The 72,089-nt window shown below is 40.1% G+C and overlaps 1 protein-coding gene across 1 annotated transcript; it reads left to right on the forward strand.

Annotated features, from left to right (window-relative positions):
- The first annotated feature begins 30,039 nt into the window (after positions 1-30,039).
- On the forward strand, positions 30,040-53,233 carry LMAN1 (lectin, mannose binding 1). The gene is made up of 13 exons (XM_063453954.1): positions 30,040-30,265; positions 35,795-35,949; positions 36,042-36,149; positions 40,057-40,118; positions 41,138-41,237; positions 42,354-42,477; positions 44,020-44,078; positions 45,800-45,932; positions 46,320-46,513; positions 46,597-46,667; positions 51,395-51,542; positions 52,481-52,599; positions 53,043-53,233. Exons 1-13 carry the CDS (start codon positions 30,085-30,087, stop codon positions 53,077-53,079), a joined length of 1,491 nt encoding a protein of 496 aa, XP_063310024.1. The 5' UTR covers positions 30,040-30,084; the 3' UTR covers positions 53,080-53,233.
- Positions 53,234-72,089: the final 18,856 nt, after the last annotated feature.

The following is a 72,089-nucleotide window of genomic DNA, read 5'->3' on the forward strand; positions in this document are numbered from 1 at the left end:
AGATTATCTGTGTCTGCAAGTGAGTATGCTTACTGTATAATTAAACGTTTTACTCTGAAAGGACCAATATTTTATATTAGAAAAATAAATATATATTTATGTTATATGTATTAAGGCCTTTTGGCCTGTAATTGTGGGAGGGGCGTATGACACACCTCTTCCCTACTTAAGGGACACCCCTTACCTGGCTCCATATCGTTCGAGGTCAGCGCTGCATCATTTCCACTTCCGGGTCATCCAGACGCCATTTTACCTGATTACTCCATGAGGTTTTTTAAGCAGAGCTGTGTCAGGAATCCAGCCACAGGCTTTTCCGGCCTACCACCTTCTTTCTTCAATCCATCGCCGTGGATGGTGTCCAAGTGACTCACAAACTGTAAGTCAACCTACCCGTTATGCCAGGCATCAGTCCCACGGCACCATGCACGGGTCAGGTCCTCACTTTACGGCTGCATTTTGTCTAAGTCTGTTCTAAAACCATTGCATGTTCATGCATATCATTCGTTTAAACCCCCTACCGGTCTTTGGGTGTACTACAGGCTTCTTAGACATTATCGCATTTCATGTACAAACCAACGAACCACTGCATTTTCGCCTACACACTGACCCCTACCGGTCATTCGGTGTACTACAGGCTTCTCAGACATTATTGCATTTCATGTACAAACCATCAAACCACTGCATTTTCACCTACACACTGACCCCTACCGGTCATTCAGTGTACTACAGGCTTCTGAGACATTATTGCATTTCATGTAAAAACCAACCTTGCTTCATTTAAACGATTGTCATTTCAGTTTGTGTTTTCAATTCGGCACTTATTCATAGTATATTCTATGCACGATTGCTGTTCGCATTAAAATGCATACGGTTAAGCTATTCATGCTAACTTCTGTTTCCCTTCATACTAAGATTCGGTTATTCTGCTATGTATTCACATAGATCTTTTTCGTGAGTTACATTTCATCATTTCATGTATTTACATTTGGTTAAAAAGTTGCTTGGTTAAATAGACAGACCATTTTCATGCTATTTTTAAGGTATCACTTATTACATCAAGGGTATGAAACCAGCTAACATTTCTGTATAGACATTGGACTCCCACGTTTACTGGAGTTTTTTTTTTTTATATAATTATCCATTTCATTACAATTAAATCAGCCTACGTTACAGGCCTCATTTCTTTGTTGTTAACCATGACACAAGGATTTAATTCCTTTTCATGCATACTCGGGTTGAATCACACGTACTGATCCAACCAATCATACGTTTCCTGCACAGTAATCGGTTAAACTTTCAAATACTTATTTTACACGATCTTAGGTTGTCTATTTTGTTTCAGTTTGCTTATTATATATATATATATATATATATATATATATATATATATATGGTTTTAATAATAATAGTTATTTTATTTTACAATGCAGATATTACATGTATATTACTGTTATGGTTAGCCTACATTACGGCTCCTTTTTCTGTCATGCTCGTACGACATACCACGAGTTCAAGGACACGGTCCTATTTTCAAAGAGTATAATGGAGATATGATGTTATTACAACCATGTACATTACGATTACATGGCACTAACTATTCAGGCCATTTCTTATCATGCTCATACGATATACCACGAGTATATAAGAACACGGTCCTACCTTCCACAGAGGGTTTCGGGTTGAATCACACGCATTGGTTCAACCACTCATACGTCACGTTACAACATTTTCTGCATAGATTGTCATTTCACATAATTTCACATGGCATTTACAAACTCAGGCCTTTTCTTGACACACTCAGACGACGTAACACGAGTATTCAAGAACACGGCATATACGTCTCACAAGACTTTCGGTTTTTGAATCACACGTTCTGGTTCATACATTCATACGTCACTTTACAGCAACATTTATGATTCTGCATATTGTCACTTCACATTAAAAAGTCCCTTGCATTCCCAGATCAGTTTAGTGACATGCATATCATCTGATCACCTTCCATATATACACATTACACGGCCAATCCCCTGCTGCCAGGTATCGGACTCAGCGTAACGCTTGTCACCAAGCATGGGCAGTCATGTCACTATCATACTCATAGATTTTACACCTCCCACACATACTGCTAGAAGCCCTAATCCCAGCCTATACAGATTACACAGGTCTCACAGGATCCATTCTCACTCTATCCCTTTTTAGGTTTATCCAGGTTTTCATACCTGTCGAATCTCAAAACTTCATACATACTACCAGGTACGTAAGCCTGCTCACGTTGTAGTTCACATACGTTTCATTCTTCTAGGCCATAGAGTACTGGCAAGTTAGGGGTATAGGCCCAAATAGGTACCTCCCTTCTTGGCATTTCTGCCTATCGTTTAGTGGTCCGCGAGGCCAACACCCCGCCTCAACGTTTCGGAGGCAAACGCCATCGGGCCACACGTGAGTTAGCCGCCTCGCAATATTATAGAGAGGGCCTCACCTGTCACTCCCTCCCCCTGTTTTTTTTTACTATCACCGAGAGGCCTACGATTCCTGCCACTACGACGGGTGGCCTCAATAACCCCTCGCGCCAACTCATAGACAGAGCCTCTCATAGCCACTTGGCAACTAGCAGGGCCTCACCTGTCACAAAACAAGATTAATTTTTCGCCTTTCAGGCCTAGTTAGCCTGCCAGTATCACCCCTGGGGAATCGGTCACTACACCCCTTACCATGGCTGGGTCGGGCGCTGCGACCCCTCCAGCACTGGTTGAGTTGCAATCACTTTCTCCAGCCATCTGTTTCAGGGCACATACTAAATCTGTGTCCAAATAAAATGTATCCCAAAACTATACTTAACATCAATAAACATTTCTGTACTTACGACATTACTGCCACATCATCCATCTAGACATTTGGTGGAATTCATTATCTCGGGTCTATCAGAAGGATTCACACAGGCCTCATACACATGCCTTCCGGAATCCTGGAATGTCCTAATTTACAATCCGCACAACAAACCCTACAGCGGTGGAGACACTCATAGCCAGGAAGTGGCAGAGGACTTCCTATGGGGGCCCTTCCAGTCCCCTCCATTCACCACATAGCGGACAAACCCCATCGGTATTGTCACGGGGAAATCTTCTCACAAACAGAGACTTATCATTGATCTATCAACACCTCACACCTCTGCCACTCCTAGTCTGAACTCCCTCATACCCTCTGAGGAATTTTCACTGCAATATTCCACCATAGATCACGCCATTACGGCTATCATGCAGGCAGGGGCCGGAGCATGGCTCAGTAAGACTGATATCACAATGCTTTCAAGTTACTGCCTATCCACCCTACACTGTGTCACCTGCATGGTATCAAGTGGGCAGGGAACTACTATTTTGCTCACGTTTAACATTTAGGTTCCAAAGTAGTCCGGCCATTTTCGACGTATTCGCCGAAACCCTATGCTGGTTTTATTAAATATAGCCAGATGCCCTACAGTTATACATTATCTGGAGGATTTCTTACTGGTCGAGGAGAATATTCCCCTCCCAGTAGCCTAAAAGAAACCATCAGTCTATTCGAACAGGTGGGTGTCCCAGTCTCCTCCACCAAGACTGAAGGACCAGATACCTTCATCACATTCCTGGGTATCATACTAGACTCAGCCACCATGCAAGCTAGCCTGCCACGCCCAAGGTAGAAAACATTCTGATCAACATAATCTCTACATACAACTCGGTACTTGCAACCGCAAGAATTACAGTCTCTGCTTGGGTCACTGAATTTTGCCATTCGCATCATACCTCAAGGCCGGGCTTTCATCTCACAACTCCTTTACATGTTTCCCACTTTTAGACATGATGGACACAGGTCACCCCTGGATACCCAAGCCACGGCAGGCGTAATTATGTGGAGAAAATTTTTAACCACCTTGAATGGTAAAAGCATGTTCCTTCCAAAATTGTCTGACTCCTCACCTACCATTTGGTCAGACGCGGCGTCTACCACAGGTTTTGCAGCAATTTTTCAGGAACGAATGGCTTTGGGGCAGCTGGCCTTCAGAAGTTTCAGGACCTGGAGGGTTTTTCCACTACCTCAGCTCTGTTTGAGATATATCCCATCGTGATGGTTGCCGTGGCATGGGTGCATTTATGGGCAGGTTCGTCTGTACGTTGCTACTCAGACAACCAAGTAACTTGTCACATTATAAACAAGGCCGATCCAAATCACTGACTATTATGAGATTCTTGAGGAAACTCACTTGGCTGGCTGCATGTCATAATTTTCTCTTGTTTTGTATTCATGTTCCAGGTGTATGTAACACTGCTGCTGACAATTTGTCTCGCTTTAATTTCCAGGCTTTTCGTCAAATACTCCCGTCAGCCGCACTCACAGCCACGAACACCCCACTATTCCACCATCTAGTGATGGACTAGATGCTAGTATGCAACATAGCAGAACATTGTCCCAATTAGCACTGTCTACTAATACCCGGGAAACTTACGATAGCGCTTTCATTTGATTTAAAGATTCCTTTCTGAACACAACATCTTACAACCTTTCATCGTGACATCCTGGTTGGGCTTTGCTTCTTTTTGCCACCTCAAACTCAAACTATCATACAACACAATCAAACCATATCTGACAGGCATCCAACATCACATGCTAACTTTACAACCAGACAAATCAAGTATCCTCCTACCAATTAAGAACATCCTTAGGGGTATTCAGAGATCCGAACCCCCACGTACGGCCCAGAGGCTACCCATAGATTTCCATATTTTTAAAGACTTATACAATTTACTAGATTTAAACCCTTTGCCAACAACACAAACCTCATCGTTAAAACCGCCATATACGTAGCCTTGTTTATGGTTTCTTGAGACCAAGATAATTTACTGCCATCAGCACAACACAGTCCACTCACATCCTACTTCATTCACACTTAACAAAACACATGGACTATTATATCTTGACTCTGCCTCACTCCAAAACCAGTCAACATGCACTTTCAGTAGAGGTTAAGTACTATCCTACTCACAACAGGTGGAGCCCCGTCAAACTACTGGACTCATATACCCAGCATAACAACGAACCACCATCTCAATCACTTTCAGTCTACAAGGTTCGGTACTCACTACCACCACCTTTATGACACACGTCAGGTCTTTACTTACACAGCTGGGCCTCAAATCAGCTAACTATTCGGGCCACTCCTTCCGCATAGGAGCGGCCTCCACAGCATCCAGTGCAAACATTCCAGTTCATGTTATCAAGTCACTAGGGCGCTGGAAATCATCGGCTTACTCTAGATACATATCTAACCCGGTACAAGAAGTAAGAAATGCCTTTCAACACATGTCTGGTTAAAGTATGTATATTGCTGGTATGTAATAAATTTGATTTTCTACTTTTGCCCTCTTTATTTACAGGCCTACCTCATCGTCGGTTCCGGCACACCACAACCGACTTGCTCTTTTAATACCATCCTACACTTATCAGTGTTTGTATCTTCTGTACTATCATGAGCCCTTAACACAAGTATTAAGGCCTTTTGGCCTGTAATTGTGGGAGGGGCGTATGACACACCTCTTCCCTACTTAAGGGACACCCCTTACCTGGCTCCATATCGTTCGAGGTCAGCGCTGCATCACCCTCCCACCCACTCCTCATTATTAACTCCTTTTCTCTTTACATTTCTTCTTGGTGGGCCCTCTTTATTTACAGGCCTACCTCATCGTCGGTTCCGGCACACCACAACCGACTTGCTCTTTTAATACCATCCTACACTTATCAGTGTTTGTATCTTCTGTACTATCATGAGCCCTTAACACAAATATGTTTATATATATAGAAAATGGTAAAGATGATAGCACTCTCAGGACTCCAATATAATATTTAACTTTTAATGATTCACAAAATAAAAGATCGACGTTTCAGTCTGCTATACACAGACTTTCATCAGTCCTGATGAAAGTCTGTGTATAGCAGACTGAAACGTCGATCTTTTATTTTGTGAATCATTAAAAGTTAAATATTATATTGGAGTCCTGAGAGTGCTATCATCTTTACCATTTTCTACATTTTCGCTTGACAAGCACCAGGCAAGTAACAGTTGTTTCATGGAGTGCAAGATTTTTTTCTATTGTTTATATATATATATATATATATATATATATATATATATATTTGCAGTCGGGGAAATATTGCCGTGATGGTAAGATAACATATAGTTCATAAACAATAAACATAGTTAACACCAGTCGCTTGTGGTGTGCTGGAACCGACGATGCAGTAGGCCTGTAATAAAGAGGGCCCACCTTAGACGGTGATGTGAATAGAAGGAGTGGTGGCAGGGGTGACTCACCAGACCAACAACGGTAAAGTAGGAGAGGATTGGCAGTCCGTTTAAAGGGAATCCAAGCCCCTCCCAAAACTACAGGCCCAGCCTTAAATATATATATATATGTGTGTGTGTGTTTATATATAACTTAATCATCTAGGGTGGCAATACATAACCTTACATATTACATGTGACAATATATGGCGCAACGACTTATGGGGCTGGCATAGATGTTTTTCCAGGGCTGCTTTGTATCCCCAGTACGGCCTTGCCTGTTTCCTATTATTCCATAATCCCTCTCTGCACAATATTTTTTCAACATACATCAGTTTTAACCAGTGTTCTATATTCTGCTCTTCTTGTTACTGTCTCTTCCTCCCCCCCACAAATTACTACTGCTTCTATCATCTAACCCCAGCTCACACTTTATATGTTGCCCCATCAACCCTACCTTCACTGTTTCTATTAATTGCAGCACAATTTTTTTTTTTTTTTGCTCTCTTCCCACCCCCAAATTTCAGTAAGTATTTGACCTTTTTATTACCACAAACATAAAATTATATTATATGGGGGCTTTGATGGTGGGTCCGGGATAACCCCATAGCTATGGAAGTTGAGCTTAGTCTAAACCATGGTTCGTTAACCTGGTCATAGAAACATAGAAACATAGAATGTGACGGCAGATAAGAACCATTCGGCCCATCTAGTCTGCCCAGTTTTCTAAATACTTTCATTAGTCCCTGGCATTATCTTATAGTTAGGATAGCCTTATGCCTATCCCACGCATGCTTTAACTCCTTTACTGTGTTAACCTCTACCACTTCAGCTGGAAGGCTTCCATGCATCCACTACCCTCTCAGTAAAGTAATACTTCCTGATATTATTTTTAAACCTTTGTCCCTCTAATTTAAGACTATGTCCTTTGTTGTGGTAGTTTTTCTTCTTTTAAATATAGTCTCCTCTTTTACTGTGTTGATTCCCTTTATGTATTTAAATGTTTCTATCATATCCCCCCTGTCTCGTCTTTCCACCAAGCTATACATGTTAAGATCCTTTAACCTTTCCTGGTAAGTTTTATCCTGCAATCCATGAACCAGTTTAGTAGCCCTTCTTTGAACTCTCTCTAAGGTATTAATATCCTTCTGAAGATATGGTCTCCAGTACTGTGTACAGTACTCCAAGTGAGGTCTCACCAGTGTTCTGTACAATGGCATGAGCACTTCCCTCTTTCTACTGCTAATACCTCTCCCTATACAACCAAGCATTCTGCTAGCATTTCCTGCTGCTCTATTACATTGTCTGCCTACCTTTAAGTCCTCAGAAATAATCACCCCTAAATCCCTTTCCTCAGATGTTGAGGTTAGGACTCTATCAAATATTCTGTACTCTGCCCTTGGGTTTTTACGTCCAAGATGCATTATCTTGCACTTATCCACATTAAATGTCAGTTGCCACAACTCTGACCATTTTTCTAGTTTACCTAAATCATTTGCCATTTGGCTTATCCCTCCTGGAACATCAACCCTGTTACATATCTTAGTATCATCCGCAAAAAGACACACCTTACCATCAAGACCTTCTGCAATATCACTAATAAAAATATTAAAGAGAATGGGTCCAAGTACAGATCCCTGAGGTACCCCACTGGTGACAAGCCCAAGCTTCGAATATACTCCATTGACTACAACCCTCTGTTGCCTGTCACTCAGCCACTGCCTTACCCATCTGAGGCGTTCGCTAAATTAGCCAATTAGGACATGGGACCCTAGGGGTTTTATGGCAGGGGATGAAGTGACAAGCTTTACACACCTGGAGTTGGGTACTTTATGCTATTCATCTCTGCAGATCCTCTCAAGCTCTTTCAGGTTGGATAAGAAATGTTGTTGGACAGCCAAATCTCTCTAGAGATGTCAGATTGAGTTAAGGTGAATCTAGATATCTCGAGTCCTTCAAGTTTACTGCATCTAGAGAGGCAAAGGCTATCTGTGAATCAAACCTTTAGAACAGAAGAGTAGTGGACTATCCTGGTATACCGAATAGCGATTGTTACAAAAATAATAACATAAATAGGAAAAAATATTAGGATTGACAGATAAAGGAACAAGAAGAATTATATGTAAAGTACATAGATTTACAAATAGTAGGATAATGATAGCATTAATTATTCACATTGGAGGCAACTCTATTATTATACAACAGAGAACTATGAAGGGGTTTGCTTGATTTTTAAACTGATAGAACCATGTGAGATGGCACATTCCAGCAGATAAAATAATTCCTTTTACCTACTGCATTCAAGCCTGGAACTTGTATTTAATGTCTGATGTGAAACCATACATTTACAGTAATGGCTCCAGTATCCTTTTTCACAATAATTACTCAAAAGTGAATCTTTACATTGAATAACATAGAAGGTTCTTGGAGAGAAGCTTCAAAGACATTAAGGGCGGATTGAATGACGGAAAGCAGTTAAAATACAATGTTACAGACTGTAAAAAAAATTACCGTCTAGGTTTTTGGAAGAGTTTTCTTCCTATCATCAGACAAAGAACGCAAGCCTTTTGTATTATATTTACAGCATATGAGCAAATACTAAAGAAATGGAAATGCTGCTTTAAAACGGAATCGGAACAGCGGTAAATGCCATGTAGACATCTAAAATACAAGGTAAAAACCATGATAACAGTTTCTACTAATCTGCCAACCAGCAATAGCAAACTCTGGCACTTCAACTGCTAATGGATATCCATGTTATTCATTTAGGTGTGAATTTAAAGTAAATTTCAAATTTTAGGCCACATTTTTCCAAGTTTTCCAATTTGGCTACTTTGACCTAAAATTTTAAATATCTTAGAACTCACACTTTAGTGAATAATGTTGTGAAACTTCCTGGATGCTCACCACCAGTAACATTAGGTGGATTAGAATAGTGGACATTGTAGTTCAACAGCCTGAGTTCCAGGCATTGCCATTTCTAGTGCTCCCTGTTTTAGTTACACATAATTCAGGGTTGGTGCAGAATTTAGATTGTTTGGCACCAAGCAAAGTAATAGGGTTAAGAGGGGATTATTAATTACAAAGTAGGTGTGTACAGATCCTTTTCCAAAAATACCTGCACTACTATTAGCACTAGTGCCACCACTAGTTCGGCTACTGTAATTTCCACTGCTGTCATAGTTCCTGCTTTTTCATACTAGCTGGGTAGGTACATTGCAGTCCAAGAGGTTGCCACTTCAAAGCCACATAAGTATCTTATAGAGAACACAGGCCTAATAATCCCCTATCTTGTAACTGACTCTATTTATCAGTGACAGACCCTGTTTTGGGCCCAAATCCCGCTGTTTACTTGTTGAAATTGTTACTTGTAAGTCACTTAACATTTCTCAGAAGAATCCTAGCCATGGTCACATCCACACACTCACACTCCTAAAATTAATATATCTCTCTTTGTCAATTTGAAATATTGAGAGGTATGTAATCCCCACTATCACTACTGCCAGCAACACTACTACCCCCAGCAGTAGTGGCATCAGTATAAAAGGACCAAATCTGGAAGAGAAGTAGATATTTCCTTTGTGTCACGTAGTCAGAAAGAAGATGGAATTGAGCAAGTGTCCCCAATCTCTGCTTTTGGTGGTGTAGTAGTTTTACTCCCAGTCTGAGGAGATTGTGGAGGAAAGTCCACCACTTAGGTCTAGCAGCAGAACAAGCTCCTCCCCAATTTCATTTTAGCATTGTCAACCAAAAGTGTTTCTTTTGGGACAGAGATAGCCAACTAGGTGTGGCACAACTAAAATCACCAAGAAGACATAGAAGAAAGAGTTGAACTAGTGTGACCAGGACAACCATCCAACAACCAAAGTTGTATTTGATTTAATATTTTTGGATAAACTTTTCAAATTATTTATAGACTTAAATAAACATTTAAAATGGTTTAATATATTATATATCTTATATATTGTATATGTTTTTATATTTTATTATATTGCCAAAACATTTCTTTAAAAAACTGTATCCAAAATATTAAAAAAATTTAAAAAAAAATGTATCAAAAATATTAAATCAAGGCCATTATTTTACTAGACAACAGCCAACCAACTGCCAAAAACTAGAGGGGAAGAGGACCTGAATGACAGAGCACCCCATCTTACACCTTCTGCTGATGATGTGCGATACATTTCATATATCTTCCTGTATCTTGTCCCATTTAGATTTTAATTTTATCTAATTATGTTTTTATATTTTAAGTATTACTATACAATCAACTGACTGAGTGTGAGTGTACTTTCTCTATACTGTTGTTCTGTAGCAAATAGCATGCCACTGGCTGTAAGAACTATTAGGTATTGTAGGTGGGTGTAAGTAGTTAGATATTGAGTATGGTAGGTGGGTTTAGATAAGTAAATAAACATTAACAAATTGTCATGCAAGAACTTGGAAAAACATGTGCCAGGGGGATTATTTACTAAATAAATTGAATTAATGTGTGTAATAAAATCCAAAAGAGCAAAATAATAATTTGCTATAAATATTTTTCAATGTTTGTGTGCGTTGCTCAAAACTAGGGTATGATTTTATTGCATGGTGGCAATGGTAATGCATTGTCTTTGCTTTCAATTCTGCAATACATTTGATTTAATGCAAAAAGAACAAGAACTTAAAATTCAGATGAACTGAATCAGACAAACCAAATGTTTATGGTGTGCACTTCTTTAATTTGCATTGGGCTTTAAGCATATCAGACAGGAACTTATGTACAAATCAAATTAAATAAAACAAAAATGAATACACTTTGGCAAGAATATAAACACTGGTAAATATGGTGAAAAAGGGAACTGGGAAGATGACGGGGTAGGGAAAGTAACAACTAAAAATGGAGTACAAATTGTGAGGAAATTAGGAAAGTGGTGGGAGCAAAGCTTAGTAGGTTACAGGTACATATGTCAGTGCTGTACCTCTCCTTTTATGAAACAACACTTCCACATATATTTATTCTCTTTTGGGCGTATTTTTTTTTTCTTCAAAAATAATTTTGGAAACAGAAGGTATGTTCTAAAACTTTGAATATATTGCACATTTTAAATCAATGCATATTAATTGCCATGTCCTCCTCCCATTTTACTGCAAATTATGGCTTTCTTTGGGCATAGAGGGTCATCTGAGCTAGATATAACATAGTAATATTCTAACCACCGGATTTTGAATACTATCATAGTCACATAATGTGTTGAATTTTGGAATTGACACACAAAAATATACAAAGGTACGCACAGCAAGATCATTGTGACCGCTTGCATTCTTCCCATACAGTATAGTTTATATGTGACCCAAGTTCATGTGTTATGGCCTTTTCATTTTGAGAGTAAATTCCAATGTAGTAAAGTAAACCATATGGTTTCTAGGCAATTAGTCTCAAAGAGTTGTATGTTGCTATCATCTCTTTATTCATATGAAAATAATGCACTGATAATATGGGGCTGGAGAGCTTCTGACCCTAGCACTGTATGGCAGGGATCTTAAAGTCTGGTCCACCAGAATACTGATGGCCTTCAATTCTCAGAAATATGTGAAGGCAATTGATGACCAGAGAATCATGGAAGTTGTAGTTCAGTAACATCTTCAGAGTGTGAGATGCCTGACCTTGGGGCCTTCGAATGCCATGCTGCTTTTATCTTTAAAAGACACAAATTAAGTGGACAAAAAAAGAAAGGAACCCTACCATTACATGCGCTTTTAATTTTGCTCTATGCAGTGGCACATAGATGGTACTCTAACTACTGGCACGTATGCCCAATTAGGCTATGTTATATAGCCCAACTTATGACAGTGTCTGGTCCTTTTAACTGTAGAAATTGTTATTTTTAGCTCAAGAAACTTCAATGCCAAAACGATTATGGTTTGAGATTTTTAGGATTTCCTATGAAACACTTTGGCTCTGGCATCAGTTAATAAATAGCATTTTAGCATACACGTGTTGCTGCACTAGAAATAAAAAAAAAAAGTTGACTCCAACAAGTAATTTAAACAAGATTTATTAAATATTAGGTAAATATTTTTCCATGTTTTATATTTATTTCTATTATTTTTGTTGAATTTGATAAGGTGTATTTTTCTTTCAGACAGATGCATTATTTTGTTTTCAGCATTGATAAAAAAACAAAAACAAAAATAATTTCTTGTCTATAAAATTTAATTGTGAGAGGCACTGTTTTGCTTTTTTATTTGTCCCAGCTAAACTTAATGTTATTATTTAGTCCCGTTGGAGCCATCATTAACTAGCCTACAATAAACACTGCCACAATTTTGCAATGTTTTTTTTTTAGTTGCATCAAGTTTTGGAGTCAGTGACCATTCCCAGTTCATTAACTGACTGACCTCAGCATTAACACCCCCTCAGCCAGGGTTGTCTTGGAAACAAAGCTTCCTGTGCCTAATCCAAGATTATCTAGGTCTTTATCCTGCATGTGACCCTTAATTACTTGCTAAATTAGAATGGTTTTCTGAAAATCACAAGAGGAGGTTAACATGTTCTTCCAAAACTGGTCAAGCTAAGATGACACTGAATTTGCAGAGAATTGAAATTCCATGATCCCTAAAAGCGTCCTTTTGAGGAAGGAGACAGACCGAGCCACTAGTTGCTAAAGTGTCTTGCTAAGGAGTCTGTCACTTGCATTGTTTTGTCATTATCCATCTGCAGTATTATCTAATCTCATCTTAAAACATTGATTGTGGGGTTAATTATAACGTGTTCATTTAAGTTAATTGGCACAACAAATATCAACAAGTTAACTAAGGCTATAGTAATACATTGTACATAGCACTGCAAGAGAAGAGTATTCATTAAATAACACAAACCAACAAAAAGGGACATATAACATTTTATTATTGTGTTATTTAAATGGGAGAGCTCATATTTAGAATTAGAGTTTTCAGCACCCAGTAAATAAAAGTAACTATAGTAGTATACTGCTAGTGTTTTTAAATATTGCATTTTTAAAAAAATCATTTTATATTTTTGCTTTCTCTACTACAATATATTTAAGAAACCATCCATCTGTAGTTCTGTCTGTCTTGATATCTTGCAACAAAATTACATTTTTGGACCAAGTATATCTTCTAACAAGTGACTGCCAGGAACTGTGAAGGACCACAGCCGTATGTTATTTGTTCATTGCGCAGAAACTAAAAGTTTTATATTTATATAGTTTTCGTATATTTCATAGAAAAGTAAGTTATTATGCTACAATAACATTTACATATTTTTACAGAACGAAAAACATTTGTGCAAACATGGAATTTTTATATTTTCATTCAACATTGGTTTTCTGCAAAGTCGGATGCCATGCCAGTGACCCCAATCTCGTCACTTGTAGCACCCAAATAGGATGGACTGGCCCAGAAAGAGTGTAGGCCTGCCCAAAGGATAGGCAGGTCAACCTGACGTGAAGTCACCCAAGGCAGACTGGCAATCAAGCATGCTAGCCCACTAAGAACAGACCATACGGAGAGCGTTTATTCAGTTCAAGTTCCAGTTTCCCCATAAGGTTCCTGAAATAGGGAATGTCCCATCGAATTCAGGACAGTTGAGAGGCCTGTGTTTTAAAGAATGTAAGTAACTGTGATAATAAAATTACATAGACATAGTATTTATATATTTTTTATATAAAATCAAAAAGCAGTATTTAAATAGTATTTGTGTTTTTTTACAGAAAGTATAGAAGCTATGCTGAAATATAATGCAAGTGCTTTTACAGAAAATAAAGCATTTTTTTTTTTAATAGTGCGTGTTGTATAAAATATATGTTTATCTATCTACTTTTCTATCTTTAGGAACTAAAAGTTACACAACAAAAATTGTTGACACAATTACCCATGATTCTGACCTCATCTTGGCCAAACTCCCACAGTAAACTGTAATTGTTCTAAATCTCAATTCACTCCCCAGCAAGAACAGGAGGTAACACAATGTGCAGCTTGGTAGATAAGGCCCATATTTTTTTGATGAGCATATGAAAGACGTTTTAGGACCCCTGTACCTTTTTTTAGTGTACAACTCCCTTAACCCCTTAAGGACCAAACTTCTGGAATAAAAAGATCATGATATGTCACACATTTCATGTGTACTTAAGGGGTTAAAACTGCAGTACACTAACCGCAATATATATTATACATAAACCAAACCCTTCACCAACCAAACACCAGTGTCTCCAACTCGGGATTCTGGGGCCATTGCTCCCGGCCAAAGTCCCGTAAGCCAGATGACCTCACCTGAGATTTTGATTGGGATGGATCTCGTTACTAAGCATCAGTTGCTAGGCGATCCCCTGGGTATAAAGCAAGGATCCAGACTAAGGGAGGAGAAACAGTCTTATAAAATGCAATAAAGTAAGATAAGGCTGTGCATACAAAAGTGAATATATGCATATAAATAAAGAGAGATCCTCATACACTCACAGAGCACATAACTCAGAAGCCTCTACTTAATGTACATACACGTAAATGCAGCAAAAAGAAATGATATATTACAATTAATGCATATTATTATTATTATTATTATTTTACATTTTGTATTTTTGTTGTGCATAGAATTACAAACATGCTTGCAATGCCCCAACAGCCAGAGCAAGTATATCAATGATTATAGCATTTTGCACATTTTTAAGATAACATATTCAGGTTAGATATACATGTCCAAAGATACAAACTAAGCATTTAAAGATGAGGAATAAGTGGAAATGTTCAAGATTATAAAACGGTAGAGTGTTTCCATCCTACCAGATACATAATAAAAATAATAGTTTCGTCCAACTTGTGTTGTAAAATAGAATATCATTCTAATCTTAGAGAATAACACAGAACTATAATTCAGCACTTAAGTAAAATGATTACAGTCCAATGGCAGCTCAAAAACCAAATACAGAGTCTCTCTCTTCTAATAGAAAGCTTGGTAACAGGAGGTAGGTGCAGCGTCTAAATAGTCCTTATTAGGGTATATGTAATGTCAAGAAGAAAAAAACAGAGGAAAAAAAATAATGTAGTATACTAAAACTATAGTTGGTATGAATAAGATAAAAAATGTGCACTTCAATGCAGCTCCAACGTATGCGCCGGGGCGGAATGATCCCCGCCTAAGGATAAAGTGCAGAGTTGATTCTTCATATGGTCGTAGTTGTACGAGGTATCCTCATTAAAATAAAAAAATATATAGAAAATCGTATATGGTGTAGACATTGCACTATGGAGCATGGGTAGGTATGAATATAAAATGTGCACTCACATGTAATGGAGCCATAGGTATGGCTGCAAAAACAGTGTGTGAAGTGGTATGATTCCCACTCAAGGATATAGGTGTAGACAGTCTTTCTCTGTGGGTATATATATATATATATATATATATATATATATATATATAGAAACAAATATAACCACAACAGTGTACACCATAATATGGAGTATAAAACACAATAAAAAGATAAAACTCTACTCACATACTTAAGAACAAAATGTGTTTTGCTCAATCCCATACGCTTAGGTGCTATTATCACCACCAAGGATGTATTTTAAAGCAGTGCTTCCCAACCCAGTCCTCAAGGCACACCTACCAGTCCAGGATTTAAGGATTACCCAGTTTTGTCTAAGGTGTTTTTAGAAAAAAAAAGAAAAAACACCTTAGACAAAACTGGGTAATCCTTAAATCCTGGACTGGTAGGTGTGCCTTGAGGACTGGGTTGGGAAACACTATTCTAAAGATCCAGCAACAGCCAAAACAGGTCCAATAAAAAGTACTTTAATGTTAAAAAACAATAGCAAGGTTAAAAAAAAAAATAGATAAAACAGTATGAATAATACCCTTAACGCTTTTTACCTAAACATAGGCTTTCTCAAAACAAACATTTATACCTACCCCTGCTCCATAGCTCAATATACTACACCATATACAATTTTCTATATTTTTTTTATTTCTATGAGGATACCTCCAACAACTATGACCATACAAAGAATCAACTCTGCACTTTATCCATAGGCGGGGTCATTCCAACCAGGCGCATAAGTTGGAGCTGCATTGAAGCTCCATAAATGTGTGAGTGCACATTCTTTATCTTATTTATACCAACTACAGTTTTAATATACCAAAACATTGTTTTCCTCTGTTTTTTCTTCTTGTCATTACATATACCCTAATAAGGACTATTTAGATGCTGCAGCTACATACACACACACACATTTCACAGCACCTGTGACACTTTTTTCTCTGTGACACTCTTTTCACCATAAGGACACCCTGTGTGCCATGGAGAGCCAAAGGTTGGCAACCACTGGTCTAAGGGGCAATTACTTTTCTATGCAAACTATTAAACACAGCAGAACAAATGTGACAGTTGATAGCACTCATTAATCATATTAACTCTTAAAGGAGGATTTAGCCTTCAGTGACAGGCGGCACAGCTCGTATAATACATACAATACATCTAAAGAGGAATTAACAATCCTAATCAATAAAGAACATCTGACCCACCTCAAACACTAAGTGCATAAACTCTGAAGTAGGATAAATGAATCATAATTAACAGAAACAGAAGTGAATGACAGACAACTAATACATTGACTCAACTAAATGTCTTATTTAAGTGGGTATTATAAAAGCTGAGCACTGACACTATATCTAGATTTAAATTTTATATATATAAATGTTGCTGTAGAAACAGCGTGTTAATTTATACATAGCTGTTTAAAAGGCAGATGTACAGGTAAGGACCAATACCTATCTGTGTATAGCAGTCCAAGATACATAACATTTTCTCTGTGGTCAATGTCTTCCTGCTTAAACAAAAAAACAAACTTAAAAAAAAAAAGTACAAACATGCAATGGAAAATAAATTTAAACAGTCACTCCAGATGCCTAAACAATTTTAGCTTGCTGAAGAGCTTTATGTGTGAAAAGTATGTCCTATTTTTTTTTCATTTTGCAAAATGTGCAGAGTGTAATAGAAAATTGACACTTTATAAATTAACCTGGTTAAAAAACAGCAGGGCCGGTGCTTTCAAGCAGGCAACAGCAGGGCCGGTGCTTCCATTAGGCCACCTAGGCGGTGGCTTTGAGTGCCAGTTCCCTGGGGGCGCCTCTGGCAAACCTGTAGCTATAATTGTGTCTGGGTCAGTCAGGGTGACGGGACTACCCACACAGACCCAGTAAAGTATGGTAAAATTCAGGATGGCAGCCAGGCGCCAGTATCACTGCCATTACTCACACAGCGCTGCACTAACTTCTGACAGGCGCCTGACTGCACTTGAACCCATTGCGCATGGGCGCAGCATCAGTGCGCTCCCGCCCCCTACCGTGTATGTGGAGACATGACCGAGGAAGGAAGTAGGGCAGGGCAGCAGAGAGTATCCATCCTAGCAGGCCCTTCACCGGGTTCACTGTATTACTTACACAACAGGAAGTGGGGCTGAAACAGGGGGTAAGGATGCAAACTTAAATATTAAATTAAGGTAAGTGTGTGTTTCAGAGAATGTGTTTATCTGCATGTGTGTGTGTCAGTCTGCATATGTCAGTGTGTGTGTGTCAATCAGTCTGCATGGGTCTGTGTGTGTGTGTGTGTGTCAGTAAGTCTGCATGGGTCTGTGTGTGTATATGTGTGTGTCAGTCTGCATGGGTCTGTGTGTGTGTTTCAGTCAGTCTGCATGGGTCTGTTTTTGTGTGACAGTCTACGTGTGTGTGTGTGTCAGTCTGCATGGATCTGTGTATGTGTGTGTGTGTGTGTGTCAGTCTGCATGGGTTTATGTGTGTGTGTGTGTGTGTCAGTCTGCATGGGTTTATGTGTGTGTGTGTGTGTGTCTGTGTCTGTGTGTGTGTCAGTCTGCATAGGTCTGTGTGTGTGTGTTTCAGTCAGTTTGCATGGGTCTGTTTTTGCGTGACAGTCTACGTGTGTGTGTGTGTGTCAGTCTGTGTGTGCGTTAGTCTGCATGGACATATGTGTGTCAATCTGCATGGGTCTGTTTCTGTGTGCTTCAGTGTGTGTCTGCAGGAATCAGTGTGGGTGTCACAACACACAGGTCAGTGTGCGTCCGTCAGTGCGTGTGTGTCATTCCCCATGGTTCAGTGTGTGTCCGGTGTCCGTCTGCATGGGTCAGTGTGTATAAGTCAGTCTGCTTGGGTTAGTGTTTGTCTGCTTGGGTTAGTGTGTGTCAGTCTGCATGAGTCAGTGCATTTGTGTGTGCATGGGTCACTGATTGTGAGTTTGTGGACCACTGAATGTGAATGAATGCGTGTGTGTGTGTATGTATGTGTCAGTGATTGGATTTGTGCACAAAGGCCAGTTTTAATTAAAATTTAAAATAAATCAATACATTTAAAGGAACACTATAGTGTTAGGAATATAAACCTGTATTCCGACTACTATAGTGTTTTTATACAGTATCTCCTTCATCTCATTAAACTGGTTATTGTTACTGGATTCCCTTGGTGCCATTCTTTCATCCAGCGTTAAACAGTTTTGAATGATTTATGCTTTAATGTTAAACAAGCGTCCCCAGTCTCTGTATTATTTGGCTACTGAGAAAGAATTAACCTGAGCATCAGTGGACAGCTGTGACTGGCTGAAATTGTCAGCTGACTGTGTTTAGCCTATCAGAGCTCCCATTGCTGATATGAATGGGTATGACTACAAGGAAGTTTGTAATATCTGACTTAGCCATAACCCCAGTTGGGGCCCAGTTGTGCGTGGTCAAAAACCACTTATTTAGTGTTAAACTGCTCAAAATGGTTCAACACTAAGTGGAGGATCAGTGCCCTGGGACTAGAAACAAAGAGTTAATGGTTATAGTGACTACAGTACGTATAAACAATCTTGTTATAGACAACAAATTAGGCAGCAATATGCTATGTCAATCTGCAGTTGCTAAGGCCAGTAAGGTTTTGTCATGTATAAATAGGGGCATAAATTCTCAGGATGAAAATATAATTTTGCCTCTTTATTAATCGCTGGAAAGACCACACCTTGAATATGCTGTTGTCAGGATTACTAGTTGATCCAGCACGTAGAATTGTGTCACATAGATGACTAATAGGTAATGTATTACCGGGCCTTAGAATGTCCGGACTTAACGTACCAAAGAGCAATCAGGATACTTGCAGAGGTCAGGGGATACAGAAAGAGACACAATGATAAGGGAAAGCCAGAGGTCAGGGATACCAGAATACAGGGAAGTCAAAATCAAAGCCAAAGTAAAAAAACAGAAGAAGCTTGAATCAGGAACGCGCTCTCGGACAACCACTAAGGAAACCATGACAGGGCACTGAGCAGGATGAGAACTAAATACCCCTCCTCTGGATCTGACAGGCTGTAACCGGCCTTTGACCCCAAAGGCAGTTACCAGGTTCCCATTTGCATAATTGCTGCTCAGCACAAACCCTCCTGTGGATTTGATTGCTGCTCGGCACAACTTTTCCTGTCAGGACAGTAATGTTGCTCAGCACAACATTTCCTGTCAGATCAGTAAATGTCATTAATCACATTTTTGTATGCGGATGAATACGTGAAATTACCCCCCCCCCCCCCCACCTGAAGAACGCCCACCGGGCGGGCAGGACCAGGCTTTAGAGGAAACTTGGCGTGAAAATAGCGAATCTTGCGGCCAGCATGTATATCAGATGCCGGAACCCAAGAACGATCGGCTGGTCCATAACCTTTTCAATCCACCAAGTACTGTAAAGTGCCCCGAAAAAACCTGGAATCAATTATGGAAGAGACCTCATACTCTTCCTGTCCAGAAACTACTAAGGGAGGAGGGACACTTGAGACAGTATACTTATTGCTAATAAGAGGTTTGAGTAGCGACACATGAAAGGTATTTGGAATAGGTAATGAGGCCGGGAGGGCCAGAGAATATGACACAGGGTTAATCCTCCGAAGGATACAAAAGGGGCCCAGGAATCTGGGTGCAAACTTCATACTAGGAACTTTCAATTTGATGTTGCGCGATGATAACCATACCCTGTCACCCACTTGGTAAACGGGGTTGACACCACGCCGTTTATCCACATAGAACTTGAAGCGATCAGCCGCAGTTTTGAGAGCGGGATAAACTTTGGTCCAAGTATCACAGATAGAAGAAAGGCGATCATCCAAAGCAGGAATAGTTGTCTCGGAGAAAACAGCCAAGAGGACAGTAGGATGACGACCGTTATTAACCAAGAATGGGCTGTGACCAGAAGAGTCATGGGTAGCATTGTTCCTAGCAAACTCTGCTCAGGCTAGTAATTAGGATCAATTATCTTAAATGCTATTTACAAAACAACGCAGATATAACTCTAATGACTGGTTCGCCCTCTCAGCCGTGCCATTAGTTTGGGGATGGTAAGCTGAAGAAAAAGACAATTCAATGCCCAACTGTTTACTGAATACTCTCCAAAACCGAGACACAAACTGAGAGCCCCTATCAGACACAATATTGTGAGGAATGCCATGCAGTTGGACAATCTCATGTATAAAGATAAGAACCAGGTCTTGAGAGGATGGCAATTTTTTAAGTGGAATAAAATGAGCCATCTTGGGGAAACGGTCAAATAAAATTTCAAATAAAATGTGGAATAAAATTTCAAAGTGGAATAAAATGAGCCATCTTGGGGAAACTTGGAAGTTCAATGATGAAGTCCATTGACAAATGGGACCATGGAACACTAGGTACAGGAAGTGGTTGCAACAAACCACAAAGAAGCTTATAAGGGACCTTAGAAACAGTACAAACTGAACAGGCCTTCACATCGTTTTTAAGGGAATCCCACCAAAATGATCTTGTGATCGAAGATATGGATTTATTGATACCTGGGTGTCCAGCAGTCACATTGTCGTGGAACACCCTCAGCACATTCTTTCTTTCATCTAATGGAACAAGCAATTTGTCCAGTGATTTATTGCATGGTACCTGAGACTAAGCCTCCATTATAGCACCAAGCAAGGGAGAAGACAGTGAAAGAACAGTAGAAGCGATGATACAGTCAGGAGGCACGATAGGGGATGTCTTGTGTTCCTGTAAAGACTCAGTATAAAACTGTAGTGTCTAGACAAGGCATCAGCCTTCACAATTTTGGGACCAGGTCTGTAAGTTATAAGGAAATTAAAGCGAGACAGAAACAAAGACCATCTAGCCTGTGTAGAAGATAGACGTTTAGCATCCCCTATATAAGCCAAATTCTTATGGTCCGTAATGATCAAAAAGGGATCCTTGGAACCTTTCAAAAGATGTCGCCACTTTTTAAGCGCTGGGACAATGGCCAACAATTCTCTGTTGCCAATATCATAATTGCGCTCAGCGAGAGACAACTTTCTGGAAAGGTAACCACAAGGATGCAAAGGGGTGTCCTGACTCTCCCTTTGAGAAAGAACCGGGACAAGTACTCCTCATATGTCCTTTTTTACCACAGTATATGCATAGACCCTCTCTTCTCCTATGTTGTCTTTCTACCTCGGACAGTCTAGTGACCCCCAACTGCATAGGTTCGGGTTCGGACTGTATAGAGAGGTCAGGAACAACCAGTCTGGAGAAAAGAGGTGCTAATGGCAAAGCCATACATCTGGTTTTATTTCTGGTTCTGAGTCTATTATCAATTAGCATAATAAACGTAGTAAACTCATTGAGTTTTTTGGGTAGTTCTTTGGCAGCAATCTCATCCAACATAGTCTCAGATAATCCTTCTTAAATGCTGAGATTAATCCGCTGTCAGTCCAGTCTATCTCTGAAGCCAAGGTGTGAAATTCTATGGCATACTCCGAGATAGACCGGTTCTCTTGTCTAATATGCATTAGGGCAGTGGAGGCGTCATCCTCCCTGCCTAATGGTTCAAAAGTAAGTTTAAATTCCGCAAGGAATTCCTGGTAATTGTGTGCAATGCTCCTACTACTCTCCCATAATGGATTGGCCCAAACTAAAACTTTACCTTTAAGTTGGTTCATCACGTAACCAATTTTAGCTCTGTCAGGGGGAAACGATCCCGGTGAGGCCTAAAAATGATACTCAATTCGGTTAACGAACCCCCGGCATTCTTGAATATTACCATCAAAATGCAAGGGAGGAGATAGGGATATAGTAGGTACCTTATGTACTACAGGAGGTACATTAGGCGGGGGTGACACAGTTGGGGAAGCCACAGGTTGCAGACGCACTGTTCGAGTAAGGAGATGACTAATAGTATTACCGGGCCTTAGAATGGCCAGACTTAACGTACCAAAGAGTAGTCAGGATACCCCTCTTCTGGATCTGATAGGCTGTAATCGGCCTTTGACCCCAAAGGCAGTTACCAGGTTTCTATTTGCATAATTGCTGCTCAGCACAAACCCTCCTGTGGATTTGATTGCTGCTCGGCACAACTTTTCCTGTCAGGACAGTAATGTTGCTCAACACAACTTTTCCTGTCAGAACAGTAAATGTCAATCTGCTCATCAGTAGTGATGTCCCGAACTGTTTGCTGGAGAATAGTTCCTGGCGAACATCGCTTGTTTGCGTTCGCCACGGATGGCGAACACATGGCTGTTCGGTCCGCCCCCTATTCGTCATCATTGAGTAAACTTTGACCCTGCCTGTACCTCACAGTCAGCAGACACATTCCAGCCAATCAGCAGCAGACCCTCCCTCCCAGACCCTCCCACCTCCTGCACAGCATCCATTTTACATTCATTGTGAAGCTGCATTCTTAGTGAGAGTAGGGACAGTGTAGCTGCTGCTGATTTGATAGGGAAATTGATAGCTAGGCTATAGTGATGTCGCGAACATAAAATTTTCCGTTGGCGAACGGCGAACGCGAACTTCCGCAAATGTTCGCGAACGGGCGAACCGCCATAGACTTCCACAGGGACTCTTTCTGGCCACAATAGTGATGGAAACGTTGTTTCAAGGGGACTAACACCTGGACTGTGGCATGCCGGAGGGGGATCCATGGCAAAACTCCCATGGAAAATGACATAGTTGATGCAGAGTCTGGTTTTAATCCATAAAGGGCATAAATCACCTAACATTCCTAAATTGTTTGGAATAACGTGCTTTAAAACATCAGGTATGATTTTGTATCGATCAGGTAGTGTAAGGGTTACGCCCGCTTCACAGAGACAGATCAAACTCCCCGTTTAACGCACCGCAAACAACCGCAAACAGTCCATTTGCACACAAGGTTGGATACCAAGCTAGCCATGTCCCGTTCCTTGTCCTCACTGATGTCATTAAAGGTCTCTTCCTCCACCCAGCCACGTACAACACCAAGGGTCTCCGAAAGGTGACAACAAGCCCCCTGTATTTTTCTTTTAAATGTACACTACTGTTACACCAGATATGAGTTGCACTGGTGTGACACTGTGCCCTGAAACGCACACGTGTGAAGGAAACTGCTATTATTTTACAGTCAAATTTCTAGTTTTTTTGTTTTTTTTTAATGTACACTACTGTTACACCAGATATGAGTTGCACTGGTGTGACACTGTGCCCTGGCAGGCCCTGAAACGCACACGTGTGAAGGAAACTGACTGCTATTATATTACAGTCCACATTTTTTTTTTTTAAATGCAAGCTTTTGTGACACCAGATATGAGTGGTGGCACTGGGACCACCTTAAAAATATTGAATATCGCTAAAAATCATGATCACTATATACTTTCTCTACAAACCTCTAAAACAAACCAAACTACTCATCCATCTGCTATACCACTTTATCCCACCTAGAACTAGTGCCCTGTTAAAATACTTGACTCTTACTTACCCACACTCAGTCATGCCACACACATTTCACCACTACTCTCACTGAATCCCTCTGACTAAGGCTAAATTCATCTTCTACATCAGAACACTACTCCTAAGATTGGGTTGTATCCATGTCTCGGGTCTTTCATTTAGAATAGGGGCAGCTTCGGTATCCTTCAACACTGACACTCCAGTGCATATTATTAAAAGATTGGGCAGATGGAAATCCTCAGTCTACAACCGATATATTCCTCATCCCGAGAAAGAAATGAGGAAAGCTTTTAAAAGTTTGGCTTTGTAAATTTGATGCAATAAGTGTGTTTTTCTTTAATTCCTTTTCACCCTCTTTGCATGAACCCGATTTACATATATTACTAATATGTTTCTGAACATATATATTATATTATTCACTCACTCACTCACTCACTCACTCTCTGGGCCGGCCTAAGACATCATGCTGCCTAGGTCCAACGATAAATGACTATGGGGGATAATGTATAATAAACACAGGTTACTGGCTATGGGAGGATAATGTATAATAAACCCAGGTTACTGGCTATGGGAGGATAATGTATAATAAACACAGGTTACTGGCTATGGGGGAGAAAATGTATAATAAGCACAGGTTACTGGCTATGGGGGGGATAATGCATAATAAACCATAGGCGTGCGCAGCCTATTGCATTAGGGTGTGCACCCTAAAGCACAAACACACGCCGCATGTATATGTGTGTGTATATATATATATATATATATATACACACACACACACACACACACACACACACACACACTGCTGTGTGTGTGTGTGCGCAAGTGCTGTTAGTGTGATGTGTGTGTGAGGGTGCTGTTAGTGTAATGTGTGGGTGAGGGTGTTTGTGTGTGTGTGTTTGTGAGGGTGCTGTTTGTGTGAGTGTCGTGTATTTGTGAGGGTGCGGTTTGTGTGTGTGTGTTTGTGAGGGTGCGGTTTGTGTGTGTGTGTGTGTTTGTGAGGGTGCGGTTTGTGTGTGTGTGTGTTTGTGAGGGTGTTTGGAGTAATTGTGGAGGTGGGGGCAGATTAGTAAATATCTCCCCTCCCTTCTGACCTTATGTAGGGAGGGGGGATCCTTGCTGCCATGTGCCATCCCTGGTGGTCCAGTGGAGAGCAAACTCTAGCCTGCGGGGCTAGAGTTAACTCTCGCAAGATCTGAGCGTTGCTGCGGCAACGCTCAGTTATCGCGAGAGGAACCTAGCGGAGCTGCTGTCTAGAGCTCCCTGGGTCCTCTCCTGCCTCCCTCCATGCTGCTGTGGGCCGGTGAGGTAGATCTTTGATCTCCCTGCCGGCCCATGGAGGCTTAGAGCAGAGCCGGCACTCAGATAGCACCGGCTCTGTGTGAGCCCACAGGGGAGATCGGGAGGGTACAAGTCCTGTGGAATAATGTGTGGGAACTCTCCCAAGATTCCCACCCCCCCAAAACAATAATATACACTTGTGTGGGTGTGTGTATATATATATACACACACACACGAGTGTATATTATTTTTTTGGGGGGGTGGGAATCTACACACACACACACATATATACACATACATATATACATACATGCGTACACACACACGCACACTCACAGACACATTCACAGACACACACACACATTCACAGACACACATACACTGACACATACACACACACATTCACAGACACACATACACTGACACATACACACACATATTCACAGACACACATACAGACACACATACACTGACACATACACACACACATTCACAGACACACATACACTGACACATACACACACACATTCACAGACACACATACACTGACACATACACACACACATTCACAGACACACATTCACAGACACACACACACATTCACAGACACACACACATTCACAGACACACACACACACACACATTCACAGACACACACTCACAAATTATTTTTTTTAATAAAAAAGTGTCCACCCAGCCTCCTTACCTGGAGAGCTGGTGTGGACTTGTCCCTGGGGTGCAGTGGGGCGGTTGCCGGTCTCCATATCAGCCGCGGCGAGGGAGCTGTGTGCTCTCTGCTCCCTTTCGCCGCGCGGGCTGTCTGCAGATGCCGGGAGCCGAAATATGACGTCATATTCCGGCTCCCGGCATCTGCAGACAGCCCGCGCGGCGAGAGGGAGCAGAGAGCACACAGCTCCCTTGCCCGGCTGATATGGAGAGAGGGGGGATCCATCACCTCTTGTCCCCCCATGACAGGGGAACACGGGGAGGAAGGGGGCATTTGGGGCGCTGAGTGCCTGCAGGAACAGCATTCCTGCTAAAAGAAAAGTGCAGGAACGCTGTTCCTGCAGGACTCAATCCATAGTGCGTGCCGCGGGGATTAGGGTATGCCCAGGCACACCCGGCACACCCCGTGCGCACGCCTATGTAATAAACACAGGTTACTGACTATGGGAGGATAATGTATAATAAACACAGGTTAGTGGCTATGGGGAGGATAATGTATAATAAACACAGGTTACTGGCTATGGGGGGATAATGTATAATAAACACAGGTTACTGGTTGTGGGGGGATAATGTATAATAATCGTGCTTGTGCACTTAGTTCCCACTTCACCGGGAGTCGATGGGGCCTGAGTCTATTGATTTTGAGTAGATTAGTTAGTTTTGGGCCCGGAGCTCTGCTCCGAGCTGCTTTAACTTGCATTAGGACGCCATCCCACCGCTGCCACCAATGTAACAGATCACCTGGTACCCCGACTGGGTACCTCCTTTGAAGGACGCTTCCTGAGGTCTCCAAGCACTGCAGCAGACACCATAACCACCATAGACTCCTCCAGAGAGCAAGGCAGGAACAAGCTTAGTAGTGATTTAGCAAGGGAGTATGACAAGCATAGCAATCCCTTGTAGCAGATTCCCCCAATAAGAGACGGCACTCCAAACTGAGGGTGAAGTAGAACTGAGGTTTTTAATGACACACAGGTTACTGGTTGTGGGGGATAATGTATAATAAACACAGGTTACTGGCTATGGGGGAGATAATGTATAATAAACACAGGTTACTGGCTATGGGAGGATAATGTATAATAAACACAGGTTACTGGCTATGGAGGATAATGTATAATAAACACAAAAAAAAATAATTAATGCAGCTTCAGAATTAATCTAAATTGTATGCTGTCTAGGAGGTGGGAGGGTCTGGGAGGGAGGGTCTGCTGCTGATTGGCTGGAATGTGTCTGCTGACTGTGAGGTACAGGGTCAAAGTCTACTCAATGATGATGAATAGGGGCCGGACCGAACATCGCATATGTTCGCCGTCCGTGGCGAACGCGAACACGCGATGTTCGCCAGGAACTATTCGCCAGCGAACCGTTCGGGACATCACTAGTTCTCACCAATCACAGCTATCTTAAACTCATTCAAATGAATCAATAATTGATATGTTAACCCAAATAGCTAATAACCCTCAACAGTTAACAAAATGTTATAATACAATTCACAATAATTACGGGGTTACTGTTAATTGTCTAATCATATAGGAACTAGAAGTCAGTAAACAGATATACCTGTAACAAGATATGAGAGCCAGTGAAAAGATAAACAGGGTTATTCACTAACAGTGACAATTAAAGGGAATTTCAAATTTAAGACCAGAGTAGTTATTATTATTATTATTATTATTATTATTATTGCCTTTTATATAGTGCCAACAGATTCTATAGCGCTGTACAAAATTATGAGAGGGGGGATTTAACTACGAATAGGACAATTGAAAAAAAAAACCTTACAGGAACGATAGGTTAAAGAGGACTCTGCTCGAACAAGTTTACAGTCTATAGTTGCACTTAAAGTGTTATTTCAACCACCATGACCACTTGATTTGATTGGTCATGATGATAGGAGTCTGTATGTGCAGTGTTTCTGCTTGAAACACTGCACATACAGAGATACTTCCCCTTTTGTGTCTGGGGCTAGTTACACTCCTGGCACACGTGACTTAGGCAGCTTAAAACTCTGTTCCAGGCTGCCTAATATCAATTCTGTGCAAGATTTACGTCTGTTGTAAACCCGCACAGCGCTCTGGTGACAGATGTAATTAGATAGCTTTTCCCTTACAGGCAGCTCCTGCAAGGGGAAGCATTTGTCTCCCCTACCTCACTTTCTTTTTTACAGTTAAGCCCTCCTGCTTCCTTATGACCTGCAGTATTTTTTTTTTTTGTATTCTCACCCTCCATCTCCACTCCATCCCTCAGAGTGTGCACACGCTCTCTGAGCCGGTTAAACACTCCAATTATATGTTCAGCTGTCATGATGTCAGACAGAGGTGTGGAAGCTCCCCTGGTAGCTCTGACTGGCGCTGGATTTAGGCAAGTTATTGAAGGGGCGGATCTAAAGGATAATGCCCAGAACTTTTTTTTTTTTTTAAAGGTTTGGAGTAACCCTTTAAAGAATAGCTGATTAAGAGAATTATTCCAATTTGGTTATTTTGATCTTAAATTTGAAATTAATTTTTAATTCTCACTTTAGTGCATAATCCTGATCGATACAGATTGTAACTGTAACTCGATATACAAAACTGGGACAGTGCAAAAATGAAACAATTTAATTAAATGTTACCTACAGAAATTCCTGAGCATAGGGAGCTTTAGGAAGGAAGGCAGTTTAGGAATCACTTATATAATAAAAACAAAAAGGGAATTGGGGCACGCCAGGAACATGCATTTTGCAGGAATTATGCTGCTGTAGAGACCAAAATGTATCCATAATACAGATTAAGTTACTGCGCACACATAAAAATACAGTTTTAAATTTTGTATGGCTACTTAAAATAATCTATCTCAGCAAACAAATATGGGGATTCAGTTCCACCACTCAGCCAGATTGTGTTAAGCCCACCATTACTTCACAGTACCCCAATATCAGTGGATCCTACACTAATTCCAACGTTTAAGACAAAGTTAAATAGTGCTAAATAGGCTAAAGTGTATTTTAATAATTTGTTGTAAGAGCATTATTAATAAATATAATGCAAAACTAATGTGATGAAAAAAACACAATACAAAAAAAATGCAATGTCAAAATTAAACAATTAAAGTGATAGTGCTTTGATGTATATACTCACAATGCGTATATCTCTTCTATACCAAATGTAGGATTCACTTTTAGTCTGTAATGTCCCTTTAAAAGATAACTGTATATTCTTTGTTACCCCATCTATTTAATATGCTTCGTTTTAGTGCATTTTCTATATAATAAATGTAAATTCCAGGCTGGAGTTTCTCATAATAAATGTGTAAGCTCAATTCTGAAATCCTAGGATAGCCAAACATAGAAACATAGAATGTGACTGCAGATATGAACCATTCGGTCCATCTAATCTGCCCAATTTTCTAAATACTTTCATTAGTCCCTGGCCTTATCTTATAGTTAGAATAGCTTTATGCCTATCCCACGCATGCTTAAACTCCTTTATGTGTTAACCTCTACCACTTCAGCTGGAAGGCTATTCCATGCTTCCACTACCCTCTCAGTAAAGTAATACTTCCTGATATTAGTTTTAAACCTTTGTCCCTCTAATTTAAGACTATGTCCTCTTGTTGTGGTAGTTTTCTTCTTTTAAATATGGTCTCCTCCTTTACTCTGTTGATTCCCTTTATGTATTTAAATGTTTCTATCATAAAACTTGTACTTTTACTTCCAGACATAAAACTACAACTCCCATGAACGTCCACAATCCACAGCTTAGTGCTCAACTTGACGAGGATCATGGAAGTTGTAGTACAATAAATCTAATCCAAATCCACACACTACAAGTGCATGAAGTAAAACTGCAGCGCACTTCTCACAGCGACCCCTTCAGGCCGGAGGATCGAACAACAGGAAATCACTACAAATTGTTACTTGGTTTACAGCTAAGCAACGGGGTGGTGGGGGGATGATGTTTTGACACGCCCCCTTGTGGGGCAGCCAACCAATCGCCGAGCGCCCTGTTGGCTGTGCAGGTTCTCTCTCGGTCAGAGCGACGTCAGCGGCAGCCAAGATGGCGATGTCCATAGAGTGGAAGCACTTGTGTGCTGTGTTCATTTTGCCATTATGTAGCCTGGTGGCGGGTGATGGCCAGCAGAGTGTCCCGCACCGTAGGTTCGAGTATAAATACAGCTTTAAGGGACCCTACCTGGTGCAGAGTGACGGCACGGTCCCCTTCTGGACTCACACTGGCAGTAAGTAGCACTCAGTGCTGGCAGGGCTGCATTGGGCTGGACATGCCCTCAGGCTATACATAACATCCAGGAGTAAGTCATCATATGCCACAATGATAACTAACACGGCCACTGCAGGGGAGTCTGAACAACTACAACTCCCAGGGTGCACAGCCAGGCTTGAGGATGGCTGAGCATTATGTGTAATGTAGTTCAGAAACATCTAGGGGGGTGCCAAGAGTAGCCATCACTGCTGGAACCCCCCCTGTTCTTCTTGTAACATTGACTGGTATATCTGTATCTGTACATTCACACACTTACCACAAAGTTTAATTCACATTATGGGCTACTTCCAACATCATCTTGTCCTATACTATATTATATGTATGGATGTGTGTCTACATATTTATCTATATTTTCACACCCTATTTCGTAGTTAATGAGCCTTTTGATTCGTTAAAGAGTGCTTTAAGGTAAATACAGTATAAATGAGATTTATGAAAACTAGGATGATTCAGACAAGGGGAGGGGAGGGGAGGGGGGGGGGGGCTGAATTGATTGAAATCCCAAACTAACTAGACAGTTTCTCTCAGTATAGTGAAGTGTAAGTAAGCTTGTCGTTCTGCAATGCAGTACATCAAATTATGTAGTATAATCCAGTACCTTTTTATGTTTATTCAGATACTGGTAACATGTTTTAGCAAAGAGCCGTATAGTGAACAAATACCATTCTGGATTTCCATTTCATTTTGTGGTTACTTTGCTAGTACACTTGGCAAATATTGGTGCTTGAGTCAAACCTTTTTTTTTTATTTTTTTTGGTTATTTTACATGGGACTCTCTCGTGGTAGCTAGTGGAATCATATTAGCCCCTCTTCGTTTGGGCAAGAAACTTTGAAGTGGTCCTTTTACATCTATTTTTCAGATAGAGGACAAGAGTTGTCAGAATTCTGTTTAAAACACAGTGCAAACATGTAAAAGGGGAGGAGTCATCAATGGAATGTACCTGCAGGTTCTAACAGTTTCCATGGTAACTGCCCTGCCATATTCTTTTAGTTTAGAACAGAATACTTTGAAAAACTTCCTCACTGAAATTATAACTTAAATAACTACAGCTATAGCAAAACTGCAGGTTTTTTTGCCATTAAATGTAAGGTGGCAGAATTGATAGGGCATAAGTAAAGGCATCTGAATGCCAGTGCATATCATTAAACATGTACCAGATTTTGAGGATCTCTCTGGATCTTCAGTCATCTATATGGTAAAGATTAAGAGTACAAAATTGACGAGGCTTATGGCATGCCACGAAAGAGACAAGATTGGCAGCATTGGGGTAAAAGAGCTTGATGTGGGTGGATGGATGACTTCCTACCGCCTTTCAACTGTCACTATCCAGCAGAATATTACTTGGGAGTATATTTAGATTTTTCCAAGTACCCAGATTTCTTTTAAAAAAATCACCTTGTTACAACATGCTGGCTGCCAGACAGCCGGTCCTGTTACTTTCCGGTTGTTTAGCTCAGTGCAGCTAAACTCAAGATGCAGTAATTGCTCAGATCACCTTGCAAATACTTCTTCTCGTTGAGCCAAATTGGGAAGTTTGGATTTGTAAGAATGGGAGAGGTCTTGCAAAGGTTTCAGACAAGATCTGCATCTTGTGCAAGCTGTTTTTAGGTATACCCCAATGGGGAAGAAAATGCAGAATAAATGCATGTGTGTTTTCATTGGGGTTATATCTACTAAACAGTGGTTTTCTTTTCTTCAACTGGCAGTAAACCTTGTAATTTTGGAAGGGGTGGAGGTGGGACTTTTGTAAGGCAGGAATTTGTAATACATTTTTTTTTTTTGGTCCCAATAATAGTTGGATAATTTTTGCAGCATAACTACTTTTGGCTTCTAGTTGGTTATGGTTGAGCACCATGAGAAATGCAATAAACAAATATCTGGGGTGTCAAAATTAGTCAGTGGAAAAAAGCCATCAAACTCTGTCATCTCTTTCCTTTTGTCAATGTTTCAACAAATAGACTATTACTCTGTATAAATCAAAATGAAACTAATTCACTAGAATACCCTGCCAGGTATGATATAGCGTTATAGTACGCCATTCTTTCTAATTTATTTATTTTTTTAAATTGTTAGATAAAAAAAAATAAAAAAATCTTGTTTTTGTTTTTTCATATAGTCATCGTGTTGTTCTTCTATTGGCTGTAGAGTGTAGTGCAGTTTTGTTTGACTGTGGGATTTTATTGACCTCCAGCAGATTATATTGACACGTAGTCATTTAGTTACCTTTCCTGATAACTGATAAGACTACTGTTAGGCTGATGTGTCAGTTTTTAGTGCAGCTGTGGTCTGTAATATCGCTAATGCCTCTAACACATTTTTGCCATGTATTGTGAAAGTGAGAATGGAACGGTTATAACTTTGCTGTAAATTTTCTATGAACATACACAGATCAGTGCAGTCTTAAATTCTGTTCCCCCACCTCATACATTTTTTAAGATTTTTTAATTTATTTTTTATTAATACATTTTCAAGATATCACTTCCTGATGATAGCTTTTTATCCTTTTAGCATATTTAGTGTTTTTGTTCAGTTATCTCGGATTCAGTACCCACTCTATCAGATGCACCTGCTCTTTAAAGCAGAAGTAATGTGAGGGAATGAGGAACTGCAACTTACAAAGAAGTCACAGTTTCAGTTTAACACAAATAGTACAGTTAAAAGACCTTTCCAAGCACCATAACCACTACAGATCACTGAAGTGGTTATGGTACCAGGAGTGACACTGCCCTATTTGACAGTCAGTGGTCAAACCACTTTAACAACTTACCTGGGTCGTCCCACAGGGCGCCTGCAGCTGTCTGGCTGTCAAATGTGTGGGTTTAACCCCTTAAGGGCCAAACCTCTGGAATAATAAAAGGGAATCCTGACACGTCACACATGTCATGTGTCCTTAAGGGGTTAAACCAGATGCTTACTTTATAACCTCTGCCTGCAGACTCTTCCACACACAGCATGATGACCTGGTCTGCACCATGGCCCACAACTCCTGACATGCCGTACAAAATACGTTTTCATCCATATATTTGCAAGCAGTTAGGTTAGCACAACGCATAGGTGAATTGTTATACTCCCTAAAATTACCAAATTATGTTACACATAACCAGTGCACTGTTAATGAGTTCAAGTTATTTTCCAAATTTTGTTTGTGAACATTGCAGTAAGAGACTTGATAGGATTAGCAGTGGTATGCACAAATAAAGCAAGTACACAACAGTTAGGAAGTGTAACATATTGCATATAAAACTAATGCCATTTGTCATTTAAAACCAAACCTCTCTCTACGTTGCTTATGTCCAACTTTGAACAGCACAGTATATCTTCCTTTTAGTCATCCTGCTATGTGGCTCCTGCAATTTTAGTCATGTGAAACATCTTGTCATCATCCCAATCTCGGTCAATTATATGGCATTTTATGCTGGAGTATAATTAACTCAAGTAAGCAGTGAATCAATGCCAATACAAACAGCAGATATAGCACATAAACGTTTGGGGATGTTTATTTAAACATTGTGTTTTTAGTTGTGATGCTACATGTGATTTCATAAGGGTGATATCTTTCTCTGTAGAACACCTGATTTCTTTGCTTCTGAAATAGACTAACAAGGAACTCTTCTTTTTAATCAGAATCTTGTATTTGTGTAAATTTTGTGTACAACTCCAGTGTCTGTAAATCTTTCAGGATAATACCCACAACTTACATTTTCACTAAAATTCCAACCAGTTATCCTATCATAAAACAAAGTATAGACCATTTTGTCATATGTATTTTTCTAATGCTTGACAAAAGGTGGAGCTACCATTTGTAAAGCTTATTAAAAGGGGTAAAAGCTGTCCCTGTGGACGGTCTTCTTGCGCACGCACCAGTAGCTGAGTAAGACTTTGCTGAAGAAAATGGTGGTGCCCACGAATGGCAGGTTAAGGTAAGTAAAACTACCTTTCTCTGCTCCATGGCCACCAGAATACAAGCTGAGCAGTCACCATATGGGGTTTTTGCTAAATATGCAAAGATCCCAGAAGTTGAAAGAGCTGCTTTGAACTCTAAAATTTAGTGAATTAAAGCGAAATGGCAAAATTCAAGTTTATGGCTTAAGCTGCTACTATAGCTGTGATGGAGAATTTCTCCAGATCAGCTATTTTACACTGTTTTGCTATTCAGTTTTTATTTTCTAAAATCCAGTGCTTTGTCCCCATTACCTGGTTCTCACACAGGATTTTTCATTACATTTAGAATTTTATACAATTGATCACAAATGGTGAAATTGGGGCTAAAATAGCTGTAGTGGAAAAGCTGTTGTCTCTAACTCGGCTATAGTCATAGCGTGGCTATTTAAAAACGTTTAATTACTCAAACCTGTTTGACACTATAATGTTCTCTGTATTTAGATTTATGATCCTCCACCCCTCCCCCTCGCAATCTAATTTATTTTTTAAAGGGGGCATTACTCCTGCTTGAAGTGCTCTGGATGCCTGTAGTGTCTCTTTAACCCCTTAAGGACACATGTCATGATTCCCTGTTATTCCAGAAGTTTGGTCCTTAAGGGGGCCTGTTTTGCAATTCAGATTTTATTTGCTAATATTTGTGAATAACCCTGACAGTGTGGTGCTTCCATGATGCTAATGATAGAAATATCCAAGTATATCAGCTGTCAGTTCAGAAAGGAATGTCCAGCTGCTTATCATAGGAGCAGCATCACCATTACATCCCTTCATAGTGGTTATGGTGCTAGTAGGCTGCGGGTGCCATTACCTAGTTCTGGGTAAAAACATTTTTTTTACCAAAAAGGAGGTCCTAAGGCCCATCTTCTGCTTGCTTTATTGCTAATGTGGAAGTTTCTTTTGTGCTGATTTGAATATAGACACAAACTGAGATTTCACAACTAACGGACAATACTTCTCATACAAAAAGGTCATCTGTCTGGAGAGAGAGCATTCTCTACTTTGCCCATTTCATAGACAGACTGGGTGAGTTATTTGGTTATGTCCTGTAACAATCTATTTCTAACCAGATACTCTTGTATAATAAGGTAAACATTAGGAATATAAATCATGACACCTCTTCAACAATAGTACAGTTTCTTCTATCATGAATGTGACTGTAATGTTAATGAAACACAAGCATGTTCAAAGAAGACAGTATCCCATGGGTTGTTCACGCTCTAGCACTGAATGCTTTGAGGCAATAAGTATTGTAATGTTCACCAACTTTACAGTCTCAGAGCTAGCAGTGATTTGAATATTACTTGTAAAAATCTAAGTTGTGACTCATTCCAATAACAGGAATTTTAATTAGACCTAACCATCCTGTTCGGGCCTACTTGCAGACAGGCTGGGTTATACCTGCTTGAGAAAACGTTCTAAAAATAAGTGATAGGGTTCTGTACACACATGCCCCCTTCTTATATTCGTTTTAATGTATAGCATTTATTTTTATGTGTAGCTATAATTATTGAGAAATGTTGTTTTGCTCTAATTTTCTCGATTTAGATGCCATTCCTGGTGCTGATCAAATTAGGATAACACCGTCCTTAAAAAGCCAGAAAGGAGCCGTTTGGACAAAAACTGCACCAAGCTTTGAGAACTGGGAAGTGGAAGTAACATTCCGAGTGACAGGACGGGGTAGAATAGGAGCTGATGGATTGGTATACCATATCATACTTTTTTACTTGTTCTATCCCAGAGCAGCTGCTTTCCATTTTCCTGATTTGTGATCTCTGTATTGTTTTGCATACAGGCCATTTGGTACACGACAAACCAAGGGTTGGATGGAAATGTATATGGAGCTGCAGATTCCTGGAATGGCCTGGGTGTTTTCTTTGATTCCTTTGACAACGATGGAAAGGTTTGTTTGGTTTGCTCCTGCACTTTGATACTTATTTGTACCTTGGAACAACTCTGATTAAACTAGTTTGTTTGCGCTGCACTTGGTGTAGAAACTGTTGATACAATTTCAGTTTTCTGTGCATGTTTGTGCACTCACTAAATACATAGTCGTCGTGCTTTTAGTATCAGGCACGGGGCCTTTATTAGGATTAATTTATTTAACAATTCTTATATAAATCCCTTATCCACAGAGCTTTACAGAGAATAACAAATTATACCGTTATAGAAAATAACATTTTTTAAAAATGGTAATTGAGCAGCAATATTGTTGGATTAATTAACTAGTTTACTGAACGTGGCAAATCACTGTCTTTCCATATATTCTGCATCTTACATATTCGATTCTCACAGCTTATTTTGAGGACAAGGATAAGTTAAACTGTATGCTGTGAAGGCGCACTCAATTTATACATAATCTCTCATTTGGTGGTAGTTTGAAATAAAATACAATTAAACGGCTTTAGTGTGATATTTCTAATGTCCTTGCATTTCCAGCAGATCATACTACAGAACATCTCAATCACTCAAGGTTGTGTTATTATATTTCCTTATCATTGGCTTCTAATAGTGAATATTACATTCTTTGCAGGGACATGGGTAGGCATGTTTAAGGTGTACTGCCATGGTAATATATTATACTTCCAAATTATTGTCAAATGCTTTGAGAACAAAATAGATGTCAGATTTCATGCATAACATCTGATATTTGTCACATATTACTTGTCTGAATTTTTACTTAAATGTGATGTTAAAGTTCCATTGACATTGCTGTGAGTTATTTAATCATCCGTATCTACTCAATTATGCATCTATCTGTGTAGGCCTCACTCTTTTCAGAATTGGCTCAAGGGTAATTCCATGTCAAATAAACAAAATAGTTCTTTCTGCCACTCTTCGTAAAGAAAACCGAAATAGTTTAATTAAAAAAAACAAAAAACTCCTGTGATATAAGCAGGTTTTGTTGCAAGAATGGCATAAAAATGTATTCTCATGGCCTTTTTGATTGTCCATAACTGACTCCCTTTTATATCCCTTTATGGCAACCAAACAGCACTTAAATACCTAGGGATTAAAATCCCCCAAACATCTCTCTCCTTTACAAATAGGAACATCCTTCTCATAGTCATATCTTTAAAAAAAAAAAAAAAAGAGCCATTTCAAAAATTACCTCTCTCATACATACAAATAATCTATATAACTCGATTAGCTTCCTGAAGCTGCTATACCCCTTACAGGTACTTCATCCCTCCTTTCCAAAAAAAACCAATGCCTTCTGAACAATAAAATGAAGACATTTCTTTAGCAAGGGTCGAGGGCTATACTTAGTTTGACTAAACTTAATAATAAGACCAATGAGGGGACTTAACCCTTCCAAACGTTAAGGAATATAGCTTGGCCGCTGAACTCCAGCACGTACAAAGCAAATATTTTTAGATCTGCCCTTGGAGTCCTTTCTGGTGCTGTCTGACTTCCACCATAGGCCACATAACCTTGTTTCGGATGGTCCTCTCAAATACTCCAGAAGCTGTCCTTCTGAGGGCTTGGAGATGATCTTATTAACATAAGGTGTGAATACAGTTCTTTTGTGTACTTCAGCAGCCAAAAATGTCTCCCCCTTCAAAGAATTTGGAGCGTTTCCCAGGCCTTCCATTACCATGGTTTGCATACTTCTAGGTATGACATTATTTCCAAACATCAACACAACACTTGATGCCTGTTGACTGGGATAACCCCCTGTACACTCTTATGTACCTCTAATAAAGCTTTTAACTTCATCTTAAACAGAGTCTTATGGTACAAACCAGATTGGATCACGACCCAAACAAGCTTGGGGAAGTGGAAGTCACATTTTCCTGATATAAATCCAGAATACCTCCCTATTGCATACTACACCCAGAGTCAACTATTTCCCAGGGTCTCCAATTGAGTCATGTTCCTAAACAATGCACATTGCGCCTATTATTCCCCTCCCTGCCTCCATCTAATGGCTAGAAGGGATTCAGCAACTTGTTTCAAATGCACACATACATATGCAGACCTATATCACTGCCTGTGTGAGTGTACCCTGATAAAGTACTTTTGAAGGGAACTAAAACAGTACCTAGAAACTCATAGCATGCCCTCTTTCCCAGGTATTCCTATACCTCACAAATGATTCTTAAAGGGACTCCATGGTCACTAAAATAACTTAAGCTTAATGTAGCAGTTTTTGTATATAGATCATGCCCCTGCATGATTTAATTACATACAGGAGGCTCCTGCAGGCTCTGGCAAGCTGTTTACAGCGCTGGAGGTAAGAAATTACAATTTAAACAGAATTTTCAATAAAGGAAGTCTAAACATTAGGATTACTCTTTACAGGAAGTAAAGATGAGTAACGAGAGTAATGGTAATGAGAGAGGCTGTGTAAGTCACATGCAGGGATGTGTGTCTAGGGCTGCGTAAACAAAGTGGTCTAACTCCTAAATTGAGCAGTTTGACTGGAGGGGCATGATCTATACACCAGAACTGCTTCATTAAGTTAAATTTGTTTTGGTGACTACAGTGTCTCTTTAACTATAAAAGGGGCAGTGGGACATAAGACTATACTTCAGATATGGAACCAGCTGTGTGCACCACCTTTTGCACTTATTTTTAACCAAACACCCTTGTCTATTGAAAATTGATTGGCTGAGCAATTTAACTAATAAAGAAACCCTAAGCAAAACATTCTTCCAGACATTGAACTCTTACATCCTTACTCTGGGCAGTTCTTTCCAGTATAGAATCAAGGCAACCCTGGAGTAAACGTTGCAGAGGTGATCACGGGTTGTGACCCTTTACAAAATATATAGAAGTCGCAGCCATTGAGCAATGTGGCATATTTGTATGGCGGCAAGGAAAGAGTTAAATTGCCTTGTCATGGATACACAGAATCCAAGCAAGTTTTATAATATTGGCTGTTGGGCAGTTAGGAAGCTGGGGAGAAGTGATGACTGCTGTTGCTGGGCCTGGAGCTGGCCTGGGATTAGGTGAAGGTCACGTGTGAAAAGTACAGGAAGCTGGAAAAAGAGAAAAAAAAAATGCAGCCGTGCGAGTGCAATCCTGTCCACGGTTACTGAGGCAGCAGGAGCCCCAAGATTGAGACATGCCCATCACACGAGGTTATCCCAAACCCCACGATTAAAACATGCCTATTACACAAGAGGTCATGGCTCCTCCAAACTTTTCTAGTCACAATGCAAATGCTTTTCTTCCTCGAGGGGAGCAAGGGGATGGAACGCGTAGTTGGCTGGATCGAGATGTGATTTATTGTTATATGATTAGAATTCCTTTTTGAAATTGTTCAACATTCGGAATATAAAAAAAAATCACAAACATTGCGCACCAGGATCTTTCCTAACTTTTCATACTGATAAATATCTGACATTTAAAAAAAAAAAAGCACATTTCCAAGGGTTACAAAAGTTATACTTGGAGTATATTGTAGGTTGACTGAACATTTATTATTTTTAAGCAATGCTGAGTACTTGTCGATACAAATTGTTACTTTCTGGCTAGCTTCTGCACCGATGTTGGTGTTCGTCCTGTAGCCATCATGAGCTCCAATGTTGAGCGTTCTTAGGATGTGCTCTTATTTCTGTTCTGGTTGACCTAAAATTTTAAATTCACATTGAATTCCAATTTAAACATTTGTTTACAAATCCTAGAGGAAGCTGATAAAATGTTTTTCGTGGTAGTGCTTCGTTACTTAAAGGTGTAACTAATTGTGGGATTATGTGTTAAAATCTTTTAATGTTTTAAACATGCTTGAACAGTCACCTTGTAAACTAGATAATTGTTTTGCATAAGAAGACAGAATTTGATGTGGTTATTTTTCTTTGTAGAAAAACAATCCTACAATCTTGATTGTGGGCAACAATGGCAAACTTCTTTATGATCATCAAAAGTAAGTGTTTGTTTGCTCTGGCTATCCATGTAAAATTATAGTTGATATCTCTTGCATTATAAGATGTAATATTTTGTAATTTCAGGAAAAGTAAAATTCATTAACAACTTTAAAAGCATAATTTAGTAATAGAATGACATGCCAGGTGTAGGTGAAAGGAAAACTTCTACCACCAGAATCATTACCATCCAGCTGTGGTGGTTGTGGTGCCAGTCCTTTGGCACCTTTCCAGAGTAATCTGTAAAACCATTTTAGATAAGTTTTTTTCCCCCCTTCTTCAAGTTGCCTTGGTCCCACACTTGAGGTCTTCTCCTCTTGCAAGGAGAATGCTGGAACAAGCAGAACTCGGGTAAATTATCCATCACTTTTAAAATGGTTTTATAAATCATTCTGGCACTCTTGGCACCATAACCACTACAGTGTATTGTACATTGGTTTATCTAAAGCTGGTACAGTATAGTTCAAGATGTTTGTATGCAGGGTAAATTGCCTGATTAACATCACTCTTTTTAGTATTTACATAATACAATCTAGAAATCCACTGGGAAATTGGGAAGGTTGTTCATGTTGTAATTTCAAGTTGAGCAAGGCCTTTCCGTTGTCCTTACTTATTTATTTAACTCAGATGTGTCAAACTGCGGTCCCCCCAATATTTTGTATTTTATTATAATATTAGCAATATAACCTCTACAGGTTGCTATACAGCTTGTATTGCTAAGAGTCTACTGGCACCTTCTCCTAGTTTTAACGCTGAACTGTTTAGGAACATGTAATAAACCTGGCTTCCTTCTGACACCCAGACGCAATCCCCCTCCTTAGCCGCCTTGATAATTATATATTAAAAAAACGGAATTGTTTACATTTTGCTAAGAACCTGTCTTTATGTTGTCTGTTCTCTCAATTTGAAATATCAAGGCATCAGTTTAAAAAATAATGTATTTATTTTAAATATAGGTTTGTTTGGCTGTTTTTGCTGATAATAATTGTGGAGTTTTGCATTTTTATCTTTTTCTTTTTAGTGATGGCGCCTCGCAAGCACTTTCATATTGTCAGAGAGATTTCCGTAACAAGCCATACCCAGTCCGAGCAAAGATTACATACTATCAAAAGACCTTAACAGTAAGTAATGTTAGTCAAATGATGGCATTACTAACCAATGCATAGTTAAGACGTTTTTTTCACTAAACCTTAGAATTCCAGCTTCTGTAGACTACATCTGCCTGAGAATCCTAGTCTGCTTAAGTTGTAGTTTGAAAGATTTGGAATCACAACTTGTTAAACAAACACCCATTGACATATTATTTTGAAAATTGTCTTACTGATACCTATCAATGAAATGGACATTAAGGGGTAATGTTGATCCTTTAGCATGGTGTCTACAACTGTGATTTTTCTGGATTTGTATTCAAAATACACCATCCATGGTTTATAGGGCAAGTTTTTTTTTGTTTTTTTTTTAAGCCTCCTTAATGCAGCTTTTTAGTTTTAACATATCAGTATATATATATTTTTTTTTTGTATTGGTCTTTTTCAAAGCCGGTCCTTCGAAAGTAAATGGTTTAATGGGACACTATAGTCACTAGTACAACTACAACTTAATGTAGTTGTGATGTCTGAAACTTGCAAGCTTGTTAATGTAAACACTGCCTTTTCAAAGAATAGGAACACCTCTAGTGGAAACTCCACTGACGGCCACCAGAGGTGCTTCCTGGGTAAGTGTTGTACTGTATGCAGCACTGCTGTTCGGCGTGGAGATGCTCCCAACAAAGATGCGTTGATTCAAGGCATTTCTATGAGGAGATGCTGATTGGCTAGGGTGATGTTTAGCCCTGCCCCTCCTTGGCTGAGATCATCAATCAAAAAGGCAGATCGGGTGCGAGGCCAGCACCGGTGGACACACCGCACTGGAAATAAGGTAAGTTTTCTTATTATTTAAGGGTGGCAAAGGTTGGGCCAGTGACCCTACATGTGTTTTTAACACTATAGGGCCAGGAATACAAGTTTGTGTTCCTGACCCTATAGTGTTCCTTTAAGCCTGAGGGGAATATAAGTCCATTTCTTCATGTGAACCTAGATATAAATTTTGGCAGCAGATCGTTACTACACTTTTGGACTCCTGATGTATTATCTATTCAGCTAATAAGAATTCTCTAAAGACTACTGGGACATGTTTTTCTTAGTATTGTTTTCGATTTGATTGTACTTTTCGATTAATTCCTTTTTCTTTACTTTTAGATCATGATAAACAATGGATTCACACCAGACAAAGATGACTATGAGTTTTGTGCCAAAGTAGACAACATGGTTCTTCCACCTCAAGGTTTTTTTGGCATTTCTGCTGCAACTGGAGGCCTGGCAGGTTATTGTCCTTTTTTGTGACTTGTAAATATACCATAATCTAACTCTAGTAGATCAAAGCACTGTGCTCACCATCAAAAATTAAAATGATTACATTTTAAGAGAAACTCTAAGAAAAGCATCTTCTAGTTTACATACATATACTGTATTAAATATATATATATTTTTTTTAACTAGGACACAAAACAAACATTTTAGGTATCGCTGTTGTTATTAATGTGAGCATGCCCCAGTTAGGATGGCTTCTAAAATATATGAACATATTCTATATTCTAATTGGAAAAGTGTGAGGGCATTTTACATTTTTTATTTATTTTTAAGTTTAAAATAAAATCTTATGCTTTAAAGCCTTTTTACACTATTGACTCTTGCTCTATTGAGTGGGATTTATTTAGTCCTGTGGTCAAAAGCACTGTCTATCAGAACAAAACTGTACAGTGATTCAAGTGCTAGTGTGTGTTCACATATCCTGATATCATATGCAAGCCTGTGAATCTCAAAAACTGTTCTTGAACGTGTTGAGACTTTGGATTGTGCATGATTCTAGCAGATAAGTTCTACATCTGACTACAGAGGATTTAAAGATGGCTGCCCACACTGAGCAAGTGTAAGGCAGGAGCTTTACCTGAAAGTTAACTTTTATATTTACATTACAAAATAATGCAAAACAATGGTATATCGCGTACAAACTTTTATTTTCAATAAAAGCAAAACATTACACTTTCTATTAAAGAAATTCTTCATTGCCTGAAACTAAATGTTTTAAAAATCACTATTTAGTAGATATACTCCCAACGAAAACATGCATTTATGTATTTTTTTTTTATTGGGAGTAAATTTAGAAACCGCTTGCAAAAGTTGCTGACCTATTGTCTGCAACCTTTACAAGCCCTCCTCCTTTCCCCAAGCACATAATGAAATACTTCAGTCATTGCGAGATGTCTGTCCTGGAGTTTTGAGTATACACCTGATCACAACTCATTGACAAGGCGCAAAGGTATGCGCATGCTAGCACAGTAAGCCTGCCACTTCCATTTGCACTGTGGAGGTAATCGAAATGGAAGAAAACCTCCTTGGCGTTCTGATTGACAGCTAGCAAGTTGTTTTGTTTTCTGCCCACAATTATAAACGTGCCAATTTCTATAGAAATCAGCACTTTTATTAAGTATTACAAATGTGACAGTCTGAACACATAAAGCACTGCAGGATGTCCCTTATATGTGCGATGTTTTCCTCTAAACATAGATTATACGTTTAAAACAGACCTTACAGTGGAACTCTAATGCCATTCTTCTTTAGTGATCACTTGTGTGTGACATTTTGCTGTTTTTATTATTGCTTTTGTTATTATCTATAAATTTCAAGCATATTCTCAGTGCTGTTTTATTATTGCTTTTGTTATTATCTATAAAGTTCAAGCATATTTGTCAGCACTGTACAATGGGTGGACAAGACGAAAGGCAGCGTTACCAAATTAGGATGAAATGAAAAGGACGAGATGGTTTGCTTGTAGTAAGCGTAATGTTTCTTGATTTTATTCCAGATGATCATGATGTGTTATCTTTTTTGACTTTTCAATTGACTGAACCTGGAAAAGAAGTGGTAAGTAACTGCCCACGTTGTTTTTTTGTTTTTGTTTTTAGTATAACTGATGCATTGTTCTTTGTGGTCTTATTGTTGGACCGCTCCATGTTAAAGGATCACTATAGGGTCAGAAACACAAACATGTATTCCTGACCGTATAGTGTTAAAACCACCATCAAGCCTCCCTGGGCCCCTCATGCCTCCATAAATATAGCAAAATCTTACTGTATTCAAGCCTGAAGCTGTAACTCTGCATGCTGTTTGACTCAGAAAAACAAGCAGTCTGCTGACATCATCAGAAGTGGTAGCCTGAACCAATCACAGTGCTTCCTCATTGGATTGGCTGAGACTGTCAAGGAGGCAGATCAGGGGCAGAGCCAGCATAATTCAAACACGGCTGTAATGTAAACAGTGCATTTTCTCTGAAAAGACCGTGTTTACTGCAAAAAACCTGAAGGTAATGATTCTACTCACCAGAATAAATTCAATAAGCTGTAGTTGTTCTGGTGACTATAGTGTCCCTTTAATGTTTAACCCCTTAAGGACCAAACTTCTGGAATAAAAGGGAATCATGACATGTCACACATGTCATGTGTCCTTAAGGGGTTAAAGGGCTATTCCAATAATCATAACACTACATCCCGCCAAGAGTAACATGGCCAAGATCAATGGTAATGAGGCAAACTGTTTAGTGGCTCCCTGGTGGTGTGGTCTGACAAGCTTCTGGCTTCAGCACAGTTGCAAAGCCACAGCCATCCCCATTTATTGGCTGAGTGCGTCAGCTGACTGTTCTCAGCCAATGACGGGCATTCTGTGTAATGAAAGATGCACAGATCTTCAGTTCTGACCTGGCTGATGATCAATGATGGTAGTTACACCTCCGACAGTATTATAGGGGATAAACTCCATATGAAGAGCTTTTCATACTAAAACACAGCACATACAGACTCCAGACACCCTGACCTCTTTAAATCATTGCAATCTGACAATTTGGTCCATAGAACCCATGAAGAATGATTTCATTCTGTTTGGTAGTAGGACTCTTAAAGAACAGGTTATTATTGACTGTCTTTGTTCCATAAGGGATTCATTAACCTACTGTTTTATGATTGTTGGCGAAGAAAATTATCTTAAACTGTACTTAAAATAAACTGCCCGCCCCCCATGTAAAAGATGATTTTGCCTTCCTCTTGAATATGTATGTAAACCTTACAGGGTGCTCTTTATTTATTGTGAACATTTTAGGTACCTTTTAATTGCAGTGTATTTTTAAATAACCATTTTTACATTTTATTTTTTATTTTTTTTTAAGAGATGTAAGCATGCCATAATCTGAATGACAAATTGTCAAAATGGTAGTAGATATCTGGCATAGCTTTCTAGTTGAAGCTGTGAAGTCAGATTTAAGGAATAATTGTTTTCTATGTACATAATCTTATGTACATAATCTAATACTTATCAGATAAGCTTCTAAGATTTTATTGTGGGCAAACAAGACAGACAAGTTATTACATAAAACCTAATTTATGGTGGCAATATAACATGTATATGTATGTATTGCTGGGTAAATGGTTTTACATAAAATAAAAAACTTTTTTTAAAGTGTTAGCGAGACATTATTCCCACGTGGCAGATCTTATGGGCTAGCATCTTTCTGCAAGCCCTTCTTGTAACGTTTGTATTTGAAGGTGGAAACAATAAATGGTGTCTGAAAATCTAATAGTTGTGTGTGAATCCAGCCCCCACAAGGCGGAGAGATCCCAAGAGAAGAACAAGATAAGTACCAAGAAGAGTTTGACAACTTTCAACAAGAGCTGGATAAGAGGAAAGAGGATTTCCAAAAAGACCACCCAGAGGCACAGGAACACCCAGGCATGTGCCAGCAAACCTTCTTATTAACCTTTCAGTGTTGCTACATTGCTGCTTTTAGCACTGCTCATTTCAAAGAGTTGAGAAACAAGTTTCTAATTTAAATGAAAATAATATTTAGTGCACTTTTAGTGTGACCGTAACCCCCCAGTCCAACAGAACACTGTAAGCATTATTCTAGTTTATTCATACAGTAGTGTTTACCTTGTTTTATATAATCAGCGAGTGGGAGGTATAGAATCCCAGATTTTGGAATGTGTTTGCAGACAGAACAGGTTATGATGCAATAAACTTGGCTGTGCTGCAGTGAGAATGTTCTGTCAATAAAGGACAGCATTTTCTTATGGTGCACATTTTTTTTGTGTTTAATTGTTATTTAATTATCTATAGTGGACGATATGTTTGAGTCTGTAAATGACCGTGAACTAAGACAGATTTTTGAAGGCCAGAACCGCATCCACCTTGAAATCAAGCAGCTGAACCGACAGTTGAATATGATTTTGGACGAGCAGCGAAGATATGTTAGTGCCGTGACTGATGACATTGCCAAGAGAGGAGGAAGTGGCCCTGGGCAACATGAACAGGTTGGAAAATAAACAAAACAGTGCTGTTTGCACTACAGGTCTTGTAGAGTCGCTCTAAACTGCATATTTCATTTCACTTCCAGATTTCCCAACAGGAACTTGATTCGCTGGTCAATGCTCAGAGAGACATTTTAAAGCAAGTTGGTGAAATGAGGTAAGTAGCAATGAGTATATTCTCTCAAATCATATGTTCTTCCTATAGTAAATAAAATAAATAAATTATAGCAACCCTGTATTGGCGAGCTTTGTGCCAATAGATCTTATTTGAAGAAGTGTCACTTATTTTATTATATCTTTTTATTTTATTTTTTGTTAAAATATTACTAGAAAGTTTGCAGTTTACATCGGATTGCCACCAGCACTGCACTTTTAGGTGTTGCCATATGCCATTGGGCACATAGCTTGTGTGTTGTTGGTATAAACATTGTGAAAACAATAATACATTTGGTGACCGTAATCTTTTTAGCCACAACTGGGATTGTAACCTCTTGAACTGTATACTTACCATTTTTTTTTTTTTTTTTGCCATCTAATTGTACATCGTATTTGATAGGTTATAACTTGGCATCCTATTATAAACCTGGAGTTTACCTTATCAACTTGAAAGATTAAAAAAAGTTTACAGTTTCCTTTGTAATTAATGAGGTCTTGTGTTAGCACCTCATGGTTTTCACTGGACAGATCCTCAGCTCACATTTTGTATGTTTGTAGAACTGTGTTTTTTCTATTGCTGTTTCACCATACTCAAACGGTACAGTGCTACGGAATACGTTGGCACTTAATTAGGAATATTTCTAATGTAATACAATTTTAAACTAGTAGGACCGCTTGGATCTTCTGTCCCATTTACTACAGAGTTGATTTAATTTTACAATACAACATGCATTGGTAGAACATGTAATAAGGGCAAAACACTGCAAATTTTTGATTTATAGAATATTTAGGAATTCTTGCTAATTAAATGTAGGCCCTTGAAATGATTGCAAGCATTACGTAGATGCTAGACAATTATTACTTTCCCAGTACTTTCAGTGATTCAGCTTGTGGATCAGACTCTGCAAATAATATGAATTGATTAGAACTGCTTTCATTTTAAATAGGAGGGAATGAGGTTGGTTCACTAAACAGAATGATGTGAATAAGCAATCAAGTGGCAAAATGTGACGCTAAAGTAGCTCCGTTGGAGATTCATTTCCAACTCTGTTAACTATGAAATGTAGGATTTGTAATGAGCAAGTTCTCTCTTTTTGGTGGAGCTTTAGTGTTTCTTTGTAGGGCTGTTTTTCTATAAGATGAGGCTGGTCCTGATCATATATACTGGACAATGCTCTAAGTAGGTCAGCTGTTGCCTGAAGATTATGGTAGCTTTTTTTTTTTTTTTCCTGGGAATCTTCTGCTTTAATATACTTCACAAATCTTTATTCCAAAGACCGCAAATTAGATTTACCAGTTAAAGTCTCTAGCCTTGGTCTTATTTAATATTTGTTATGCGTTCACTTAAACTCTTCTTAATATGCTCTGCTTAGATTAAAGAAGAATTTCAGCATCTTCTCTGAAATGAGCAGTCCTTCACATGTTTATTGTTGCTCATATGATTTATTGTCACTTATCCTTCCTTAGAGCAATAAGTAATTTTCTTGTGCAGATTTATGGATTTCTTTACTAATCTTCCGATTTATGAGCTGCCAGTTTTGATATGTTCTTTAAGATTTAAGAATAACCATTAATATTTCTGATTTTGTTTTGTTCTTTATACGTGTTATGCTGTTTAACTATATTCTTTCTGTGTTTATTGTTTTGTAACAAATGTGCCTGCTTTGTTTATTTTAAACATTGTATTGATAAAAAAAAAATCTTTGTCTGCATGAGCCTTCCTTTCTCTTTTTATTAACTGAGAAACAAAAATAGGAATTTTGATTGAACACCAAAAACAATACATTTTCAATAATGCTGCAGTGGAAATGACCTAAATTTATTCAAAATACACAAAATGGAAAGTGAGCGCACGCACACAGCAGACCACTGTAGATATTTAAAGATTGCTTAAAATTTCCCATCTTTAGTGAAAACAGATATTTGGTAGCTGAAAATGGACCATACTGTGTAAAGCCTGCAACAGTATCATGTTACCTTAGTAATGGTGGATTCTAACTGAATTGTAACACAGCAGATACGCCCTCTGATGTTCCTGATTTTGTGAGTTGTGAGTCTGGAACATTTAAACTTCTTTAACATATTCCAGATGAACTAAATCCATTAGGGAATTGATAATTATATATTTTCGATTCTTATTTATTTTGTACAAATTCTTTTTAGATCTTCTTTCACTTTAGCACTGCGAGTCAAAATCATTTTATTAGTCCACTTATTAAACACAGTATACTTGTTGTATATATTAAAAGAGCTGAAATACCTGCCACTGTAGTCAGCACTAAATATAATGTCTAGGGAAATGTTTTAGAAACATCAGTACCATTGTGGGTGCCCAGAATAAAGATCACATAATAGTAATTAAAGTTGACTCCAACCTCATGCAGCCCTCAGTGGGTTAATTTGACTAGTGAGCCCAAATAAATAAAACCCATCCTGCATGCTTGTAATGGTTGCCTAATAATAGTCAGTGAATCTGATTAGGGTACAGACCATGTTTAATAGTTCCACAAATGCAGCATTGTATGTTTTAAGCCTTCTCTCCTGTGCACACAGGTTATTTACAGTGTTGTCTGGAAAATAATTTGCTTTGTTTAGCAAGGCAACCAAATTGTACAATGACTTCTAAATATTCAGTAGATCCTTAAATAGAGCATTTTGGTATTTATTTATTTTTTAATTATTATTAAGGAGAAGAATAAGCTTTTAAGAAGCAAACTGTTTCTAGGGTTATTTTCCATTGTGTCCTTAGCCAGACGTAAAAAAGGGATTAAATTGCACATGATGATAAATATTCTCGTTGTAGTCTTTAATCCTCTTTACAACAAGAAAGACGCATCACAGTGCTGGGAAAATGATACAAGCATATTGATTAAGGTGCATGTTTGTGTTCTTATCTGATCACTTTACTGATCCCTGTTAGAGGCCTGGTTTCTAACCTTCCTCTGGGTTTTTATTTGATTTTGTGTTTTTCTTCTATTGGGATAACAGAATGAAAACACACAAAAAATATTTCAGCCTCGCAACAGCACATATGGAGGGAAGAGTTTGGTCTTATGTTTCAATGTAATCTTGAACCTTAGCTTGAAGCTCTCCTTATCCTTAAGCCTCTTCATTTCTTGCACAACTGCATTAATTTCTTTTGGAGAGCTTTGCACATCTCGAGAGGCTAGGGCTATATAGGTTTTCTGTAAAACGAAAGGAACATTTATATCAACTTTCGAAACAAACATAAAATATAAATCAGAACATGTCCTATCACTGTATTACGCATATATATATATATTTATAAAAAGGGGTATTTAGAACATTACTTATTACCTTAACACACGCCTCACAGTTATATATTCTCTATACACATTCCCCTTCACAATCCTGGGTTATACTCTGTTTTTGTTTTGCTTTGTTATTAACGTAAAGTCTATATTTGTTATTATTAAAAATAGAGGATGGCATTATTTTACCTTGAACATGAAAGCATTTCTTTTTATTTTATTTTTTTATAATTTTATTTAAATTTTCGTAGAGCTAGGGTTAGGCTATACACATGGAGAGAAGCACAGCGTTTCTCATTCACTAGTGAGCAGAATTAGTGGCTGCTCTACTGGAGTATGGCTTTACTCAATCTGACATTGTGACTTTCCTCAATCTATTAGTGATGGATTTCACTCTCTCTATATTTGCATTTATGTACATGGTTTTTAGTAAATACACTCGTAAAGAGTATAGTGGTACCATGAATCTAGGATGAAATTAAAGGAACACTGTGACTTTAGCATTATTTTAATTATTGTCATTTTAGTGTTAGTGTTATTTAGGAGATTTAGTTTACTAAATCTTTGTGTATTAAAAAGTAAAATCCATAAAACTTGCATGTAATCCAGTACCAAGACAGCCTCCACTCTGCAGCCTTATCTGCCTAGTGTGAGATCAGCAATATTTGGTTCACTCAAATCCATTTAGAAACATTGCGGGCTACAATGTATTATGTAATATTTTCGGCCTTACTCTGCCAATCCAGTGCTTCTCTTAGAGAAGCATTAGCCACATTTAACATCATCTTGCACAGCCCAAACATGAAGATGGGCAAAAGTTGAATATTTTACAGAGAAAGTTTTCCCAACGCCAGTAATCTTGTTGAAATTGAACCTTTCTATCTAAAATGTTGCTCATGTAGGACCTACTGTCTCATCAAATAGGTTTCACAAAATAACAGATGACACCATTTTAGACATCACCATTTATTTGCTGAACATAAAATTTTAAAACAAATACGGTAGAAACCTTTTTGCAAAAATAGCATGTTTTGGGGAGAAAAATCTAAACTGTTGTCACATCTTGGCTATTTCTACCTATATTTTGCAGTTATATACAATTTTTTGTTTAGTGAATGCACTGTATTGTGGGGATATAAGTGGTTGTTTATCACGCAATGCATAATCTGTGTAGATATATTTATTATTAAAATTTTGTTTGAAATTTGATGGACCAATTATGAGGTGTGTAAAATAAATAAATAAATAAAAAATAAACACCTGCAGTATCCAGAAGAATTACAAAAATATGTGCATTTCCAAAAAATAGGGCACTGCTCCAGAATTGTGGAAGAGATAATTTTTTTATTTCTAACAATACGACACTTTAAGTTTTGCTATTCATGATGCATTTAGCACAAGTAATATTTTCTAAATATTTATTTGCTGAGTAATTTCACTAAATGTCTGTTTGCAGAAATTCAATGACTGAAACCTTACGTCTTGCTGGGGGAAATCAACACTTGGGCTCTGCTGCTTACGAGACCACACAGCACTTCAATGACATAAAAGAGCATCTTCATGTAGTGAAAAGAGACATTGAGCATCTTGTGCAGAAAAACCTGGTAATGTATATTACATGCGCATCTATCCCATGAGAGGCAATAGATCTGAAAGCAACTTTGTCAACAAAGTTATAGTAATGTTAGCTGCTGCAAGCACAACCTTTGTGTATTTTAATTCCCCCTTGTTCAAGGAGACCCTTTTATTTATTTTTTTATTTTTTATTATTTTTTTAGATTTGTCATTTTTAAGCCAGGCTACTACTGATTTCAATTAAATCTGAACGCTTCTTCCTCCAGCCCATATAATGCCAATTTTGCAGTAGAGAACTGATCACACATACATTGGTAAACTGTAATAACAAAGATGGTTGTAGAATTTTACATACTTATTCCTCCAGGGCTCACCCTACTCATTGATACAAAACATGTATTTATTCTTCGCTTTAGTGCATAAATGTGTGTGTGTTCCACTCCAACTATTATCCTACAATTACTAGAATATTTTATACATTTGTATATGCATTATACATTTTAAGGGACATATAATCGGCTTGCCAAAATGTTAACTCTGTACATTCCTCTCCACCCCTCCATACTGACCCTCACTACAGAAAAGCTTGTTGCCTGCTGTCAAAAATTCCTTCACCTCCAGATACACCATCCTGATCTCCAGAGCCAACAATTCAATAGTTTTGCTGTCACAAATCACCATCCCGCCCCTACCACCTGTACTCCCAACTGTGCAGCTGTATGTAATCTTAAATATTTGCCTCACAAGCAGCATCATATTTGCATATTCCCCATGATCTCTGGTCATTACTTCAAATACCATCTGCAACCTTATGTACTTGTTTTGTTTCTCTATTGCACAGTGTTGCAGAATATGTTGGTGCTATACAGTAATTTTTCAACTCTACTATAGATTGTAAGCTCACAAAATAATAATTGATATAGCTGTAAACTAACTTTTTTGTTTTGTTTTGTTTCTATCCTAATAGCCTCATGAAAAACAGAAATGTCCCGATTTGCCTGCCTTTCCCTCTTGTTTATCTACAACACATTTCTTTATTTTTGTAACGGTGCAAACAGTGTTATTCTTTGGTTATATTGTGTATAGGTAAGTTAAAGTACAATGTTACAGAATGTTAATTTGCCAAATGACAATGGCTAAAAATGTTCCCATTGGGGAAATATAAACGTATGAAGCCATTTGATTTGATTCAGTTTCTGAATATAGCTTTTTATAGTGATATTTTCCCCTAAAAATGTTTTGGATAATTGAAAATGGCATGTAGGGTGTTTTATAAATTCCATGTACACAAATGCAGCTAGTGTGTGTGTGTGTGTGTGTGTGTGTGTATCTATATGAAGCGGATGCCAACGTCTTTGAGTTTAAGTGCAACGTTGCCCCGTTGCCCCCCCGGATCCGCCACTGGCTACTGCTGGGACAGTGTGGAGAGGCAGAATGAGCCAGTGCTTGCAATGGGTGCTGAAGGGACCAGAATGGACAACTTTTGGCATTGGAGAATTTTTATTTGTTTTTCTATTTTTGTATTTCAGAACTAAACAAGAAGCGGCAGCAAAGAAGTTCTTTTGATGATTAGTTTAATTGTGTGTATTTGTACTTCATGATGCACACAGAGCATGTCTGTACAGGAGGAACTTTTTTAGTACCAAATGGCTTCATTAGTTTAAATTATTGAATTTCTTGGAACTGAAATAAAACTTTTGTTAATGGATGGCAACAAAAATGGGGTGAGGATGAATTGCAGAATATTTTTAACTATTTTTTTAAAAAACTTGTGAGTCCACAAAAGAGCTTTGTTTTTTAACTGGATACAGTTACCCCTGCTGCCCATCAGTCATCTCTATCTAAAGCTATCTTTCCTTGCTCAGGTTTTGTGGCGGGGTGATTTTTTTTTTTTTTGTTAATAGACAAATATGGTTTCTTTATACTTCTGATGCAAATTTCTTAAGTTTTCACAGCAACATTCTTCTAAATGATTAATATGTAATATGGTCATTGAACAGATTACTACATGCTATATTTTGCTTTTATTTATGTCACTTGATCATTGGCTGCCTCATGGTTTAGCTGTCAAAAGGTGCTTTAATATACTAGCACTCAAATCTTTTGAGTATCTTTTCACTTACCATAATTTTATGATGGCTTCATTTATGTAACTCCAGTCTACAAAACAAATTTGTAGAAAGAATGTGCCTAAACAAAGTATATATTGCCCCAACAAAGTGTTTCCTCTAAAAGCAAGTTGGATAAGTCTTGCACCTAAATCCTTAATTTTTTAATCTTCAGTCACACAGCGTTTTATAAAGTTGACATTCTTAACAGCTACAGTGCTAGACTGCTTACAGAAAATACAGATCAGCCCCTTCAGGTTTTGCAATTGGAGAACTGTAACAAAGTCTCTTCCTACCCAGAATTGTTTAGTAAAACTTTTTGTGACTTGTTTTGAAAGAAGCGTGATCAGTACATGTTTTATGATCTTTAAACTAAACTGGTTGTATCAGCCAGCAACTGCCAATTTTTATTTAGTCCATCTACTCTACTGAGAAAGCCAGAGCTAGAGCTGTTTGTGGGTCCTAAGGACAGATTTGTACCTATATAATTTATGAAGGTGGAAGAGTGGGGTATCTGCATGTCAGTGTTATATAAATATACTGTGCTCTGTCATTGGGACACCTGTCAATAAATCCCATCTCCCGTTGACTGAGCTCCATTCGACATCTGTACAATTCCATGTATACAAGCAACATGAGTAATGTCAAAAAAATAAATACATGAAACTAAACTCCATGTTTTGCCATTTTTATGCATAGAGCTAGGGTGTTTGGGGTGGAAATGAGATTACATGACTATCCTCTATTATGTTTAAGAGGTGCTTTTACTTTGTACTTGTGCTGATTCTAGTGCATATCTCCAGATAAACTGTATGATCAACAAAGCATAATGGGAGTTGTAGTTCTCCAGCATCTGGGGATCTACCTTTTGGACAGCCCTGGTCTAGGTGGTTCTGTGACAGTTGGGAGCCATTTTGAATAGTTATTCAGTAAACTAGTGAAGCAGATATATACTTGAGACTGAATAAAAGGTTGACTGAAATTCGTGTTTCAGAGTCTCAGTGATATTTAGGGAGAGTTACTGACACAAGACAATAACACGGGATTGAATGTTCTAATCATGATCACACAGGAAACATAACTGCTCGCTACAAGGATTTGTGACTGGACCCTGCAATGGCTATAATTGACCCTTGTCTGTGTTTGCACCACAACAAAATTTGTTTTAGAAATATGATTTAACTTTACTTACTGTATGTGGGCATTATGCTAAAAATCAGACATTCGTTTTACACTCTATTGGCATTTTTAATAAGTCATAGTGCTTGTAAAGCCTTCCGTGCCTTTGTATACCTATACGTAGGGCATTTACCATTTTTATTTATATATTTTTGTCACATCTATTGTATGTGAGCCAAATCTCAGTTTTGCTTTTATAGTAACATTTCAGACCCTATGTGAAATATTGCAATATAAAACACTGTATACTGTCTAAACCTTTTAATTTCCCACATTTTTAGGACCGTTGAACGAATAAGTAAAGACATTGAAATTGTATAAATTTACATAATTTAAATTTCTTTTTTTTAAATTGTTGCTTTATGATATGCATATATGCTAGCTATACATACTTTGAAAAAAATATAATCACAACGTGCTCGGTAGTGAAGGGGATAAGTGATATTTTGGAGTATTGTGTGCATATAGTTGACAAGACTGGTCTTCAAACGACTCACCAAAAAGTAGTTTGTTCTCCCTCTCCTGTCAATGTATCCCAGCTGTGTTCTTTCTTTCGTTTGCTCAGTTATCGTAGATTCTTAATGAAATTGACCCATTTACTATATCCATTACATCATCTATTAGATCGTAAAAAACAGTGGGCCTGGGTTGTGCATTTGAATGCTCCAAAGAACTTCTTCTGGAATAAAGGATCCTTGTCCACTATGACCTTTTAGAAGTCTTTGGTAGTGGTCCGTAATGCTTTGTCATATGGTTAGGGCGCAATGATTTCACACATTATGCCTGATGGTTCTGAATGTCCTGTGTCTTTTGCGTCCAGATCTCTGACACCAGCTGAGGAAAACGTATGCCCAGATTGATCGGGAAGCTCTAGCAATAAACTGGACTGTGTATTAATACCACATTTATAATTATTGCAAACCTTTTACTCTGGTGATGGATCACAAACCACTATTGTCCACGGTGATCATACTAATGTGGATAGGTGTTCAAGATTTCCAATGGTACCTGATAAGGCAACATCTTGTGAAATAATAGAAACGTCTCCTCAGCCTTTGAATGTAAATTTAAAAGTGATTGCTAATTCTGTCTTACCGGGGATTCGATCCTTTTTTTTTTTTTACAAGGAGTTAAATTGTTCATGACTCAGGCTGACTTGACTGGGGTTCACCAGTAATCGTGACAACTTTGCTGTAAAAATGAGCATTGAAGTTACACTGCTTACATAAGGGTAAAGTAAAAATGAAGCAAAGCGCATGGGAAAAAGGTTTGGATACAGATTGCTGCTTGCAATGCATGTGCACAGACCTGACCACGCCAACTGAATCTTGGACAAGAATACATATTGATTTTGCATTACCAGTGGATGTGTTAATGTATTTAGTAGCTGTGGATACTCATTCTAATAGACCAGAAGTTGTTTGAATATCAAGTACTACAGCAGAACAAATGTTTTCTAGAATTTCCAGTATGGTTGCAAGATTTGGATTTCCTAAAATAGGTTTCAGGCTATGGTCCACGTTTTTTATCACAGGAATTAAACTTTTCTGATTACAAATAATATCCAGCCCTGTAAGACCGCTCCATATTTTCCAGCTTCTAACGGGCAGCTTGAATGATATGTACTAACTTTGAAATAACTATTTGAACACATCACATGCTGCAACTGGCTTATCACCTGCGCTGTCAATGTGTGGAAGATGCCTAAAAACTCATCAAGTTGGGCCAGAACATCCTAAATAGGAGTTTATATGAATGATAGTATGGATTAAAATAACCATTAGCAGAATAAATGGATTCCAGCCATCTTAGTACAAGCAATTGGCAAGAGAGTGTTCAAAGTTCAATACAAGTCGGGGATACAATTGCCAACATGTAGAACAGGTGATACTTAGATTATTAAAAGTTAAATGATTCCCTTTTATTCCAGAAGTTGTGTCCTTAAAGGACCACTCTAGGCACCCAGACCACTTCAGCTTAATGAAGTGGTCTGGGTGCCAGGTCCAGCTAGGGTTACCCCATTTTTTTTTTTTTTATAAACATAGCAGTTTTAGATAAACTGCTATGTTTATAAATGGGTTAAGCCTTCCCCCAAATCCTCTAGTGGCTGTCTCATTGACAGCCGCTAGAGGCGCTTGCGTGAAAATCATAGTGAGAGCACGCAAGCGTCCATAGGAAAGCATTGTAAATGCTTTCCTATGAGACCGGCTGAATGCGTGCGCATTCAACCGAATGAGAGGAGGAGGATCAGAGGCAGAGAGCTCCCCGCCCAGCGCTGGAAGAAGGTAAGTTTTACCCCTTTTCCCCTTGCCGGGCGGGTGGGGGCACCCTCAGGGCACTCTAGTGCCAGGAAAACAAGTGTGTTTTCCTGGCACTAGAGTGGTCCTTTAAGGGGTTAAAGGAGATGCCTATCAGCCAAATGAAGCAGATATTTGCTTGAGGCTGAATATAAGATTTAAGGAATTTCATGTTCTAGAGTCTCACAGATATTTGGGAACAATTACTGATATAACGTCGTAACACAGCACTGAATATTATAATCATGACCACATATAACCGTTCCAAAATCCATTGGCATCAAGGGATAAGGGGTTATTGGTAAGATTAGGGTGAATTCTTGAAAAATGTCCGCCACCTCTCCCTTGCATGGAAAAAGTATGGAGTGATTTGAGTGAAAGAAAACTGTCCCATCAAAGAAAACCCAATGGAGTGCTGATTTAAGAGCGCTTACCCTTAAGATAAGGGAAACAAATATTCTATATAACAGATATCTAAAGAAAGAGATAAATGGGAACAATGTGGTGTAGTATATCTAAATATTGTAAGTAGTGGAGAAGTCCATATGACTCAAACTCACATGGCTTAGAGCCTGGGGAGGATAGGCTCAAGTCACAAACGCGGGGTATTTAAAGATAATACCAAACTTCTTCTATGTTGACGTCCAGGTACTCAGAAGAGAGAAAGGAGAGTGGAACAAATTCCTAGTGTGTTATCCTTATTACATAAATGTCAAAATAAAGAATGCTGCAATGCTGCAAATGCTTGCTTTCTTATTGAGAGACAAAGATAACTGGGCCTTTAAGAGGGCAGCCAGGACTTTTATATAGACCATTATTTGATGGTATTTTATTTATTGAATTTTATGTTTGCTTACTAATAAATAGTTTTTACTAAGTTCCATGTGCTGCAGCATCTTTTCCTGCTTCAAAAGAAGAGTTGTGCCCTCTTAAAGGCACAGTGCTGTTAATACTGAGCCCAGTTACCGTTGGCTCTCAATAAGGTGAGCAAGCATTTGCACCATTCTTTACTTAGAGGTACTTAGATGTGTGTTGAGCTGCTAAATATCTTAATTTGGTTCTGCATTTTGCAACTTATAAGTGCCTTGTGTGTCACAGTTTACTCTGTATCTCCCTTCCATGGGCATGAGGAAGGTATTATTGATGCCCACAGGTGGCTATTGTGCCCCCAGACCCTTGGCAATACCCACTAAAATTGGCCCTCACTCTAGTAATAGTAAAAGGGTCTGTGTATGTATGTGTATAAATATAATGTGTGTATTCTGCACATACTTACCATGACATGTATTCATTCTTCTGTCTTCTTGTTCAAAAAAGGCCAAATAAAAATCCATAATACACAATGAGGATTAAAAATAAAATAAGACCTAAAGATCAAAAAAACTAAATTGCGATGAAAATTTGTCTTTTTTTTAAAAAAAAAACACTGCAAAAATAAATGGAGGGATCTGCACCTACTAATGATCCGAGGTGGGAAAGGCGTTTATAAGCCAACCTCCTAGAACTCACTGACAGACTAGTCTTGCTTCTTACGAGACCAGTAATGCAATCGTCTTTACGGCTCACTTTGTAGTAGATATGCCACCCCTTGCACCATGTCAGGTGAGGGCCTAAGGGAGTAATTATTCCTTTCTACGGTAATACGGGGGACAATATGACCTCTATAAACATTTTTTTGTGTTTGACCGTTTGCTAGTAAACACTGGGCAGCTGTTACATAATTCTTTCCATGTTGAGTTTTTTTTATATATTAATACACAGTTTTCCCACTGATAGTGTTAGCAGAAGTTGTAGAAGGATCATGTTTACACGGAATGAATTTTACCTTAATTATAATGCTGGCAATGAGCAGAATGGATTTTACCTTAATTATAATGCTGGCAATGAGACATTAAATACTTCCAACATATTGACTGCGGCTTCTATAGCGAGATTACTACAAATGCTGCATATTCATTTTCATGAAGAGTTGCCATCTCGGAGCTGGTATTTTGTCATTGAAAAGCTGCAATATCCCCCAAATTTCTTTGTATAATATAGGCAATAAAGAGGTTTGCAAATAGAATATTTTACAGGCAAAAAATCTAGATATATAATTATTTTTAAAGAAATTTTGTTGACATTCTGCAGTTTTGAAATGCTAAATGTATCATGTATGCATGCCTTTTACAGTGTGCACAGTATTTTCATATGGAAAGTTAATTTCTTTGAAATGATCACTTCTAATCTAGGATTACAGAATATCCTCAACTTTCTGGGAATTGAGAGTAATTTAATTAGAAACCCACTAATGCAAATGGTGGAATTACTAGATGAGAACTCCGCCTCCTCTCCTGTCACTGAAAATAGAGCAGTGTTAACTAGTGATCTGTGATTAAGCTGATTGTAATCAGCCTGTAGCACACACACCATATAATTCAGATGATATGCAGGGTAGCTGCTGACTGGGCTGTGCACGTTCTGCACTTTCAAAAAAACTAAATAATATTCATGTGTCTGCTCATGTTCTATGAACAGATATGTGATCCATACAGCTTTGTTCATCAGTTGTATTATGCCTCTCTGGATTTAGATGATGAGATAAAACTGCTTTATCAAGGGGTACATTTGAAGTTCTGCAAATGTTTGGACCAAGAAAAACCCTTAACTTTCTCAATTGGTTTATAAAGTCTTCCCCAAGAAGCTATTGAACACTATTGGAGTGAGATCAGGTCCTTACACTTCCTATGGATCACAAGCTACCTGGACAACATGCAGGCTCCCTACCATGGGCGTAGGAACCGGGGGGGATGGGGGGACGCATCCCCCCCAGCAAATCATGCGGGGGGACAGGTTATGGGGAAATTCCCCCCAGCTCCGCCGGCCCCCGTCCATGAGGGCGCACTGCCCGGGCGCAGCATGAGGAGAGGGGCTGACAGGAGGGAAGCGCTCATCACTCCCTCCTGTCACTCCCTCACTGTAGCGTGGCCAAGCCCTGTATGGTCCGCGGGTACAGGGAGCATCTGTCTCCTGTACCCGGCCGGACTAACAGGAAGTGCACACTAGGTGTGCACTTCCTTTTAGTCCGGCCGGGTACAGGAAACAAAATCTCCCTGTACCTGCGGACCATACAGGGCTCGGCCACGCTACAACAGAGGGAGGGGAGGGGGGAGGAAGAGAATGAAGAGGGAGGGGGAGAAAAAAGAGAGTGACAAGGGAGGGAGGGGGAGAAAAAAGAGTGACAAGGGAGGGAGGGAGGGGGAGAAAGAGTGACAAGGGAGGGAGAGAAGGAGGGAGGGAGGGGGAGAAAGAGTGACAAGGGAGGGAGAGAAGGAGGGAGGGAGGGGGAGAAAGAATGACAAGGGAGGGAGGGGGAGAAAGAATGACAAGGGAGGGAGGGGGAGAAAGAATGACAAGGGAGGGAGGGGGAGAAAGAATGACAAGGGAGGGAGGGGGAGAAAGAATGACAAGGGAGGGAGGGGGAGAAAGAATGACAAGGGAGGGAGGGGGAGAAAGAATGACAAGGGAGGGAGGGGGAGAAAGAATGACAAGGGAGGGAGGGGGAGAAAGAATGACAAGGGAGGGAGGGTGGGAAGGAGGGAGGGAGGGGGAGAAAGAATGACAAGGGAGGGAGGGTGGGAAGGAGGGCGGGAGAGTGGGAAGGAGGGACAAGAAGGGAGGGGGAGAAAGAGTGACAAGAAGGGAGGGGGAGAAAGAGTGACAAGAAGGGAGGGGGAGAAAGAGTGACAAGAAGGGAGGGGGAGAAAGAGTGACAAGAAGGGAGGGGGAGAAAGAGTGACAAGGAGGGAGGGGGAGAAAGAGAGTGACAAGGAGGGAGGGGGAGAAAGAGAGTGACAAGGGAGGGAGGGAGGGAGGGGGAGAAAGAGAGTGACAAGGGAGGGAGGGAGAGGGAGAAAGAGAGTGACAAGGGAGGGAGGGAGAGGGAGAAAGAGAGTGACAAGGGAGGGAGGGAGAGGGAGAAAGAGAGTGACAAGGGAGGGAGGGAGGAGGAGAAAGAGAGTGACAAGGGAGGGAGGGAGGAGGAGAAAGAGAGTGACAAGGGAGGGAGGGAGAGGGAGAAAGAGAGTGACAAGGGAGGGAGGGAGAGGGAGAAAGAGAGTGACAAGGGAGGGAGGGAGAGGGAGAAAGAGAGTGACAAGGGAGGGAGGGAGAGGGAGAAAGAGAGTGACGAGGGAGGGAGAGGGAGAAAGAGAGTGACAAGGGAGGGAGGGAGAGGGAGAAAGAGAGTGACAAGGGAGGGAGGGGGAGTAAGAAAGCGACAAGGGAGGGAGAAAGAGAGGGACAAGGGAGGGAGGGGGAGTAAGAAAGTGACAAGGGAGGGAGGGGGAGTAAGAAAGTGACAAGGGAGGGAGAGAGATTGACATCCATCACACACACACACACACAATCATGCAACCCTTACACACACAGAAACACACAATGCATTCCTTACACACACTCAATGCACCCCGTACACACACTCAATGCACCCCTTACAGACGCACACACTGCATCCCGTACATACACAGAAACACACCTTGCAGCCCTTACACATACAAACACAGATTCACACAATGCATTCCTTACACACATATATACATACATATAAACTCATTGGTGGAACATGAAGGTGGACCCTGGGACCCAGACCTTGAGCTGTGTAAAGGGCCCCCAAAAAATGGAGCTGCTTCCCGTTCTCCCAGAACATTGATTTTTGTGACCACAGTTACAAACAGCCTCCAGAGAGCCTGTTCTACACCAGACCAGTGGAGCCAGACTGCAGCTAGAGCCCATCATCATCCTCATCTGGTTGTAAGTAGGCAATCTAGCATATTATTTGTGGCACTAATCTCTAATTTACCTCACATTAAAGAAACACTATAGTCCCCAGATCCACTGCAGCTTAATATAGTGGTTCTGGTGTCTATAGCCTGTCCCTGCAGGCCTTTTAATGTAAACACGGCGGCACTCCAGCACTGGCGTTAGTTAACATGACAGAAAAATAATTGGAAGGGTTTAGGGGGGCTACTAATATGGATAGGAGGAGGGGGGAGGTAGAAAAATTATTGGAAGGGGTTAGGGGAGTACTAATATGAATGGAAGAGGTAGGGTGGGTTCTAATATGCATGGAAGGGGTTAGGGGGTACTAATATGCATGGAAGGGGTTAGGGGGTACTAATATGCATGGAAGGGGTAGGGGGTTAATATGCGTGGAAGGGGTAGGTGGGGTTCTTTTGTGCATGGAAGGGGTAGGGGTGGTTCTAATATTCATGGGAAGGGTAGGGGTGGTTCTAATCAGGAGGATCCCGGCGCTGTATCCGGGTAAGTAAAACCCCTTCCCTGTAGTGACCCTTTAATGTTATTATTTAATCATTTATATAGCGACTGCAAATTCCGTAGCGCTGTACAAAGGGATAAACAACTCCTAGTTTACGGAATAAGAGTATACCCGGCGAGTAAAAATGCTATCCCCCCCAAGATTTTTTGGGGTTCCTACGCCCATGCTCCCTACACCTTCATTAACTCACTCTATCTACACAACATCCCCTTCCAGCTCCCAACATCTTTATTAACTCACTCTACCTACACAACATGCACTCTCCAGCTCCCTACACCTTCATTAACTCACTCTACCTACACAACAGGCACTCTCCAGCTCCCTACACCTTCATTAACTCACTCTACCTACACAACATGCACACTCCAGCTCCCTACACCTTCATTAACTCTCTCTACCTGCACAACATGCACACTCCAGCTCCCTACACCTTCTGTGGTGGAATCTCGGTAAAAATAAATTTAGTAGGCCGAGATTACCACGTGGCATGTGTACGTGCATATGCTGACGTATCGATCAGTTGGTTGCACGAGGCAAGATACGATCAGTAGTGTACGGAGCATGTGCAAGAATACAGGATATAGTATTCCCCTCCTCCATTGTGCTGGACAGGCCATGCGGTCAAACAGGAAGTTAATTCTTATTTGTGTTGATTGGTTAAGAGAATGTGCGGGTGGAGCTTAATATGGGAGGAGTTATGTGCCTATATAAGGAGCCTGCACTATTGTCCGGGGCTCAGAACTTGCTGTATTTTGGTGACGTTAGTCCCTCTGAGTCCCGATCGGTGATCCAATAAAGAATCTCTTCCTTCCTGAAGAAACCTGTGTCCATCTCTCTGTGCTTCGCTTCCGTCAGTTTCTCCGGTATCATTTGGTGCATTGGCCGGGAAACTCATCGTTCAACGGTAGCTGAGAGGCAGAGGCGTGAGACGGTCTATCTTTGCCCACGTTCTCTACGGCTGCACCCCTGAACTTCTGCGTGGACCTCCCTTCGTCTCGGCGCCACTGGTCTGTTGTCCAGGAAATCATCGGCCTCTACGTAAGAAGTGCTGGGGTGTCCCCGTCGATGAGTGTGAACTCAGGTTCAGGAACGAGGAGGTAAGACAACTGCTGTTTTAGACGGCAGACCCACTAGGGGTATACCGATTGTGCGGTAGGCCCATAAGGGGTTATTTGTGTATGGAATCTGCCCCCTCTGTCGGAGGGAAGGAGCGAAGGCGCACCGCTCGATCGAACGCTCTTTAGTCAGACCGTTTGATTTTGTTAGTCAGGCGGGGTTCTGGTGTAAATAGCCCTAGCCGGACACCGGTGTCTTGTCTAGACTAGCGTTCTAGGGTGTATATTTTGTTCGCTAGGTCGGAGGGACCGGGAGACTAAGCGGCGTCTGTGTAAATTCGGTTCGCTAGCTCTCAACCTATCTTGGCTAAGTGGGAAGGCGTGTAAATTTGGAACCCACTAGATTTTTGATAGTTATCGACTAAGAGGCGTCTGTGTAAATTCGGTCCTCTAGCTCGCTATATGTGGTGCTTGGGCAGTGTGGCTAACCAAAACGTATGTAGATTGTTTTTAGGTAGTCCATTCAAGGTACTGGCCAATAGTTTAGTTGGGAATTGTAAATGTGTTAACGATTGTTTAGTAAAGTGTATATCTTGTTAGATAGCGCGAGCTCAGCCGTCTAGCGAGAGTGTTAATAGTGTGTTGCTGTATTATAGTGCACGGTACCATAACCCTGTATATTTACTGACACTGTATATAAGTACTAATCATTGTCGTCTAATGCATGTTTAACACCATAACCACTAATAATTGTATTGTGACCTTAAATTGTGCTTTGACCTATGCTAACCGTACTGTAACCGCTATTTGTAAAAGACGATGTTACTGGGGTGTGTTATAGACGGGTAATTCATATATAGAGAATTATAGCGTGGGTGACTGTATAGTTTCGCCAAAGGGCATAATATTGATTATATAGTGACTGGTGTAACAGCTGTGTGTGTACGGGAATTCCCTGAGTGTTTATTGTGTTATTGTGTACGTTTCACTTGGTAACCGTACCACGTGGTGCTGTTGCCAGAGGAAACGGGTGTGACTGTTGAATAGTACGCGTGTATAGTATTCGTTGTCGACGACGTTCCATTGTTAAGTATGGGCGCGTCGCAGTCAACGATTCCGGATCCCTTAGGCTGTATGGTGAAGAATTTTAAAAAGGGATTTACAAAATGTGATTTTGGGGTTAAAATGTCTCCTGTACGTTTGGTCACTTTGTGTACTAGGGAGGGGCCTACTTTGGTTGCGGCATGGCCGCCACGTGGCAGTTTGGATCCAACTCTGGTACAGCGCTTACACGTGGCTGTATCAGGTAGGCCTGAACTTTACGGACAGTTTCCTTATATTGACTGTTGGAGACAGGCCGTAAATGACTCGCCAAAATGGATCCAGACGTGCCACGAGGAGCAGTGTCGCCTCATGGTGGCTAGGACTTGTTTGTCCACTAGGACTGGTGTTAGGCCCATTTTGGACACGCCCCCTGAGTCCGAGATCCCTTTGCCGCCCCCTTACTTTCCTTTAAGAGGAAGTGACGCAAATGCAGGAAGTCCTGTAACCCTCCCCTCATTGCCCTCATCCACTTCCGCTTCCTCCTCCAGTACAGAATCCACCCCCTCTCGTACTAAATCTCCCCTTCCGGAATCAGAGCCAACCCCCATTAGATCTGAATATCCTGATTTGGCGCCACTTCAGACTTCCGGTCAAGCTTCTTCTAGCTTGACTCGAAGTGTTTTATTTACTACCTTTTCCCAAAACCAAGCTCCCACATCCTCATGCCCTATTTCTCCCCGACTGGAACCCATGACTGACGCCCCACTACGTAGCCCCATACAAACCCGACAACTGACCGGTACCCAACAATTAAAACATTACGAGATGCCTCTTCGTCTGAATCCCGGGTCAGCTTATATTGATGCCGCAGGTCAAATGGCACATGCTGACCCAGTCTTCGTATATGTCCCGTTCACGACAACCGATCTCTTAAATTGGAAGACCCACAATTCCTCGTATACTGAGAAACCACAAGCTATGACCGATCTGTTCACCTCAATAGTTCAGACACATAACCCGACATGGGCTGATTGCCAGCAGTTATTAATGACTTTGTTTAACAATGAGGAAAGGACAAGAATTAATCAAGCAGCCATTAAAGCACTAGAGGATAAAGCCCGTGCTTTGAATCAAGCTAATCCATCAGCATGGGCCGCAACACATTATCCTAACACCGATCCCGACTGGAATGTAAACGGTGCTGATATGGTTCAACTCAGAGCCTATAGAGACGCTATAATTGCTGGCATGAAAGCCGGAGGAAAGAAAGCCATTAATATGTCGAAGACAGTTGAGGTGATTCAGAAAAGTGATGAAGCGCCCAGTGTCTTTTATGACCGATTATTGGAGGCATACCGCTTGTATACCCCCTTTAATCCGGAAGACGCAGATAATTCCCGAATGGTGAACTCCGCCTTTGTCAGCCAAGCTTACGGAGATATTAAGCGCAAGCTACAAAAGTTAGAAGGGTTTGCAGGTATGTCAATCACCCAACTAATGGAGGTAGCGAATAAAGTATATATGAACAGGGAAACAGAAAGTAAGAAAGAGGAAGAGCGCAAGATGCGTAGAAAGGCAGATATGCTAGCGGTAGCGATCGCAGGCGTAGATAGACGGGGCCCAGACAGAGGCGATAGTAAGTGGAATGAGGAACCTTTAAGTAGAAATCAGTGCGCATACTGTAGGGAAGAAGGGCATTGGAGGAATGAGTGTCCGCGAAGAGAACAGTATGAGAAAGACAGACCTAGGACAGGTTATGGAAACTATAGAGGCAGAGCGAGAGGTAGAGGAGGCCCCGGAGGGAGTAATGGTAATAGAGGGAGCAATGGGAACAGAGGAAGTGTTAGGGAAGATAGGTATTTCCCAGCAGCGCAAAGGTCCCGCGATAGAGAAGGTAGGGACTTTGTAGGATTGGCTGACACGGTCATGGAGGACTATTGATACCGACCGGGCTCCATCCCCCTTGGTCGAGCGGAGCCTATGGTCGATGTATCAATAGGGGGAAAAAGGAGTGCGTTCATGATCGACACTGGTGCTGAACATTCAGTGGTGACTAACCTAGTTGCTCCTCCATCTGGAAGGACTATTACTGTGATAGGAGCAACTGGAAGAAGTGCTGAAAAACCGGTTCTTAAAAGTCGACTCTGTACATTGGGAGGCCACGTAGTAAAACATCAATTCCTTTATATGCCTGAATGTCCAGTCCAATTGCTGGGACGTGATATGCTATCTAAGTTACAAGCGCAGATTACGTTCCTACCAAATGGAACAACATCCTTAAAGTTTAATGGACCTTCAGGTATTATGACATTATCCGTACCAAAGGAAGAAGAGTGGCGACTTTATACAGCATTGACTAGCCAAAACCCTAGGAGTGATGAATCCTTATTCAACATACCAGGAGTTTGGGCAGAGAACAACCCACCAGGACTGGCCCGCAATATTCCACCTATTAAAATTGAACTAAAACTTGGGGTTTATCCAGTGAGCCTAAGACAATACCACATCCCGCAGAAGGCTAAGAAGAACATCCAATCTTATCTGGATAAGTTCATACGGTATGGTATCCTAAAATTCTGTACTTCCCCCTGGAACACCCCATTGCTGCCTGTTCAAAAGCCCGGTACAGATGAGTATCGACCTGTACAGGACTTGAGAGCAGTCAATGATGCGGTTGTTAGTATACATCCAGTTGTGCCCAATCCATATAACCTGCTTGCTTTAATTCCGGGCGGGGCTACTTACTTTACAGTCTTAGATCTCAAAGATGCCTTCTTTTGCCTCCGAATTGCCGCAGAAAGTCAATGTATCTTCGCTTTCCAATGGGAAAACGCTGTAACGGGCTCAAAACGCCAAATGACCTGGACAAGACTGCCCCAAGGGTTTAAAAATTCACCTACCCTATTTGGTTCAGCTCTAAGCCAAGATCTACTGGATTTCGAGTCCATCCCAGGAGAGTGTGTATTGTTACAATATGTAGATGACTTGTTGATAGCAGCAGTTACAAAGGAAATATGTCAGCAAGCAACGCACGATCTACTACACATTCTCTGGAAGGCAGGATACAAGGTGTCTAGAAAGAAGGCTCAGTTGTGTTTGCCAACTGTCAAATATCTGGGATTCCATATCTCTGAAGGTCAAAGAATTATGGGACCAGAGAGAAAAGAAGCTGTGTGCCAAATACCGATACCCAAGAATAGAAGACAAGTGCGAGAATTCTTGGGGGCAGCAGGCTTCTGTAGGATATGGATTCCCAGCTACGCGATACTGGCAAAACCTCTGTATGCAGCTATCAAAGGTACAGAGCACGACCCCTTCTTATGGACTCAAGAACAGCAAACGGCATTTGAAGATGTGAAGAAGGCTTTGATGAGTGCCCCAACATTAGGTCTACCTGATCACACACGACCATTCTACCTGTATGTACATGAGCAAAGAAGAATGGCTGTGGGAGTATTGACACAGTACTTGGGATCATGGCAAAGACCTGTTGCTTACATGTCTAAGCAACTGGATGCAGTGGCCAGCGGACTTCCACCTTGTCTAAGAGCCGTAGCTGCAGCCGCCCTGCTAGTAGCTGAAGCCGTTAAACTCACTCTGGGTCAAGAACTTTATGTACGAGTCCCACATGCAGTACAGACGTTGTTGAATTACAAAGGAAATCATTGGTTTAGTAACAGCCGTATGACCAAGTATCAAGCAATGTTGTGTGAAAACCCAAGAGTGCATTTAGAGACTGTAAACACCTTAAATCCAGCTACCCTTTTGCCACAACCTACTGAAAGTCAACATGATTGTTTGGAAGTAATGGATGAAGTATTTTCAAGTAGACCAGATCTTCGTGATTTTCCCATCCAGAACCCCGATGTTCAATATTACACCGACGGCAGTAGTTATGTGAAAGAAGGGATCCGCTATGCAGGATATGCAGTAACAACAATAGACAAGGTGATAGAAGCTCGGCCACTGGCGAAAGGAACATCAGCACAAAAGGCAGAATTAATAGCACTAACACGAGCGTTACAATTGGCTGAAGGTTTAAGAGTGAACATCTACACGGACTCCAAGTATGCGTTTTTAACCACTCATGCCCACGGAGCTTTGTATAAAGAAAGAGGACTATTGAATTCAGAAGGCAAAGAAATCAAGTATGCAGCTGAAATCCTACAACTATTGGAAGCAGTGTGGGAGCCGAAAGAAGTCGGTATCATACATTGTCGAGCGCATCTGAGAGGAGATGGTGATGTAACCAAGGGAAATCGGATGGCAGACAGTACAGCTAAGCGTGCCGCTGAATCGGGAAGACAGGAATATGTGGGGCATATAGCTGCTCTAATACCAACTCCACTGTCTCAATGGACTCCAGTTTATACAGCTCAAGAAGAGGAGTGGTTAAAGACTGAACCTGGAAAGTATTTGGAGAACAAATGGTATCAGTTAGAAGATGGAAGAATAGTCATTCCAGCATCACTAGCGGTAGAAATTGTCCAAAATTATCACAACGGGACACATTCTGGGAGAGACAGCACAGAAGAATCTCTCAGGAAACATTTCTACATACCAAGATTGTCCAACTTGACTCAGGCCATTGTACGAAGATGTGTAACGTGTGCTAAAAATAATGCAAGACAAGGACCAGTAAAGCCACCAGGAGTCCAGTTTATGGGGGGACTCCCCATGTCCGATTTACAAATTGACTATACAGTGATGCCTAAATCGGGTGGACATCGTTACCTGCTGGTAATTGTGTGCACCTATTCAGGCTGGGTAGAAGCATGTCCTACTCGTACAGAGAAAGCAGGAGAAGTTGTGAGATTCCTGCTACGAGAAATAATACCCCGATATGGACTACCCTGCTCTATAGGATCGGACAATGGTCCAGCTTTTGTTCATCAGTGCCTACAACAACTGACTCATATGCTTGGTATAAAGTGGAGGCTTCATACTGCATATAGACCCCAGAGTTCTGGTAAGGTAGAGAGAATGAATAGAACTATTAAGAATCAGTTGGCTAAAATGTGTCAGGAAACCCAACTTAAGTGGAACGTTCTCTTACCCATAGCTCTATTGCGAATCCGCAGTACCCCTACCAGAAGGATGGGCCTCTCTCCTTTTGAAATCATGTATGGGCGACCACCTCCCGTACTTGGTAACTTAAGGGGGGACTTGAGTCAGTTGGGAGAAGGAATTACCCGGCAGCAGGTTGTAGAGTTGGGTAAGACTATGGAGGAGGTACAGAAATGGGTACAAGATAGATTACCTGTGAATATTTATCCCCCAGTTCATAGTTACCATCCAGGAGATCAAGTGTGGATTAAAGAGTGGAATAATGTACCGTTAGGGCCCAAGTGGAGAGGTCCTTATGTTGTTCTTTTGTCTACCCCTACAGCGATAAAAGTAGCCGAAGTGACTCCGTGGATACATCACTCCAGGGTTAAACCAGCAGCAGTCGATTCTTGGCAAGTTACAGCAGATCCAGAGAATCCCTGCAAGATCCGGTTAAAACGCACGACTCAGTCGGAGTAACGAGGAACTTTGTGGATTACAAATTTTATTGTTACAGAGATTTGGTGAAGTGAGTGTTTAGACGCCCATAATAAAGCCTGTCCGCTCACCGACATATAGTATATAAGCCAGGAAAGTCTCGAAGGGACTCCTGTGAAGACGAGCAGAACTCCATTCCCTGCAGCCCTTACATCCTGGAAGCTGAGGTGCCTTCGCACGGACGAAGACTGAGGATGACGGCGAAAGATGTATTCTTGATAATGTTTATTTATGTGTGTTTTTATATTCAGGAAGGTAGAGGTACCGACACTCCTAGCTGTGAGGTATGCATTAAGACTACGAGAACAGGTAACCATATTTCCCAAACCCTAATTTGGCATTCACAATACGAGTGTAAAGGAGATGTATCCAGATGTAGATACCTTAATATAGAATATAGTGTGTGCCATTTAGGAGTAGGAGAACCTAAGTGCTTCAGTCCGGAGTATCAACCTTGTACAATTTGGTTGACTCTCAGGAATGGAGATCCTCAGGGGACCCTAATTAATAAGACGGTGTTAGAATCCGTACATTCTTCGGGTGTTCTGCTATTTGATGCATGTAAGGCGATATCAAGTGGTAGAAAGCCGTGGAATGTATGTGGGGATCTTAGATGGGAGAGGACGTATGGGTCTAACGATAAATATATTTGTCCCAGTAATAAAAATAAATATGTGAGTCCTAGATGCCCAAATAGAGATTATAACTTTTGCCCATATTGGTCTTGTGTGGGGTGGGCAACTTGGGGACAGACAGTAGACAAGGACATGATTGTGACTAAGTTGCCCACCAGCCCATATTGTAAGTCTATGGAATGCAATCCAGTCCATATACTTATAAATAACCCCGACAAGTTTTTAGACAAGTATGGTAATTTATTTGTGTTTCAAATATATGGGACGGGTTTAGATCCTGGGACAGTATTGTTTATAGGGATAGAGACTGATACGGTATCCTCCCAAACTCATCAAGTATACCATTCCTTTTATGAAGAGATGAGTATAGATAATAAGATCCCCCATAATGCTAAAAACCTGTTCATTGATTTAGCCGAAAGTATTGCCGGTAGTCTTAATGTTACCAACTGCTATGTGTGTGGAGGTACTAACATGGGAGACCAATGGCCTTGGGAAGCAAAGGAGGTAATGTCCGGTTCTGAAGCAGTTGACCAACTAATATCTACACAAGCCGATTATCATATGAGTGTTAGAGGTAAATCTGAGTGGAGATTAAAGACCTCCATCATGTTTGCATAGCAAGGAAAGGAATGATGTATAATACTTCTGTAGGAGAATTAACTTGTCTAGGGCAAAAAGCTTATGATGATGATACAAAGAATACAACTTGGTGGTCGGCTTCAAATGTCTCAGAACCATCTAACCCGTTTGCTAGATACGCCAATTTAAAGGATGTGTGGTTTGACCTATCCATCACATCTACCTGGAAAGCCCCAGCAAATTTGTACTGGATCTGTGGTAAGAAAGCCTATTCGGAGTTGCCACAGGACTGGGAAGGGGCATGTGTGTTGGGTATGCTCAAACCATCCTTCTTCTTGTTACCTATTGAAACAGGTGAGACTTTAGGTGTTAAAGTGTATGATGTGAATCATAGGAAGAAAAGGGGACCCATAGAGATAGGCGCCTGGGAAGATAATGAATGGCCTCCCCAGCGTATTATAGATTATTATGGGCCAGCCACGTGGGCAGAAGATGGTACCTTTGGTTATAGAACCCCTATTTATATGCTCACCCGTATTATAAGATTACAGGCGGTGGTTGAGATTATTACTAACGAGACATCACAAGCGCTCAATCTTCTAGCGAAGCATAATACCAGGATGAGGACAGCAGTCTACCAGAATAGATTAGCCTTGGATTACCTTTTGGCAGTAGAGGGAGGTGTATGTGGAAAGTTTAACCTGAGCAATTGCTGTCTTCAAATAGATGACGAAGGGCAAGCAATAGCTGAGCTTACTAGCCATATGGTTAAACTAGCGCATGTGCCTACTCAGGTATGGAAAGGGTACAATCCA

The sequence above is a fragment of the Pelobates fuscus genome, chromosome 5 (assembly GCF_036172605.1).
Source record: "Pelobates fuscus isolate aPelFus1 chromosome 5, aPelFus1.pri, whole genome shotgun sequence".
Lineage (NCBI taxonomy): Eukaryota > Metazoa > Chordata > Amphibia > Anura > Pelobatidae > Pelobates > Pelobates fuscus.

Excerpts from the sequence above, each read along its gene's own strand:
- LMAN1 (XM_063453954.1), top strand. The coding sequence starts at position 30,085 with ATGGCGATGTCCATAGAGTGGAAGCACTTGTGTGCTGTGTTCATTTTG. Across the intron at positions 35,950-36,041 it reads GAATAGGAGCTGATGGATTG|GCCATTTGGTACACGACAAA; the intron begins GTATACCATATC and ends TTTTGCATACAG. Across the intron at positions 52,600-53,042 it reads TTTGGTTATATTGTGTATAG|AACTAAACAAGAAGCGGCAG; the intron begins GTAAGTTAAAGT and ends TTTGTATTTCAG.